This window comes from Rissa tridactyla, chromosome 2 (assembly GCF_028500815.1).
Source record: "Rissa tridactyla isolate bRisTri1 chromosome 2, bRisTri1.patW.cur.20221130, whole genome shotgun sequence".
Taxonomy (NCBI): domain Eukaryota; kingdom Metazoa; phylum Chordata; class Aves; order Charadriiformes; family Laridae; genus Rissa; species Rissa tridactyla.
The window spans coordinates 76908028-76968975 of record NC_071467.1 but is presented as its reverse complement, the minus strand read 5'-3'; the positions used below and the strand labels follow the sequence as shown (position 1 = coordinate 76968975).

Below are 60948 nucleotides of genomic sequence, written 5' to 3'. Positions count from 1 at the left end.
ATCCTGGGGGCTGGAGGAGACAGAGGATCATGAGCAGGAAGGTTAGCATCCCTTGTTGTTCTACACATTGTGCAACATAGACACGGATGACTAGTGAAGACCTCTGCTGATGACATTTGGGTGCTTGTTTGGTGGTGTATGTCTGCTTCCACGGTTCACATGTGGGAGAAGCATAACCCTGAACTAGGGCAGGGGACAGTCCTTGAAATTGCTACTGTGACTAGCGATTTCTGCTCTAGGCAGTGCTTTCTGGGGACTGGAAGAAGCTATGATGCAATAGGTACCCAGTAAGCACACATCTGTGCAGTGCCACAATAAGACAATTGAGTACAGTGTTTAACTGGATTTTACATGTAACAAAATAATCAGTTCATGTCTTAGTGCCTACTGTTAATGCAGACACCAGGTGCTAGAAGACGACATTATTACTTGAAAAATAAGGCATGGTTTTTTATCTGCAGTGTTACTTGTAATTTACCTTTTTTGACCTGTATCAGAAATGGGAATATTCAAGAAAATCTCTGCGATTTAGCCAGAGTAGGAGATGGGATTGCATTTGCAAAGGAGTTGCCTGTTTTGTCTACTTTGAATTGAAATTAAAAGGCGTTGCGATGGCAATTCATCTAGTATGAAGAATTAGGAAACAAAGTACAATTACTTCACTTTTATGGACTTTTGCTAGTAACCCTTTTAAAAGTAGTAATTATAGCATATTATCCATTGAGGTTTGAAATATCTGCCTTACAAAACGTTGCATGATAATTTCAGTTTAAGAAAACAGCTTAAAGCAATTGACAAAAGACTTTTGCCTACAAGTGCCATGTCATTGTTTAATTTTGCAATTTTATAAAATAAAACTTTGTATTGGCTTTGCGTGGCAAGGTTTGGGTAGCTGGGGGCCTACAGGGTGGATTCTGTGAGAAGCTGCTAGATGTTCAATTCATGAGAAAATTTGATAGCAACAGGAATGATGCATTTTATAAAAAGCTTATATATTAGAGGAAGTGACAGCATAACAGCAAAAAGACAGAAGAGGGTAAAGGAAAAAAAACAGATACTTTAAACCAAGATTTTAAAGGGCAGCAAATCAAGAAAGCAGGGAGTTGCAGGGACTAATCTACAAAGGAAAGATAAATTGGAGGAAGAAAATCCAGCAATAGCCACGTGATATCTAGTGAGGACACCAGTCCTCAGTGAGCAAAGGAAGTAACAAGTTGAGAACTGAGAGAATCTCATATCATGAGTATGAAAATTTTGAATGGAACCTGACTTTTCTATATCTAGTTTTATTAGAAAGTGGACTAATTGTTTAAAAAACAAAACAAAAGAAGGTGAATTTATGAGTGAGTTAAAAACAAAGTGATATACATACAAATCTACCTCAGTGGACTTGCCTAGTTTAAGAGATAAACTTCAGTTCCACAAACATGTTATTATTTTTGTCTGGTGAGGTTTGGGGGGTAAGAAGGTGTGCTATGTCCCAGGCGCTTCCATCCTGATCACTCCAACAGTACAAACGGGTCTCTTCAGAGCTCTGTTAGAGGTCTTACACCTCAACTGGGCAGATGGTGTCCCTTCTCAGAAACTGCTCGGAGAGATGCAAGTGTATCTTCTTGGAGACACTGCTGATAAGACACTAGAAAGCAATGAGAAAGTTGTGCTCAATTCCACAAGCATGCCTTGAACAAGAAGGGCTGCTGCCACCGCATGTGCCATGACACCTTCCTCCTTCCCGCTCTAAGCCATGGATCTAAAAACGATGTCCAGGAATAATGCTACAGGAATGCATCTTCGGGAACACTTAGCGGGAATTGAACTATTAAGGCAGAAAAACCTTACCTAATTTATCTGCACCTAGCGATCGTGTTTCAAGGAGGGTTTTGAGTATCCTCAGATGGGAACCTCCAGGTGAACGCAGGTTCAACACGTAGCACCAGATTTTTCCTTTACTATTTTATCATTAATAGGAAATTATCGGTTTAAGTAATCAAATATATTACCATCTCAATTTAAAATTAATGAAAATTATATCCTGTTCATCAAACTGATTCTCTTTTTGCTCATGAAAACCTTGTTTTAGGCTTATCCCTTCAGTTGCCTTGCAACAGGAATTTCCACAATTGCTTGCTCCCGTGTGTTTTTATGTGGGCACACACATGCTAATAGATACATTGCATCACTGCAAGAAGTGGTGCAATTTTACCCACAGGTCTGTTCTCCTCACAAAACTGACTGAAGTAGGTGTGAAAGGCTGCCCCAACAAGTGCAACTGCTATTGGTAAAACTTAGTAGCACAGAACAGGCTGGAACAGTCTCATACTAAAGTTATTAATTTATTTAAATTAACAAACAGGTGTTTGGTAATGGTGTTTTTTCCCCCAAACAGGCTTTAAAACCTGTGGTAGGCATTCAGGATTTCTTGCCTGCTGAAAGAATGTAAATTTGTATGAGTCATTTGTACACTATCTTCATTCCTCAAAAAGACAATATGCTGCTGAACCACAATTAAAATAGTTGAAACAGCAGGTGCTATGGTTGTTCCAAATGAAAAGGCCACCACAAGCCCGAACGAGTAGCCTCTGCTTCTGTTAATCTCTACTCTAGACACAAGTGTAGAACATCTCAACTATGTACTTTGTTTTACATAATTAAGAATGTATCACTAGCCAAATTTATCTTCTGACTTTTAATTTCTGTTTTGAGTGCACTTTGTTAAGTTCACATAGGCATCTAGGGTAATCTAATACAGCCTTACTATTACAGTCATCAAGACCTCATTTGGAATAACAAAATTACGTAGTACAAAAGCCTTGGTCAACCTCCACAAGTTATAGCAAGGATTACTAACAGGAAAAAAAAGTAGTATTCAAGCAAGACACTGCAAATCATATTTTATTAGAAGGGGATTTTGCGGAAAGATGTAGGCAGTCTGAATAAAAGAATCTGTTAAAAATTGCTACAGATACTACACTCAATAGCAAGCATACATGTTTTCTCCTGGAATGGGCAGAGCACAGTTCATTTTTACACTATGTAATTTCAAGAGAAGATTTTCAGTACCAGATATTTTCTAACAGAAAAGTTCTGTAAAAGCTGCTGAAAGGGGAAGGAAGAAAGAGTGAAGTACAACAAATAAATGGGATGTTGTTTAAACAAAAGGCAGTTCTAGCATTTGACCAAGTTGATTGTATGCTTTTCACCAATGTGCTTGAAATGCAAGAATCATGGAATCATTTAGGTTGGAAGAGACACTTAAGATCAAGTACAGCTGCCAGAGTCCATCACTAAACCCTGTCCCTAAGCATCACATCCATACGTCTTTTAAATACCTCCAGGGATGGCGACTGAACCACTTCCCTGGGCAGCCTGTTCCAATGCTTGATAACAATTTCAGTGTAGAATTTTCCCCTAATATCCAATCTAAACCTCTCCTAGTGCAACTTGAGGCAGTTCCTCTTGTCCTATCACCTCTTATGTGGGAGGAGAGACCGACCCCCACCTCGCTACACCCTCCACTCAGGTAGTTGTCAAGAGCGATAAAGGTCTTCCCTCAGCCTCCTGTTCTTCAGGCTAAACCACCCCAGCTCCCTCAGCCGCTCCTCATAAGACTTGTGCTCTAAGGAACTGCCTCAAATTCTGTACTTAGGCAAGTTCCAGCAGTATAATGAGAATCTAAAATATAAACACCCAGAGAACAAAACATTCTTATCTGTTTTTCTTTTTCTTATAATCCAGTTAACTCAAATTTCAAGACACACTGACATTCACATCCCATAGACCTTAGATTTTCCTTTTCTATAACAGGAGAAAGAACATGGATAAGCTGTTAGAGCATCACTTTTCAGATCCTCATCCTGCTATAGGTAAACCATAAATTAACATTACATGAGCCGAACTTTTACTCACAATAAATATTTAGCAGCATAGCACCAGAGCAAGACTGAGGCATCAGTACAAGTTTTCTGTAAATGATTATAGAGACTGACTACAGAGAGCTATAGCTCTTGAATATAAGGGGACATACTGAACACTAAGCATTTTCTCTCACTGTTTATTATTAAAAGAATTTTTGTCTTTTCATAACCTTTCCATAAAAGGCCAAAAAAAAAAAGAGGTGGTGGATTAGAGAGTAAAGTGCTGCAGCCAGATCTTTTTTACTAGTTGGTTGTTCCATTAGTAGTTTTTTTTTAAACAAATATTCCTAAAGATTAATTCATCATAAACCATGCAAGCATTATTTAAACACCTAGAGTAGATAATGCCCTTTCAATCCTGTACAGCATTTTTCCCCTGCTAAAACAGATTTTGATAGTTGGATGATTTAGATACCAAGATTTTAAAAAGTGTCACAACGATGTGACAGGGTATAGAAATACCTAAATATATAAGACTATGTTGTTAAAGTTCTCTTCAGAATATGCTTTAATTGATCCTGTTGAACTTCTGTTGCCCACTAACTCCATTTTAGCATTGGGTAAATCATCCTCCCCACCATCCTCTCCCCAGGGAATTTCATGGCCGAGTGTTCATCAAGACTGCTACGATTAAATGTTAAATTAAAGTGCAACAACAAAAGCAACAGGGCAAGTAAAACACTAAGGAAAGATGTAAACACAAATGATTAAACAGTTTGTGAATCAAGTAATGACACTGGCATCAATGGAATCAGTATTCCTATGTTCTTCAAAAGCAGGATCAGTCATCCCAGTCAACATTACGAGGAGCAACTGGCAGTCCAAGGGCTTAGCTGTAGGTAAGCTATCATCACTGCAGGACTAGCAACTTCTCTCCCCTCCTTCGATTATTTCAGTCAATAACAATAGATTATTTCCCACACACACACTTATTTATACTACTGAATAAATCCTTAATGATAGCCAAGACGTCAGTGCAGTAAGTACTATATTAAACATGGCAGGAAGGAGAGGAGGAAGAAACAACTGTTAAGCAGAAGCTTGGGTCACAAAGTCCTTTTTCACTGCCCATTTCCTGAATGTACTTTTTTTTAAACTAATATATACAATTTTTATATATAAGTCCATCAGATATGTTACTTTGATTACTACAGCAGTGTAACTCACTAGCAGAGACAGAATTTTGAGCTTTAGACAAAGCTTACTGTAATACCATACTGGAAAAGTCAGCAACTGGCAAAATTATATTACCAATTTGTTTTGAAGGACATAACCCAACATACACAGTGTAAACGGCTCAGAGGACACTTGGCAAAAGTTTTATTTCCATAGATTTCCAAAGTATATTAGCAGCAGAGTTTTGGGGGTTTTTTTGTGCGTGGTTTTTTTTTTTTAAAGCCAGTATGCCTGGAATCCCATTATGTTTTTGAAACCCTTTTGGAGTCCTTTGGGGGGGGGGGGGAGGGGCGAACCACAAAAAAATGTAAGGGAGTGAGAACTGACATTAATAAAACAAGCAGCACTAAAAGGTTCCAGATTTTTGGAATATAAAAATCATATAGACCATTATCAACAGGAGAAGGAATACACCTGATTTTTTTTTTTAAACAGCATGGTAAGGTAATTTTGTAAAAATCTTAAGGTTTTTTTATAAGTTAGAAAACATTATACAATTTTCAGTGCTAGACTGGCCTAAGTATCCCAAATAAAGAATGCCTTCCAAAAATAGCATTGAGTGACAAAACACATACTGAATATTGAGATAGTTATCAAATTTGAAAGACAGATGACAATCTATTATTTGGGAAATTTAGCACTACAGCTGTTTATGTAAATGGCATTAAGTATTATCTATACAGCGTCCCTACCTGCATAAAAGTGCAAAGAGGGGGAAGAACACTGTCTCTTACCTAACAGCAACTATATTCATCTAATGTCCTTGGTCTGCATCACCCGTTCTCCTGGAAATGCAGGTGGGAGGAAGAAAGGCAAGCAAAAAAAAAAGTCAACCCCATTTGTGTATGCAGGCAAATAACGGGCAGAACACAGCATCCAGAGTGCAGTGAGGGCGACTGTGCTCACTGCACCATCTTCAGGACAGCGTGGCCTCGCCAGGTGGAAACAGCAGAAGCCTGTACAGGCAGAAAAGGAAGCATCAGAAGTCCTGTACAGTACTTTCCATGATGTGAATACGGATGCTTTGCCTAACGTATTTATGATGGTGCGCCCCTGTTGGAAAAGCTTTTGTGTTCCTATTCACCACACCCATCAGATTTGGGTTTTCATTAAGAGGAAAAGCAGTAACTAATAGCAGCACTGATGCAAAGGCTTTGTCACAGTGATGATCAGAGTGTTGTTAACCAGCCAACGCTTGTCAAGCATTAGCTGTTACAAGCAGCCGTCACTTCAAAAACAGTGTTAAAACCACAACTCAGTACACAAAGGGGATCACAATTTTTCTGCACTTTGGGTAGTCTTCAAATTTCTCAAGGTACCATCTGAAAAACAAAGACAGAAATCTGATGAGTATTGAGTCTTCAAAATGCTGTCCAGTAAACTAAGTAATTTTACATCGTGGTCAATTTAACCCATATATTTTCTTGGCTACAAACCAGAAAAATGTTTTTAGAACCTACTCTGGATAGAAAACTGCTGTTTACCAACTGATCCTAATCACCAGCTACAACAAAACAAAGTTACTGCTTCCAGCAGTAGGAAATCAAACTAAACAGATGTGGCAAGAGCAGCCAGGGAAACAATAGCCTGTTGTAAGATGTATGTTCGTTGTGCATCCTGTGTACTTGTATTTTAGCAATAGAAGTGTGGAAAAAAAAACCATTCAAAGGGTTAACATGTTGAATTGCATAACGACTTCATGTGGAAGCAAGGGATACTTCACATACTGGAATAACAGACAGCCCTATTCTGGATAGAGACATCTTCAGTTCCAGTCAGGATGGGGATAATCAAACTGAGTGTGACAAACATTACGCCAGCCTTGCTGCTCATCCCCCTCAAAGACCATCACTATTTTCAAATCCAGACAATTTTAAGACTAAATGCACAGCACTACCAAGTGTTATTATTTGTCTGGTCAACTTTATATAACAAATACATTTACTCCCATTTTCAAATATTTGTTCTTCTGCTTCTCTAAAATAAAAAAGGAATTAACTTCATCTGGGCTCCTCAAATATGCAGGTATGCATATTATCAATAGCTAATTTCAAGATGAAAGGTGGAATAAGCAAAGAACAGAACACACAATACATGACTACCTGCAGCTGTGGGATACCAGCATTACACCATTTATCCTTTCCAGCCATTTATTCTAAGTTTTTCAGACTAAACAGACTACACCAAAATATTTCTTCACATGTATGTATTTGCTACTTTTAGTTGGGCTTTTTTCTGTACCCCTCTTCCATTTTTATGGGTTTTCCTGTAGTGGGAATTACTTCCTTCAACAACCCTTATCTTTTCATAATGCTCTGTAAGTCAAGGGCTCTGAAAGAGTTCAAGGCTTAAGACAGACAGAAACCAACCATGGAATTTGAACCTGAAGAACATAACTAAACGAGGTTGAGGAACCTGGCATTGCTTAGTTTGGTGAGGAAGAGACTAAGTGGCCCTGTTATTGCTGCCTATAGGTACTGGAAGGGGAATTAAGACAATGGAGGAAAACTATGAATGAAATGCAAATTCTTGCAGCTGGAATGCGGTGGCCCCATGCAAAAATAAGAGGGCCGAGATGGACTGGCTAGAGAGCAGCTCTGCACTAAAGGACACGGACATCCTGGTGGACAAACTGAACACGAGCCAGTAATGGATCCCTGCAATGATGAAGGCTAACTGCATACTGTCCCACTTGAACAAGTATAGAGCCACCAAGTCAAGGGAAGTACTTATTTTCTCCACTACTCAGCAGTTGAGACCCTGCACCTGCATTACTGCCTTCAGTTTTCAGCTTCCAGTGCAACACAGAGGTTCACAAACCTGAGAAGAATCCAGCAGATGGTCATTAAGGTTGAGGGTACTAGGCTTGTTCAGCTTGGAAAAGAAGTTAAGAAGCAGATCTAATTGGAGTCTTCCACTAACTACAGTGATATTGGGGAGAAGAGAGAGCCATAACCTTCTCAGAGGTGCACAGCAAGTGGACAAGTGGGATAAGAGTTGCAATATGAAAAATCCCAACTGAACATAAGAAAAAACCCTCTTCCTCAAGAGGACAAGAAAAAACCTGTTCCAGTGCTTTGCTAGAGGCATGCTGAAACCTCCACCCTTGGAGACATTCAAAGGCCCCAGGCAACCTGGTATAGCCTTGCTGTTAGCTGCGGTTGGAGCAGGTCACACCAGATGACTGGATTGGAAATCCTTCAGATGTTCCTCCCAGCCTAAGATATTCTGTGACTTTGCTCAGCAACAGAAGGTGATAAAACAAGGACAGATGGTCATAGGCAACAGGCTTGGAATGTTCATTTGGATAGTATAAAAACTTGTTCACTGGGAGGGCGATACAGAACTGGAACACCCACAAACAAGGTGCAGGAAAAACTCAATTTCTGAAGGTTTTCAAGACTCCAATAGACATAGCTGTGGCTACTCCGACACTGTTAGCAATGGCTTTCTTTCAGCCTATTTCCTCTTATGCACTAACTTTCAGCATGAGAACCAAAGCAGGAAGCTGAAATTAACAAAATGAGATTAAGGTGTTCAAATTCTTTAAAACTTGCTATTTCTTTCAAGAAACAAGTCTTCTCCAACTATGATTCTTCTGCTAGCAGGAAAGTCACACTATGAACATAGTACATTCACAGTCAGACTATAATTATAGAGCAGAGACTTTATTAAATATAGCCTACCAGAATTGTTTTCATATTGTCTACATATTTGATTATAGACAATAGATATAGACTTGACTATAAAGGATGCCTGTAACAGAAGCCATTAGAGTGATTTTCAAAATTTTAATATTATAGAAATAAGTTTGAGCTGCAAGGGAAAGTATAGCATATGATCGAGTGAAGAATTTTCCAGTTGTGTCTATAATCTTCACAGGTCCAGGATGAACTATGTTCATTCAAAAGCCATTATTTCGACCATCTCATTGTACATTGTGTATCTTTATGCTCCTCATGCTTAGTACTATCCCTTTGGAATTCTGCAGTGCTTAATACTACTCAAAGAGTATTCTCTATCATAATTCTCCACTGCAGTAGCCAAGTCTCTCACAAGACTTGCTCTGCAACATCCCTATGGCATGAGGCATAATTTGTAAACTGGAAAGGAAGTGTAGCATAGAGACAACAGAAATTATAAGGCAAACACTTACTGGTGGTGCTGTTTTGCCCTTGAACCCAAGATGAAAAGCGTACACAATGCAAATGCAAGGCTTTCAATGGTGCAGCAGGCAAGGGCAAACCCAAACCATTCCAGGATCTCTCCAAAGAAGTTGGCTCCACTGACATACTCAAACATTCCTCCTAAAAGCAGGACAGAGTTATTCTAAAAGCACCAAAATCAAGGAGATGTACAATGCTGTCTTCTACTGTAAGTCTGATAAAAGCTATAACACCAATGTCTCTATAGATTTTTAAAGGCAACAGGAGCAGTGTTTTTCAGTTCAAGCTGTACTAAGAAGGATCACTTCAGACCTCATTCTAAGACAGACCTTCTCCAGCTCCATTTTTCCTCTTTAAATCGTGGAAGAAAAGCAGATTTACCAGTATCAGAAGCAATTTCATGCCTCTGTAAGTAATTAACAGTGAGATCAAGCTGGCTCTTTGTCATAAACTAAATATTTTTTTAAATATGTAAAAATAGAAAATGTTTCCCTTCAAGAGTCACAGAAAATACTCCTAGGGTTAAGTTAAATTAAAGAAACTAAACATTGTATGCTAAGTAGTTCAGAAATTAAGTTAATTAGGAACATTATTATTATTGATTAAAGTTCCAAATTTATCCTCTGGCTTAAAATGTGTTCCCCTTCTGTTCCTGCACCCCCATCAGGTCTACTACTTCAGCCCTGACACTCAGTGAAATAAGTAATTGGCAGTCTGCATTACATGTCTCACAGCCGATTATGCTTAAACAGTCAGTATTCACCTGCTGGGAATTTTTTATAAAAGAACTTTCACCCTGATTCCAAAGTTAGTGTACAAATTGATAACATCTCAGTATGTGCTTTACCAGTGGGACTAAACACGCACATTTGCCAAGTGTAATAAAGGACATGTTTTGACCTTGCTTTAATTACTTTGCTTTTCTGACAAGAGAGAGGCAGAGTTCTAGCACTTAAATTGGATAAGCAATATCAAAAAGACCAACTCCTTCTAATTGTGTAGCAAATAACATCTTAGTTCCTTCAGAACTTTTTTGTACACTGAACATAGCACAGTATGTCCATATTCATTTTTTTACATGGGCACTTGGATTTACATCTATTAAAGAATGAAGTTATCTTGGTGAAAAATAACAACCTACTGTCTTCTATATCTATTTCCCCCAGTTTTATTAAGAAAACTTCACTGAAATCCAAGAGATTGCAACAACTAAAGAAAAACTCAGGGAAACAGCTAAATTCAGAGGTAACTTATTTCTCTGCTCTCACTGAGTTTAATGTGCCTGGAAGAGTCTAATGCTTCCAAAAGTATCGACAAGTATTAACATTGCAGTAAGTGTTATCTAAGAAGTACTTTGATTTTCTCTATTTTCCCATGAAGGCCAGAACTTATAATGCCTAACTTCCTTTGGATTTCTGTCCTCTCTTACCGCAGCAGTTGTTGCTCTCTGATTACCTAAGATCCCTCCCTCTTCATACCTGGGACAACATAAGATGGGCCAAGCCATACACAGTTGCGTAAGTAGCCAAGTGCTTTCTGCCTGCCCCCCCTACTGGGATGATAATTTAAGTCTTCCTTCTCCACCTATCTGCTGATTCTCACAGAAGTTGCGGAATGCTATGTTACATTTTTACCACTTTGTAAAAATACAGTCAAAGTTGGTCATAAATTCAAAGACTTACAAAAGACATGATATCATGAAACAGATCCCTTAAAATACTTGGCATAAGTGGGGGGAATAATGTTTCCCACATTCTGAAATCACTTCTTAAGGTAAGACAGATGACTATTTCCCTTAAAATACACCAAGCTTTAGAAGGTTATCTTTACACAGAATCATTTGAGGTTGGAAGGGACCTCTTGAGATCATCTAGTCCAACTGCCCCTGGCTCAAAGTCAGATTAGAGCAGGTTGCCCAGGGCCCATGACCAGTCAGGTTTTGAGTATCTCTACAGATGGAGACTCCACAACCTCTGAGTACCCTGTTCCAGTATTTGACCACTCACAGCAAACAGTGTGTTCAGATGGAGTTTCATGTGTTTTAATTTGTGGCTAGTGCCTCTGGTCCTGTCAAAGAAGAGTCTCCCTGGCTCCCTCTTCTTCATTCCCTCCCATCAGGTAGGTATACAGATCAATAAGATCTCCCTGAGCCTTCTCTTCTCCAGGCTGAACAGTATTAGTACTCTCAGACTCTCCTGATATGAGATGCTTCTTTTGCTATACAAATTCCTGTAACATTTTTACTCACCTCTTGGTATCTTGTAACCAGTTTCCCCTGGTTTTCTCAGATTTCTGAGAATATGATCAGAATGAATATTGATTGCCATGCCAACCAACCACCCTATAAAGCCTGAAGAGAAATATTTAAATTAGTATCTTTAATACACTGAGCTGAAGTGCTTGATCAGAAAAACAAACTACAGTCATATCACATATTAGGTATATTATCTCAGAAGTGTAATAATGTACACAGTATAAGCAAGTCTAGTGATACCCTCCACAATCCCAATCCCACACTGAGATCTTCAGTCAAAGGCTCACAGTAATCAATAGGTCTCTAAATAGGAACAGTACTCTCAGCATATAGTTTATTCTTACGTTGCTAGACTTACATAAAAGTATGCATGTGGATATATACAGATGTAATGTGTGTACTTCCCTAACTTCCACATAGAAAAATCAAATACATACAAATTTTAAACACTGAAGAATCAGACATTCCCATTCCTGTCAAAAGGACACGTCCTGGTGTTGTCCTCCCACCCCTTTTTTGTACTGAAAATATACTAGCATTTCCACAGCAGACTTCTTTGCAACATAAGCAATAATAAAAGCATGAAGGAATTGTGCACTATTTACTGTTCTCTTGTGTCATTTGGCAAGACAGCTTAACCACTTATACCAGGTTTTCATAGAAACTGAGATTATAGTAGCATCCCACATAGAACCATAGAATGGTTAGGGTTGGAAGGGACCTTAAAGATCATCTATTTCCTGCCATGGGGGGGGACACCTCCCACTAGACCACGTTTCTCAAAGTCCCATCCAGCCTGGCCTTGTTGCCATAACTGCACAGGTTAAATCAAAAGGAATTCAGGACTGAAATTCATTATTTTCACTCTTCCATTTTGAGTCTCTGGCTACGTTACCTATGTTATCTTCCTCTGAAGGCAGCATTCCTTGTTGCTAGAAGTAGACAACATTTGGGGTCTGATGGTAGATCATATTGCTTTGAATCCAGCTCCAAAGCCATTGAGTTTTATTTAAATTACCATGTAAATGCCAGTGAAGTGCTTCTAGAACAGTCACTTCACACTCCAGATAAAGAAAGCTTTGCCTTTTTGAACCCATAACTTGAGTCTTTTAGATGGTTCTCTTTCGATAGAGAGAAGCCCAGTAGTATGAGACTAAGTGGATACCCCCCCCCCGATGCATAAGGCCATGTTACAGGAGTAGTAGGCCGTCAGAGTATACTTTACCAAGACTTAAGCTTGTTTTGAAGTGAAGCTACAGATGTAAGTGGACCTTGCCTCTCAAACAAGTTGTGAGGCAGCTTTCTTCTCTCAATCCCTTGTGGGCTACATTTACCTAAAGGACCTGGCTGTCTGCTTCCACATGAATTGGGAGGAAATAACTGCTCTGCAGAGAAATTGAGGTTTCTCTATGAAAGCTCTTTCCATATTTACCTATGTAAATAAAAAATTTTGTTTTAATAGCTTGTTACAGTCTGCTTAAATTACAACACTTGTAGCAAAATTTAGTCCCGTGAACAAGCAAGTTTCTTAACCTTTTGTTCATACAGCACAGGGCAATAAGTTTCTATTAGCAAATCAAGGTCTGTAGGTGCCATATACAAAGTGTCTTTTGTAGTAAAATTTTATCATAAATCTTTCAACTATATATTCAGTGTTATTACACCATCATAACATAGATTAGATCAACATGAGGCATTTACAGACCAACAACAACATTTGAAATAATAATTCAAATGCTGTTGAATCCTTCTTTTAGGAAAACAGATTACTTTTTTTCTTCAAAACAGATCTCTATCTGAACAGATAATATTGAGCTCAACTGCATCCAGCAACAAAAAGTTTGCTTCTCTTAAGCATTGGTAGTTACATATCAATTTGCTAATTGCTGGAGAAGATTGAGACTACCTTGGAAAACAAAGGATGTTATTCATACAACTAAATAAGCAAGTTATTATCTCTATCCATAAAATAATTCAAAATGAAATTTCTTAATTAGCACACAAGTTAATTGTATTTAAATGTAAACAATATTTCTGCTAGTTTACTTCAGTCTTAGCATGAGGAAAAAATCTCTACTTGAAGTTAGTATCAGTTCTAGGAAGAATAATAGATTTCTTTCTCAGGAGAGGCAATGAGACCCTTTGATTTCTCTGAAATGCCACAGAAAATGTTGGAGAATGTTACCTGTGAATTCCATATTGGTATCTCTAAGTTAGTATACGAACTACTAAGAACTTGTCAGATAACGAAGACTGGAACTTGCTCTAAGAGTGCCCAATTCCTATAGAAGATTAATTTGATTCTTTGCATTTTTTTTATCCCTCCTATTTGAAAACTACCACATGTCAGAAGGAAACAATCAAATCTCTCTTCATGGACAACAAGCCAATGAATGTAGGCTATTTTCACAGCAACCCTCTCCAATTTGAAGATCTACTTTCCCCTGAAGTACTGGATAACCATGTTCCCTGTGTCTATCTTCTGTAGGCATGGTACTTCACTGTTCTCACCCTCAGATTCTCACCATGGCTCAGCCCTGGGATGGCACTCTACAGAGTCAAGAGCTGGGTAAGCACCACGATCTGCATGACTTGGCTTCCACCTAAGGCAAACACAGATACGTAAACAGGAAGGGGGCCACAGCATACTCCAGTGGATTCTCAGAGCCACGGGATGCACCACAGAACATAGATGACCTCATGAGACTATTAAACTTAAGAGGCTTTTTACCATCATCAGGATAATCCTGGAGGTCAAGGACTGGGTTCATAATGGGAGAATACTTGCACAAGAAGGACAGTAACTAGGTCTATATTGCCAAACCACCAGCGCAACAGAAAGCTACGTGCATGTTGTTGTGCCCATGCCCTCTTTGCCCTCACCCATATACACTCTCACACAAGAAGACCTACTCCTGCTCTGCAGGCTATTTCCAAGTGACAGTATGGTAACTGCTGTCTGGGTCACCTCCCCACTCTGAGTTTCAGGAATATGGAGTGGAAGATGCCATATAAAAGTGGCAGGAGGCCATTTTCTACAGCTGCACTGAAAGTGCCTGGTAGACACATCAGGTGAACAAGTACCTCATCTCAGATAGCATGGTTATTCTTACCAAGAAGACGTAAGATCATTTGAAGCATCCAGATGCCTATAGATATTGGGATAGATACTGACTAACCCTCATCCCTCAATCATGAGACACCATACCCCAGTACAGACAATGCCCATGCTCTCTTCACGTCTGTTCTGTGTGTGCTTAGCTGCCAAATAAAAAGCCTCTCGCAACAGACTAGGTGCTGATGTTCTGTCACCTGCATCTTCTGAGTTATTGGTACTGCTCTGTTTCGCAGAGCTGCTGCGAAAAAAGTGTTTTGACGCACGGAAAGGTTAGCCATCAACATTAAAAGGAAGTAATTTAATGGTGATTTAAAGGAGTAAGAAAAGACATATGGCATACTGCAAAGGGTTTGATGAAGCTAAAGCAAGAAGAGGAAGGAAGGAGTTTCCAACTAGAAGTGCAGACAGATTAGGAAAGAACACACAGGTGAAACACGCATATGCCCCTGTTTGTAGCATTCACTGCTTTAGGGTATCACAGGTGCTCTTGGTAAGTTCACAAGCTTTTTATTGACAAACATGCATAAAGTACCCGCTGAAAGATTATGAGTTTGTTCCCACATTGGTTTACAAGCTCATGGTTTTTTTAAGTGTTGTACTGCATTTGAGGCAGAACATTTCCTCCGAAAACAGATGAGCTCATTGCTCTGAACTAAACCAGCACACCGTCCACAGAAACCATGAGGGAACCACATCAAAACTGTATTGCTGCTCCAAATCAATTGCTGGTGTAGATAAAAAGCAACTGCTTTCCCACGATTAACTCCTTTGCATCTGAAAACAAACAGTCAATCCATATGCTAAACCTCCACAGAGAACACATCAGTTGTTAGAAGCCTCTCACCATGATGGTTAATCAGCCTCACTCCTCCAAATTTCTGTCTTCACTGCAAATTTATCTCATTTCATCTTCCAACTACTGAACCTTGTTTGGCTGCTACTTGTAGACACTCTCCCATTTCTCTTCCACATGTAACTTTGTATAGACTAAAGAAATATCTTGTTAGCTCTCAGCAAATATGCTTTCCTGCTATTGTTATTTTCTAATCTTCTACTCAATTTATTTTTTTATTAATTTTAAATAAAGGCTTAAAGACACTGCCAGATGTTTTTGAAGAACTAGAATATAATAGTCTGGTTGTTCAGGGAGCATCTAATGTACAATACAGCACTTCTGCATTTGAGTTGACAAAAGCTACAAACACAAATGGCAGATATTTGGAGGTACCTAGCCAGGATGAATACCAAATAGCAATTATATTCTACTATGTTCCAATCATGTTGATGTGCACTACAAAACAAACCAGAAAAAGCCCAAAAGATATTGTAGTTACAGGATTAAGAGAAACAATAAGTCTCAGGTTTGGCTGTTTCATAGACATAGCAAACTATCTTAAGATTTATTGTAATAACAGTCTTAAAGCCAGCGAGTGACACTATTAAAATGGTTGGTCTGTATATCAGGAACCTTCACTTTCTTAGTTTTCAGCATAACATTTTAAAGCAGGATTTTGCCTGACAATAGCCATGAAAGCAACACCTTGCTTATGAATAGCAGTACTGAAAACAAATATATATAAGCATATATTCTAAACTAGTATTATTAAAAAAACACCTGAAATCACACAAACAAAAAGCAAACCCAAATCAAATTCATACACAGAAGGCAGATGAACCTAACTATTATCATTTATACATTTACGCCTTTCAGAAATCCTTAAAGCTCAAAAAAAACTAAGGAAACCTGGGCAACAGTCTTGCTACCTTAATTTTTTAAAGATCTTTCTGTAAGGAGGAATTGATTTATGGCTCCTGACTCATTATTTGTTTACAGTACTGTATTGAGTTATCTTTTGATTAAGGTACTAAACTAGGACACCAGAAATAGTCTGTGGTGCATCAGTCTTCAACAGTTTTGATCAACAGATCTTTTAATCAGTTTTTTGTTGGATGCAAGTTTAAGGAGACTAGAATTTCAAGAGTACCAAGAGAATTTCAAGTATATCCAAGTGCCTAGTGACCACTGAAGTCATTCCCTTGTACCTCAATTTCTCTATTTTCAGAGGCCAAGCCTCTTAACCTTGGCAAGAGAAATTATTTTGATTTAAATTTCTTCAATCTTATAGTCATGACAGCATTTAGCACAGTAGTCCTATATCGTCATCTGCAATAATACTGTAATAAAAACAAAATCTTCTTATTCTTGCTGCAAAAAGGCTTGAGAAATCTGGCAGAAACACTAACTTGCTTAGGCTCACAAATAACAAGAAGGGTACCGGGTCAGATCAAGGATCCACACAGCCCAGTATTCTGCCTTTGACTGACAAGGCAAAATATTCCGGTTTATCTTCAGATCAAAGATCTTTCTATAAAGATTTCCTTGGAAAATGGTACTATGGTTTTGACAGTAGGCAGAAGTAGATGCTTAGGAAACAAAAAAAAGGGCAACAACAATACTTTGTCACTAAACGTCTTAACCTCTTAATTGTATGCATGGCTTCAGGTCGAAATGTAACCTGACTTCCTGATAGGAGTGAATGACCAACTCCTCCACCCCCTTTCCTTGTGGGCCAGCTTTGGTCTTCGACAAGGCCAATTCCTATTACGTGGGTGTGTGGGTTGGTACACATGTGTGCATGCATGTATAAATATCCTAACACCAAGAACTTCTGGCATTAGAAGTGGTATTTAGCAGCTACCCTTACTGGATTTTTACTCCATGAATGTCTTCACTTCTGTTTGACCACATAAAAACTACCTACAGTGTCAAGAAACAAGGGATTTCAGTTTGATCTACATGTTATATAGAAAGTCTGTTTTGTATATTCTAAACCTGTATGCTGCTGGTTGCATTAAGGCCTCAGGTTCCTATACTGGAAAAAAAAAATACACGATCACATTCACTTTGGTGTTAAAGAATAAAGATGGCCATCAGCTCATCTAGCACTGACATTACAGAAAATGTCATTGTGTTCACAGTTGTAAAATAAAGCAAGGTTAAAAGGCTTCCAGCTACAGCAAACGAGAATTAACTAAGAGAAAAGTTATAAAATGGGATGAAGGTAAAATAAAAGCTCTGAAGACAAAGGAAAACTACTCCTAATGTTCTTATAGCATGTTTTAACTCACCTGTAATGAAAAGTGGATCTTTTAACCAGCCTGAAGGGTATTTTGCATAGTTGCTTAAGCTTCGGCCTTGCAAGTATCCATTATAAACACAGAACAGAAGTGCTAGCACAAAAGTGAAAAATGGCGTTGGTTTTCCTGCTCGGATGAGAAGAGGAAATATGAGCGACCTATAGCAAACAAAGGAAGAAGAAGTGTTGTATTAACAAACAGAAAAGATACTTTTTGGGTCCAAAACTGCAACCCATAGTCCATATCATTCTGCTTTCCAAAATCTTAGTGGAGTCTTTGATCCCAGTTCAGAAGCATAGTTACTTGCTTTTAACACCTAATTTTAATTTTATTGACTAATCAGAATTACAAGATCAGCCCAGTGAGAGATTTTGAACTTTGTATCCAAAACAGTTACTTTGACAAGAGCAGCGAAGGCAACAGATGTTAAGCACAGTGGGTTTTTTGTCCTCCTTTGTTCCCAAATCCTCAGTGGAATCACCAAGCTTTGTGAAATGAGCCGGGTCTCACAATCCATACACCAAATCCACCAGCACTTCCACAGGGAAAGCCAATCTCCTTGAAATTAACCTAATTGAGCTCAGTTTCCTCTTTGCCCTAAAAGTCACTTAAAAACATGAATTGCTTTGCCTTGACTATCTTGGTCTGCCCTATCACACCTATTACAGGCACAGCAAATCCACAAGTGCCATCCAAGTTGGGATAGGCACCTTGATTGCTTTTCCCAGGGGATTACGTGAGTAAACAAACAAGCTCCAAACAAGAAAAGCAGATGAATGTTTTTGTACTCTGCCTCATGTAGCTCACCAAGTGCCAGTCACCTATCGGTTTAATTACAATGTAGAATGATACAGGAGCAGGATTACTGAAGCCTGAGCATTCTTCATGTGTTTTCCAGCTAGCCAAGGACTACTGCTTCAAAGGAGCCTTTCCAGTGGAAGCAAAACCATAACAGCTTTCAAGAAAGCATAATAAAGTCATTAATATGATTATTTAAAGCCCGCTACATTACAACAAATGGAATAGGATAACAGAGGTCTCTTCCAGCCTATATTCATCTACAGAACAGTCCGTCAGCCCGGCAATAGCAATAAACAACTGGAAAAGAGAAACTGCGGTACAGCTCAGCTTTCTCTACAAACCTTCGTCTTGTGTTTCTAGCTGTTCCCCGACATGGAAGATGAGTTAAGATCCCATGCAAAAGCTAATCCTCTCTTTATTCTCAAGAGTGGTAAAGGGAGGCGTAAAGACACACTCCTGGGTTTGCAAAGCCAGTCAGCCACCAGCCCAACTATACACTGCATCCCTCTCGACCACGAGGATGTGGAATACTTTTGGTCAGAAGCAGCAGCTTCTCACAATAAGAACTGGAAAACAACCATGTATCAGCCACACACTCATCTTAAAATTAACCTGGCAAATCTACCTCAGCTGTATTAGCATGATTACAAAACTACTTGTGGAGTACCACCAGTAACTTTTGCCAATGACTTGACAGGAAGAGCAAAATCTTATCTGAGCTCCACCCAAGCTGACTTCTCCTGAGTAGCTTCACCAAATACCATTGGCTACATGGGGCACTCAGCCTCAGTCAGCTTTGCCAGTATTTTAATGAATCCTTGAATATCCCGAGCTGGAAGGGACCCATGAGGACGATCAAATCCAACCCCCTACTGTGTACTCCAACTCCCAAAATGAGCAACACATTGAAAGATGTAACAGGAAGATAGCTCCTGTTTCACATTATTAAATTTACATTATATCAGCATCCACAGCTGATCTTTCCTTGTTGGAAAACTGTGTCCTTAAGACTACCTGGCCCAGTCACTGCGTGAAGGGGGGGCCACGACAAGAGGTACAGCTATAGGGTACAGATGATATGCACACACTGAGAGTGCCAAACGCTCTGGTTTTATGCCATTTCCAAAAGGTGCCATGATGGCACTCCCCCGCACACCACACAGCAGTAAAATAAAGCAGTAATTACTTGCTCAGCTCACATAAAAAACACAGAATAACTTAACATAAAGAAGCAGGAAAGGCTTTAATGATTTTGATATTAAATAATACACATGAATTAACAGCAGAATGTCAATCCCTGTAGTCAGAAAACAGTAGTTTATCAAGTTTCTACTAAGTTTTTATCAAGACCGACCCTGAACTGCTGCAGAACCGCACTTCTCTTCTCATCAGCCACCCCCGCCTTTCGGGCAAGCCCAAGCGGGAGCCCCCCGAGGGCGGACACCCCCACCCCGGAGCCCCGCCGGTGCCCGCTGCCAGCGCTCCCCCCTGCCCCGAAGGGGCCGCACCTGTGCGCGTAGTGCAGGACGAAGCAGCCCAGCAGCAGCCGGTTGGGCCAGGCGGCGGCGGTAGCCCCCCCGCAGGCGGCGAGCCCCAGCGGGACGAGGAGGGAAGGCAGCTCCTGCAGCGCCCAGGCGAGGCGGGCGGGCAGCAGCCAGCCGAAGCGGCGGGAGGAGTACCGGCCGTAGGGCATGGGGATGAAGCGGAGGAGCAGGGCGGAGGCGGCGCCCAGCGCCACCAGCCCGTAGGAGAGCAGCTCCAGCAGCCGCTGCTCCTCCGGGCCCGACACCCGTCGCCAGAACGCGCACACGCCGCCGCCACCGCTACCGACCCCCATAGCGCGCTACTGGCACGCGCCCCGCCGCCCCCATTCATCAGTCGTCAGGCGCCACGCCCACCGCCTCCGCCGACCAATCGGCGCCGGGGGAGGGGCGTGTCCCGCACCGCCTCCGCCCCCCGGTTGGTGTAGCCGCGGCGGGTGGGAAGAGGCTCTCGGAAGCGGAAGTTTCGCCGGGGTGGCGGCGGCGGCGGCACCGCCCGGAAGGAGGGCCAGCGCATGCGCGCTCGCGGGGCGGGGCGGCAGCACGCGGTGCTGGTGCCGTGCGGCCCCGCGGTGCCTGCAGGCGGGAGCGGCCGCACCGACGGCGGGGCGGGCGGCGGGGATCGTCCGGCGGCTGGTCGCCATGGGCCGCCGGGCGCGCGACCGCCGCCGGCAGCAGCAGCAGCAGCAGCGGCAGGAGCGGGGCGGCGGGGGCGGCGGCGACCAAGCGGTGAGAGCCTGGGCCGGGGCGGCGTGGCGTGGGGCGGGGAAGCGGCAGGGCCACCGGGTTTGACGGTGTCGGCGCGTTTCAGGGCTGGGCCGGCGGCTACCCGGAGATCGTGAAGGAGAACGAGCTGTTCGAGCGGTACTACCGGGAGCTGGGCATCGTCCCCGCCGGAGAGTGGGGCGACTTCATGGCGGCGCTGAGGGAGCCACTGCCCGCCACCCTGCGCATTACCGGCTACCGCAGGTATGGGGGCCCGGGGGGCGGGCAGGGTGGCCCTGCGGGAACGGAGAGCGGGCAGGGGACCTGAGGATGGGCAAGGTGGCCCCGGAGGGACGGGGGTCGGGCAGGAGACCTGGGGCCGGGCAGAGGCCCGGTACCCCCTGCTCCCTCGGTGGCCCTGGTCGGGCAAGTACTGGCCGTTATCGCCGCGGAGGCGGTCCGCTGCTTGGAGAAGGTGGTGTGCCCTGACCACCCGCTCTTCTGGTGGTCTCTTCCCCCTTGCAGCCACGCCAAAGAGATCCTCCACTGCCTGAAGGAGAAGTACTTCAAGGAGCTGCAGGACCTGGAGGTCGACGGCCAAAAAGTGGAGATGCCGCAGTCACTGAGCTGGTAAGTGAGGGGGGAGCAAAGTCAGGCACCCTGTAGGTTCCTGACATCCAGCCCGGCGAATTGGTTGGTTTCTTTCTTTCTGCTTCTGCCCTTTTTTCCGCCCATCTCTTTCCCCCTCTCAGGTATCCAGAAGAGTTGGCGTGGCACACTAACTTGAGCAGAAAAATCCTACGCAAGTCACCGCAGCTGGAAAAGTTCCATCAGTTTCTCGTTAGCGAGACAGAGTGTGTAAGTTTTGCGTAGATCTTGACTTTTTTTTTTTTTCCTTCTCTCTTTCATATCCTGAGCAGTGGTTTATTTAAATGCATTATGAGAAATTGAGGCTGTACCTTTTCTCTTAGAAGTTGAATAGCTCAGAATAATCTGGATTTTACGTTGCTGTTGACAGTGATTCATCCCATGACTCTGGCACATAACCGCAGTTACAAATATTTCTCCTAAACTAATTGCAGGGGGTTTTTTTTGTTTGTTTGAGAATGTGAAAACGGGTCCCCATAAAATAATTAGTTGCTGTTAAAAACCAGATGTTTAAGTCTGGTAAGAAGTGCATATGTGTACGTACCAAGACTTACCTTTGATGATGGATGTTTCTCACTTGATTGAAGCCAGTTTCTTATCTCTTTAGTAGAAACTACATCCGTAGAATGAATAAAATTGGAGTAAATATGCCATTGTCAGAAATTTCAGTTGGGTGAAATACTGTGATATTTTGTTTGTTAAATGCTAACAAAATTTAATCATACGTTTATAATAGCGTGTTTTTGATTACTTTATCATTTTACTACGTAGAAATTTAAAAAAATTATTGCAAAGTTGATGCGTTATTTTTGAATGGAATAAAAAGGAGTTTGATTTGGTTTTGTTTTTTCCTTTCAAGGGAAATATCAGTCGTCAGGAGGCTGTTAGTATGATCCCACCTCTACTGCTTAATGTGAACCCTCACCATAAGGTAACTCTAGAATATACCGTGTACTAGAGTTTTTTCCTGGAAGTTAGTCTGATTAAACTACAAATTACGACAGCAATATCAATGCTGATACACAGTTCTGTTTTGTGTTGGTATGTTTTATGCTTTCTGCCTGTAAACCACGGCAATCAACTAGTGTTCTGATCACAAATAGACTGTCAGGAGAAAGTCTGCTTTTTCAGCTTTGTGTAATATCCTTTAAAAAAACACTTAGTTTTTAAGTAGTTACATAATCTTACTTTCAAAGTGTAAATGTATTTAGTTGCATCTAAGTTATATATTCATGTTTCACCCCCCTTTTAAAGTAAGGTAACGGTCTTTAACTTCCTGCTATCCGTCACACTATGAACAGATGTAGTTTTCCGGATCTGAATGATAATGTTCTTTACCAGGTAGTTTTCACCCCTCTCTGCCTTTTGCAGAAGTTGCAAACTTCCGCACTGTAAATCTGTTAGGCAGGATAACTTGGGTGAGCTGAAACATGCTGTTGATGGTGGCTAAAGAGTACAGATTGCTAACTTTAACTGAGCGTGTAAGGAATGCCTGTGATATTGGGCATTTGGATGGGAGACTGTAGGAATGGGCATATCTGGTTGCAAACTTCCTGTTCTAACTTTAGTGACGTTTTCATATGCTACATTTGTTTGCAGAATTAATCTGTCAGGTGGCCTGATTCTCTTAATCTGTTTAATGAGCTAGTTAGAAGTACCTTGCTATCTCAAGCAACCATATTGTGCACTTCTTTCTTACATTTTTCATGACGTATCTTAAATTTTAAGTTTTTCAAACTTCTAGCATATATGTTTCAGAGACTCATTGGTACATGCTTGGTTTTTATATTAACATTACTTAGCATATGTAACTTTTCAGTTTATTTTCTTCTATTCTCACCCTAACCCAACGTATGACACAGGGCTGATGGCTATGTTACGTGAGGCAAGGTCTCCTGACCTCTCTTAAATGAATAATAAACTGAGTGATAGATTCAGTCCGAATATGTCACAGGCACATTTTGTATCTTTTTTGGAGTTGAACAGGTAGTGAATGTGTTCGACTTAATGTAAAACACAAACTGTGAGAATGTTTTTGCACACATCTTACTTATATTGCATATACTAAGATAGCAATAAACATTTTTTTGCATCGAATGTTTAACTTCAGTGACTATATTTCAATGAGAGCTTTACAGAAATGCCTGTAAGATTTCACAGATTTCCTCATAAGTGAGACTCAGAATAGGTTCTTTGTCCTCTCTTGTGACAACAGAGCAAATAGCTGCTGTAGCAATGCCTTGGCTGTTGTCATTTAGGACTTTTTATAGTTCTTAGTGCCTTATTTTCTGAGCTGCTTGTTATGACCAGAATTGCACGTTACTTTTCATGCTTAACCAGCATGTTCTGTACATCAGGTCTTAAATGCTGATTCTTATCTTACACAAGGATCAGCATGAGGACTGTCAAAATTCTCTGTAGTTGTGTTCATTTTCAAAATATTTTTCACGATTTAGTTTTCCTTCACCATAAGTTTGCTGGACAATTTCAGAGCACGTTTAGGCTTGCTTGTTCTTCATTATCTTTTGCATTAGCTACAAAAGTAAGTAGAAACCAGTAGGGTCGCAACTGTTACTTTAAAAAGCGGATAATGACACTGTTGTACTGAGTGTGGTTCACGATGCATTAACACTGCTGCGTGGCAGCACTCACCTCACGCTCTCTGGAGCTCTCTGTAAACGCTCCTTGCATTTCTCTGGGGTCTGTCTTCCCATTTAGTCTTGTTCGTGCTGGGAGCTTGCATGAGGATCTGAGCAGATCCGTCCGCATCTTTTCTCTTGTTTCACGACTTCAGCTAACTTCTACTGGAGCTAAAGGTCCAGAAGGTAGACAGTCTTTTATGTTTCTTAAAACAAGAGGAAAGACTGTAAGCTTCCTTAGTTAAGAAAACAGCGTTAGCTGTCAAATGGCTTGCTGTGAAAGTGACTGTATGAATGACTCGATCACAAGCCAAATTTGTGATGAACCAGGAGGGAGAAATACACTAGAAATCAGGTGTTGGTGTCTGTGCTGTTCTGTTCTGCTGCCTAAGGGCAGTTCGAATACTCCCAAGTGCTTCTTCCAGGTTATAGAAACAAGCAGTTTATGCTGCCCTGATTTTTTGCATTAAAATGCAAATATGTGGGGAGGGATAGCCGTTCATTTTTTTAAATCTATTTAATCAAATGTGTCAGTCTCCGATTAATTTACTGATAGTTAAAGAAAAGTACTACGTGCTCTTGAATGTAACTTTGCCCTTAATGTATGTGTGTGTATATGTAAAGTTCCATTTAACTTCAGTAGGAATTGCTTGTAAGTTCATAGAAGGACCATATCCCCATATCTATATTCAGATTTCTCTTTCAGATTTTTTTCAGCTGATGTATTTCTTCCCTACAAACCAAATTCCTTTTTATGTTTTAGACCCTCAGAGATAAAGCCGCATTCTGTGATGCATGCAAGGAACAGAACTGTACTTTGTAGTTTTGCGAATCAGTGTTCAGAACAATCATAATTCTGCAATTGTATGCAAAAATATTTAAACAAGAATACTTAGTAAATTTCTCAAGTACTTAAAAAGCACAAGGTAGGACTTTTTTTTTTAACTTTCTGGTGTTTGTAGATTCTAGATATGTGTGCTGCACCTGGATCTAAGACTGCACAACTCATTGAAATGTTGCACGCGGACATGAATGTTCCTTTTCCCAGTAAGTCTGGAAAAACTACCAAAAACTTTTGTGACTTTGAATTTCTACTTTTTCTCATAGAAGATTATTTTTAATATCACAGATAAGCATTTAACTACATATTGCATTCCCAAAGTGGTTGAGTGATATGAGATGGGAAGTACTCCACCTTTTCCTTGAAACGTTGTGGACTTCCTTGGCTTGAAATATATCTTCACAGTTCAGACTACAATAGATGTGATTAGAGCTTAATTTTTGTATATAAATCAGGTTTACTTAGCAGACGTGGCCCATGAGCCCTTGTGGTTTAGTGGTATGCTGCAAACACTGGGTTAATCTGCTTTAGCCTTGAAATCATCATGATATTTATCTTTTTCTTAAGCTTCAGAATCTTTACTTTCAGATGCTCATAGAAAATCCTGCCTACAGAAATGCTGAAGTTGGGGGAGGAGTGTATTCTTTTCATGTTCTGCTGAAAATCTGCTGACATACAGAGATTGTCTTTGATGGCAGCGGAAGTTTTCTCTGTTACAAGGATTTTACTTTGAGAGTGAAAAGTTGAAGGGCCCTTGGTTGTGTCTTATTGCCGCTGCATGCAAGCTAGAACTCTTGAGACTATATTTGACACATACTTTATGTTATTTTATGTTCATTAGGGGGTCCTCTATTCATAAGCAGTCTTTTAAGTAAAGATCTCTAGTGAAAGGTTTACACAACTTTGAAAGTAAGGCAATAAACTATGTAAAATTACTTAGCTTTTGAAAAGTAAAGCATCTTTCCACTATTTTATGTTCTCAGAGGGTTTTGTAATTGCTAATGATGTCGACAACAAGCGCTGCTATCTGCTGGTTCATCAGGCTAAGAGATTAAACAGTCCGTGCATCATGGTGGTCAATCACGATGCTTCCAGCATTCCTAATCTACAAATAGATGTTGATGGAAGAAAAGAGGTCCTCTTCTACGACAGGATTTTATGTGACGTCCCCTGCAGGTATCCTGCACGTGAACTTCAGTACACAGGTTTCATTATATTAAGTACAGTGCTAGAATTTTTTTGTTACTGAGTTATGCTTTTTGAATAGCTTAGGGAGTTACGATTTGTAGTAAGTTCCAAAACAGGTGAATGCCTTAAACTGTCTTAGATAAGGGGATACCCAGTCAAAGTGGACTTTTTTCATTCCACGTTGTACTTAAATTTAGTCAGCTGAAGGGCCTCAAATTTCAAACTTATGCTCAGGGTACTGAAATACAAAGAATAGTGTAGAAATAAAGGGTACAGCACAGGAGAACTAGTTAACGTGGGAGAGGGACTGTTAATTTTTTGCTGCTATAAATGACTTGGACATGAAATGAGTTTTACCCACAAATAATACAAATCAGTTCAACCTCTGTTACAGTGGAGATGGAACCATGAGGAAAAACATTGATGTATGGAAGAAGTGGACAACACAAAACAGCTTGCAGCTCCATGGGTAAAAATGCTTATTACACATCTGCACTTCTTTTATTTCTGTCTCCTCCTTTTTTCATATCTTTGACATCTGCATGCATTCACATGTTAATATATGACAAAGCAGAGACTTAGAAGAGTCGCTTTTCTCTCAAATCAAGAGCTTATGCGCTATTCAGAGAAAGTGTAGTATTTTAGATGTGAGTGGAGTGTGTGAATCTAAATTGCTTGTATTATGAATATCTGACATTAATGTTCATTGAATTAATTTAGACAAGGTAGCTAATAAAACAAGGAGCTAATAATTTGGTTGGGATTCTTAGTGTTTAGGCAGGTAAAATACTGTTGGAAAATGCAGAAACTGGTAAAATTTAATAGTAATATTTTAAAGTCTTTAGGATATTAGAGATCACACATAAACGGTTTCAGTTACCTGAGGCTGATTTACATTAGCTGATGGTGAATGAGTACTTAGCCTAGTGCAGGCACGTGGTAAAAAGCAGTAATTTAAACACAGATGAAAAAGCTTTGAACATCTTACTGTGCGTTTGTAACAAGCTGGGAATGCCATCAGTTACTGTGACTCATCTGACTCGTGGTGACTTGTTACTGCCTGATAACTCATTCATAATTACAGGTTTTATTTTAGTCCTAAGTATGCAGGTAGGATATAAACTGGTTCAGCTGATCCAGCTCAGTGATACTTTTCTCAGAAGGCCACTGCTAGCTAAGCTCTGTTGTCCGTAATAGTTGTGATAGCCAGATTGCTCCTCATTTTAACTCTAGATTTCTGAGAAGAAGAGTCAGGTTTTGGAGTTTGTTTTCTAGTGTTGAGTACTTGATAATAAACTTGATGGGGCACTAGAAAGAACAAAATACAGAATGTTATGTTGAAAGTTATCATGCAGTAGTGTTAATGTTTGACCTAATTGCCATTTTAATAGGTGTAATTTGAGTGTGTCCGCAGTATAGACTGCACTAAGATGACTTAGTTTAAAACTGAATGTAATTTTTGTACTGGTGACAGCTGTGGAACTCAGTAAGTGCTGGCTTAGTCCATGGAGAGTAATGTGTCAGAGTTATGTTACAGCTTCACCTGTAAGAAATTTGATGGCAAATCTTTCTGGTTGCTGAATGATACCTGGCTAGATCAAGAGTGTTCTGTTAGATTGCAGTTAAGAATTGCAACCCGTGGTGTCGAACAGCTGGCAGAAGGCGGGAGAATGGTATATTCTACGTGTTCATTGAATCCTATTGAAAATGAAGCTGTGATCGCGTCTCTGCTGGAAAAGAGTCAAGGTGAGAATGGATGGAGCGGGGAAATCCTTTTTTCTCAGCCCAAAAAAGGATATGTGTATGATAGTACTAGCAATAAGCTTAGTGTAGGTAATGTGCTCTTCATATGCAAAACTGCAGCCATTTTTTGGTACCGGTAGGATTTCATCGGTGTCGATACAAGCAGTGTTCTTAAATAAGCCTAAATCAGGTGCAAATATAAAACCTAAAGAAGTTGTGTTAATGATACACAAAAGACTTCTACAGATCAGTGGAATTCAGTCTGTGTTACCTGGCCTCTGCTAACCTATTCCACTGGTTGGGGTCCACGCCTGACATTTGTATTTCCTTTGGAAAACATGGAATGGGGCATTACTGCTGTATGCTATGTAAGTAAAAAACCCAGAGTGTACTTAAGCAGTTAGAGGACTGTTATTGTGCACGGGTAGGTGGGAGTCACCAATACCTTTAGCCTCCTTTGACCCACATTTTGACATGCTTGGAATTTTAATGTCTTTAAGCTCCTGGATTTTTTTTACGTTTTTGGCTTGCATATGAAGGCTTGCTTAAGTTGCTGTTAAGTCTCCATCATCTGAAGTAACAACAGGTGGAAAAATTGAGATGAGCTGGAAAGCTGCACTGCATACGTTTGTGATAGTAGGGCTTAGTAGCCCAAATTTCTGGTCTTGAGCTGATGGACACTGTTTTTTCTGAGTCAGTGACCTGAAGTTGGGAGACATTTAATTGGATTTTGCATGAAAAGTTCCACAGATTTTGTTAAGATGAACCCTGTACAGAGCGGAAGCAGCTGTATTGCTCCTGGAGCTGAGCTGGTTCTGGAAGTAGGGTAGCCTGCTTTGTGTAATGTTTCCTTTGTGCCAGCCACTATTGTGGCCCCAAGTTGCGCATGAAATTTCATTGTCTCTGAAACAGCAGTTGAGCTAAAATGCCTGCAGATAATTAGGAATTGACTATTTAATTTCCACTCCAAGTACATCTTTATTTAGAGGTAGTTTCTTTGGCAGGCTGAGTGAAAGAAGAACATAGACGTGTTTCCAATACATTGTAGTATGCTTGGCTTGTTGAAGATTGTGGTACACTGGAGTTACGTTTAACTACAACCAGAGTGGGAAGTGGTAAGGACTAGTTTGGGTAGGAGCAAGAAGCCAACAAATGCAGCGTCTGGGGCAAATTCAGTACTTGGAAGTAAGGATCTTGACTGGCTGTGGCATCTGGATCTTGTCTCTGCCCGGTTGGAGGTATTTTGAGGCTTATTTGGAGGCTATGATGCAGCAAGCAAACAATATCCTTGGGGCTAGAGCGTAGGTGTAGCTAAAGAAGGGTGAGGTAGTGCAGTGGTCTGCAAGGGGCACCTGGACCTCAAGGATATGCTCAGGTCAATCCAGAATGTTTGTTGGTTCCTCAGTGTTAATGTTGCCCCTAGCACCGTGTTAACACCGGTACTTGTGGAGCAGATCAGAGATTGCTTTCCCCTTGGGGCTGAAGGAGTAAGGAAAAGGCACTTTTGTACCGTTTCTCTACTGGGAGTTGTACTTCTGACGGACTATTTGGTGCTTGATCAGTCTGATGTAGTCTTGAGGCATCAGTTGAAGTCATGCTGTAGGTAGGCAGGAGTATTCAAAGGACGGATGCAAACATCAAGTTTAATCAGATTTGAAATGTCATTTTGGAATTTGTCTATGAATTCAAGTGTCACTTTTCCGTTTATTTAAAAGACTTGCTTAAACTGTCACTGTAAGAGTAAACGGTTAGTCACGTAGAACAGGTTGACAAATTGAGTACAACATGAGGAAAAGCCTACCTAATTGTTAAATAACCAAATATTCAGAATCACAAAAAAAAAGTTTTAAAGTTGTTCTTCTCTAGAGAGATCACCTATTTAAACAGTAAGTTTTATATCAGTCTTTCTGGACTTGGGGCAGCTTGGAGTTTTTATTCAGTAGATTAAATTATACTCTGTTGATGTTTCTTATAGTACTTTGGCATATGTTAGCCCTGTTAGGCCTTTTGTCCTGTTAGGTTGATAGTACTTACCTTATTGTTAAACGGTTTGGAATTTTCCATTTAAAAAATAGTAAATTCTTTTTCCTCGCACACTGGAATATATTGAGATTGTAAATTCATAAAATGAGAATGTATCAAACATTTTAAAAGGCTCAGTCATCCCAAAAAGAGTACTTCTCTGAAAAAATACTTGATCAGTGTAGGAAATCCAAATACTAAGTAAGTGGAATTCAGTCTGTGTTATCTGGCTTCTGTCTGGAACACTGATGTTTAGTGATAGAGGTTGTAGAGTATTACTCTATGCAGCTGCTACAAAAAGTACCTAACTATTATATTCTGGTTAATTTATAGGTTGCAAACTTCTGTAGTTATTATGAACTGTTCTTACCATCTTACCATCTTTCTCGTTAATTTACACGGTAGTAATTGTGTAACATGCTCCTTGAAAGCTTTAAAAAACAATGGTCTTTAAATGGTCTTAAACTTTGAAGGAAAACTATTTTTATGAACGTTAGTTAGGAACATGACTCTCAAATTCTGTTTTCAAGAATGTTTATATTCTTGGGATTTCAGGTGCCTTAGAACTTGCTGATGTCTCTTCTGAGTTACCAGGTTTGAAGAGGATGCCAGGAATTACCAAATGGAAGGTACTTACCTAGTATTTCTGTGAAGTTCTTGGTCTGTGGTAGAGTGTTAAATTAGGGAAATTTTGAAGTGTAACATTTCAAAACAGTAGATTAAGAGGAAGTAATGGTAGTGATTTGCTAGTAATTTGGTAGCGATTGTTCTAGACAGTACAGCATCGTAGGAGAGAGGGCTAAAAATCTTTCTGATGGTAAGTTCGCGTCTTCTCATCTGCTCTCCTGTTTTCCTCTAGCTTCCTTTGCTCTGTCTCCTATACTTCCTTAATATAATTCCCTTTTCTGTTGTGTGCATGTGGCCTGTAGATGGCAACATAATTTCAGCCACTTTTTAAGTTATCCCTCCTCCTTCGTCTTTGCAGTCTGTGAGTGTTAAATTCTACAGTTCTTGAGCTGATCCACTTGAATCATTTGGAAGTAAAAGCTTTTAAACCCTTTCTGGAAATAAGCTATAAAACCTACAGTGATGTGAGTAATCCTAGAATATTAATAGAATCCTTAGGCCTTATGTGATTTCAATTTTGGAAACAGACTAGTAGGGAGGGGCAAAAAGCCCCAAAGCTTCTTCAGCTTCTTGTTAAGAGTATAGTTAAGAAGAGTAGAAGGCGGTAGTAGGGAAAGAAGCTCAGATTAAATTTTAATTATGAGCGTGTGCCTTTGCAACGCCATTGTTTGTTCTCTCTTCTCTCACCATTTCACTAGCCTCTTGCAATGGCAGTCTGCAGATTTATGCCTCAGTCTAGGCTAATGAACAAGATGCATGGAATAAAGATTTGCTTATGTTCTGCCATTAGAAATAGAGCTTAGAAACAAGCTGATTTCTTTCTTCTTACAGTTCCAAAAGTTTAAATTGTATGCTGGTACCTGAAGGATAAATGTAAAATGCATAATTCTATAATCTTAATTTTACTTTTTTTTTTGTTATTGTATAAAGCTACAAAATGTATATATAAAGATCACTAAGAGTATATTGTATTCCCTGTAACATTTCTGTGTTTGCAGTTGAAATATAAATCTCCCTAATGGGTGTTTTAAAAAGCAGGCTAATAAAATCTGTTGAAAGTTCACACTTATTTGCTGCTACCCTGTTTTTTCAAGCCTGATTGGCTAGCTCATTCTTGAATGTATTTGCTTGCCTTGGTGCTGTTTTTACTTGGTTTAGTCTTTTGTTTCCTGGTGAAACATTTCTTCAGTGGGAGCTCTGTGACTTAGTGATTACGTTGACTATGCCTGAGCATCAGTTGACTGTAGATCTCTGGAAACGTCAAAATAAAAATAAAGTTTTGTTCAAGGGACACTTAGGCGCTTGAAAATAGCATTCCGTACTCTCTCCTTAAGACAGATGATGAGTGAGCTCAAATGAATTACTTGAGAGTCTTGAAGGAAGAGACCTTTTTAACTCCAGATCTGCTAATCTACTTCTGCAACACTTCTAGTCTTCATTCTACCCTAACGAGAGGCTAGTGAAATACGCAATAGAGAAGAGTTCAGCATGTTGTTTGATGCTTTGTCATCCTACCGGTTACATTGTGCAGTTAGGCTGGTAAACCAAAACTGAACAGAGCAGGGCTGTTAGGCAGTTGTTCTAGTACATCCAAAATACTTCTAAACTTGTTTGCACTTCCATTTATTTATCAGTCCCACTGGTTGTTTCTCTCAAGCTGAACTCATGACTTCCAAGGAAGAGCAGTTAGTTCAAAATCGCAGTGTGTCTTGTCTCCATCTTAGCAATATGACATATAGCGTATTTGGACTTGAAATACTAATTCTGGAAGCACAGTCAGTCATTTCTATTTCAGGAACGTGCAAAGGCATAATATTTTAGGTGTGATCTGATCAGTGTCTGAGAAACGCCAGACTTCATGACGCTGAAGTCTGTGTTCTAACATTCTTAGTGAAATTGTAATCTAGATAAATCTTACATTTCAGTTTCCAGTAGAACTCTTAATTAAACGTCCAAGTCAATCACAGTGAGGTGGATGAAAACAGTTCATCATACTTGCCAGTCCTGAAGTCACCATCACTGTGACTTCTCTATTTTGTTGCCTTAACAACAAAAACAGGCCTTCATGTCAGTCATTAATTTTATGCATTTGCCCCACAGATTCCTGGATGTGACCTTTCTTACAGCCCTAGAGTCCAGTACAGAACCAGGCGTCTAGAGTTCTGAAGTCAAATTTTCCCTGTTTTTCTTCCCAGTTTGGTATTCTTGCTTAAAGAGCATTCACAATGCCTTGCTACAAGAGTTGAGGCTCTAACCTTCTGCTTGTATCTTAAGAGTCCTTCAAAAGCTTTGACCCTTAGACAGAATGAGGTAATGTTAATGCCCACACAGTACCTTGGAGTGGATTCATAGAGGTGTTCTGAGTCCTGGATAAAGATGCAGGTATTAGAAAATTCATAGGGACATGGTTCTTCAGTAAGTTTCCTTGAAAACATCTCTGTCTGTGACCTGTGTAGGGCTGTATGCGTAGCAAGCTGTTGTGTTGCGCTCTTGCATCTTTCTTACGTAATGAAATTGGGATTCCTTGTTTCTAATCTCTACTAGACTGCAGTACCCTTTTCTTTTGTATACTGCTGGGAAGCTGCCTATAGCAGAATGTCTCAAAGCCAGTCTCGTGGAGAAAAAGAAGTAACGTATCCTAAATCTGATGTCATACTAATCTTGTGTATTCTACCACTGTCTGTCCTTTGGGTTTTGGTGTTCTATATGTTCTAAAAGGTTAACAGAGATCACTGCAGTTGATTCTCCACTGGTCTTTAGTTGACTGCACACTTTGCTCCAGTTTTTATGCTTCTAAAAGAGGTACAGCTGGCAAGAATCTCCTGCACTTAAATGTGCAGAGGAATGATACACTTTAAAAAACTTGATGTACTATACCAGAAAATAACTTATCTTTATGGCATCTGAACCTTCATTTGAAAGTATTTTAATTAAAACTTGTAAAATGTTGACCCGTATTCTTCACAGTATTTATATTTACTCCTTTGAAGGTAATGCTGAAAGACGGACAGTGGTTTGAAGAGTGGAAAGATGTGCCTTCAAATAGACAAACACAAATACGTCCCACTATGTTTCCGATAAAAGATGAAGAGAAGCTAAAGGCAATGAATCTAGAACGTTGGTAAGATTCCCCAGAGTAGATCTTATGACGTTTTTTGATGGTTACCTTGTATGGTGGTGGGCAAATTATAATTCGGTCAGATTAGGAATGTATTGCAGTATAGACCTTGGTTTGTATAGGTCTGAGTATATTTTGATTGCTTCATGTATAATGGCAGTAACACAATATTTAAATTCCAGTGAACTGAGAGTAGTTATTGAAAGTTTCTTACAGGGAACAAGTACTCACACAAACAGGTCAAATTCTTTGCATCCAATAGAGATACATAGCCAAAATTATTGGAAAAATATATAAAACTTTAACATTTTAACAGTGTGACTTATTTTCTATGAAAGACTTTTCATAGCTATTCTAAAAATAGTGTTTAGAAATGAGTCATTAAAGCTTAGATGTGAACGGTGAAATGAATACGTTGCACTGATGCAAGTTATTTTGCCAAGATGCTCTATTTTAGATCCTGTTTCTAGCTTGATAAATCAAATCTGCACAGTCCTGTTAGGAATACTTAGTCTATCCTGAAAGTAAATATAAATGTGACACTTACAGTACTTTGTGAGAGCTTGAATACTGACGATGAATACATGGAAACATTTATTATTTTTTCCCTCCCTAGTCTTAGGATATTGCCACATCACCAGAACACAGGAGGTTTCTTTGTGGCTGTGTTAATAAAAAAATCTCCAATGCCATGGAATAAACGCCAGCCTAAGGTAACTTTTAAAAGAGCTAAAATGTTAACCTTTAATAACATTTCTGGAATTTTTTGAAAGCTTACATAATAGAAAATATACTATAACTGTGGTATATCTGCCCTTCAGTTATAGTTCAGTGTGTCAATTAAAAGTAAATTCCTAAATCCCTTAAGAACTTAAATTTTTTCCAAGTTAATCTCCTTTTAAAATAGGAAAAAAAAAAAGAGGGAGGGAATTTTGAAATCATCGTAAAATAGCGAGATAAAATTTGAACCTAAAATTAAGGCTTTGAAAGAATTACAGAAGCAGATTAGATTGGGTTGCTAATGCTGTCACTTCCTTCAGCTGTGTGCGGTGCCTCTGCCGAAGGCTGTTTCTGCTGTGTTGTAAGCTAATTCTGATTTCAGTTTATCTTAACTCTGTGGCTGGCTGCTCAGGAGTGATTCACTAGCAGATTAGTCTAGCGGATCAGCAGCAGGGGGAATGGATGTAAAGCTGTGAGGAGCCACAGCAGCTGCAGCCATCTGACTTTAATCCATTTGTTGTCAATCGTCTTTAAAATCCTGTCAACAAGATTTTAAGTTGACGTGATTTTTTTTGATTGCTTAGACCGTTCGTATCTTTGAGAGAAACTTCTTGTGTGAATCCCTTTCAGCTGTTTCTGTTAATTTGTTTTGCTTCATTAGAACACCTTATGAGTAAAACGTGTGTGGCAGTACGGAAAAAGCATTTATTCAGAAGCAAGCGTCATCCAAATAGTTGATGCTGTTCTAAATTTAATGTTGTAGCACTCTTACAGAAAGTGTGCAGCAGCAGGATATGTGTGTCACCTTGAGTGCTAGGAGGAAAGCAGCAGATCCTGACTTAAAAGACTTCTCTTTGAGTGCTTAAACATGAATTTGTAAATGGTATAACAATAGCTTTCTTGGACGGCTGGTAAGAAACTGTGCAGATCAGTGCTAGAGATAAATGCAGCTTACAGTGGTATCTTGATTTAGTAATCAGATTAACTGCCTAAATTGATCTGTTTAAGCACTTCAATTTGATAAGAATTAAGCACATGCAAAGAGAGAACATAGGTACCTTCTATTACAAGTTAGATACTACTTTTGCTTTGTTGAAAATATTATAATTTAAAATAGGTTCATCAGAAATTGCCACAAAGAACAGGAGAAACTGAAGTGACAGCAGCTAATTCAGATAATGGTTCTGAATGTATTACTGAAGAACTAACACTTGCTGAAAATGAAGAGTCAAAGAAAGCACAAGAATTGCAGAATTCAGACATTGAGCAAAGCAAAAAGGAAGGAGTCTGTGGGTAAGAGACCATGTCTAAGTATTTGTCCTGTGACAGTTTTGGAATTGCTGAGTATTCTGTAGTTCTTTTGTTATTGGACTCATTTAGAAGTCGATGAAGAGGAGTTAATGAATTTCCTCAGTTGTCCTGTGTTTCCACATTTTCTGTCTTGTATATCAGCAAGTTAGGAAATTAAGTTTTCTTATTAGCATTTGCAAAGTCTGTTAGTCCTTTCTTCTCTGTTCAGGAAAAAACTGCTTTTAGAAGTTAACCTGTGGAAGATCTTTACTGTCTCCACAATTACTCCCTCAGAAATCTCTGCTTACTTGTTTTTGTGGTTTCTCTTTTCAAGGACTGCTTTCACTTCTTCATTTTAAGAAGTTAAATTGTGGGTAGTGTTGCCTTAGTGAACCACAGGAAAATGTCAGTATTCTGTTTGGCATACTGTCATTATCATAAGGCAAGCATTTTCTACATGAATTGAATATACTGATTTTAAATCATGTATTTTTACTAAAATTGACAATGCAATGATATTGTCTTTTTAGACCACCACCATCTAAAAAAATGAAGTTGTTTGGTTTTAAAGAAGACCCTTTTGTGTTTCTGCCTGAAGATGATCCATTGTTCCTTCCTATACAGTAAGAAAAAATGTTTCTCTTTTGGCAGTAAGATTTGTAGTAGTTCAGGAATATTAGGAGTTCAGTTAATCACAAAAGATGGGTTTTGTGTTTCTCCCTGAAGAAGATCCGTTGTTCCTTCCTATCCAGTAAGAAAAAAATGTTTCCATTTTGGCAGTAAGATTTTTAGTAGTTTTGGAATATTAGGAGTTCAGTTCATCAAAAAAGATGGGTCTAGTTGGTCATATGTAAAACTTTTCCCCTAACTTTGCACCAGGTCCCCCTCTCCTCAACACTTTAAAACTCTCTTCTTAAATGAAAATAATGGTGGTGGAAGCCCCATCCCTGGAAGCGTTCAAGGCCAGGCCGGATGGGGCTTTGAGCAGCCTGGTCTAGTGGGAGGTGTCCCTGCCCATGGCAGGGGGGTTGGAACTAGATGATCTTTAAGATCCCTTCCAACCCTAACAATTCTATGAAAATAGACAACTATAGTTTGCATCGGAAATTTTTGAGCGTATCTTAGTGTCTATGACAGCTTGTCTTTTCCGATGTCATGCATCTTAGAAAGTCTAATCTTTGTGTTCTGGACCCAAAGTGTTAAGTGTTTGCAGAGATAGCTTGAGGAAATGGGCTAACCCGTGCATTCTGAGTATGTAATTTCATTGTTCAGTTAATCAAAACAAGTGTTATGGCCACAGGAAGTTTTATGCATTGGACCCATCATTTCCCAAGATGAATTTACTGACTCGAACTCAAGAAGGGAAGAAGAGACAGCTGTACATGGTTTCTAAGGAGCTAAGGAACGTGCTTCTGAACAACAGTGAGAAGATGAAGGTATGGTTCATCTCTTCAGGTTTTCACAACAGAGATCATAAGCATCAGTGGTCGTGCCCTAAAACTTTATTGCCAAGCTGATTATTTATATAGAGGATTACCCTCTGATAGGCCTGGTTTTTTTTAGTCGGAATGAATGTGTTCCTCTCTGTCCCTCCTCTGTTAAAGAGATGAAACGTTGTCTCTGAAAGGTAAATAACAGTCTCCAAGATTAAAATTGGTATGTTTTTTGGCAGGTGGAAGGGAACTTAAAAGTAGAGGAAGGGACTATATAACTGCTGCATGTGTACCAGCATTGTTATCTGGTCTTCAGGTACCTTCACAAGTTTACATTGACACACTTGTATTTATGAGCCCCTTAATTGTAAAAGTATTAAGAGCTTTGAAAGCCTACCAAAAATAACGGATAACTTCAGCTGAATTATTAGCTGGCTGTGTTACGTGAGGACATTGTTTCCAAGTAATTTCAACATCTGAATATTTTGAGAAGTGGTTAAGATGAATGATAATGGGATAAGAAATAGGTTTTTGTGAATTAGAGGGGAAAATAGTAATTTATTTTATATGACTCTCCATGGAAAATGCCTTGCAAATGCTAAAGATTTGTCTTAGAAGCTGTTGAACAATTTAAGTTAAAATAAGGTCATCTAGTCCAGCTTCCTTCCTACCCCAAGCAGGGCTACCTTCAAAGCTAGATCAGATATGTTCAGGGCCTCATCCAGTCAGTTCATGAAAATTTCCAAGGATATTCATTGCATCTTTGCAACAGATCTTTGAGATGGATAAATAATTACCCTTTTATCCCACACACAGAAAATGGCTATGTAGTTGACAAAATTTTAAGAAATGGGTGCATCGTAATAGGCAGTGACACTTTGAGTGCCACAAAGCATATGGTGTCCTAATATTGAACACTTGTGCATTTTTAAAATCCCATCCTTGATTGACTTTCACAGAATCGCACAGAAAATTCTTCCTCCAACTAAAATTAAAATTAGATCTTAATAGTTCATTGCCCTCATTTTAAGACAAACACTTCCTCACAGTGTTTGTTTTCAGCACGGAAAGGAGTAAAAGGTGTTTATATTGAGAGAGAACTATGTTTTGATAGTGGGAATTCCTTTTTCCCTCAAATGAATTTTCACATGAATTTAATTCAGTGTCCGGCACAAATGAACAAACTTTACGGCAGAATCGTCCTTTCTTCCTCCTTTTAGTCAGTTGAGGAAAAACAAAATTCAGAGTGGTAATTTAGAGTTTATACCCCGTGATGATGCTTGTTGGCTTTGTCGTTTGCAGGTCATTAACACAGGGATAAAAGTCTGGTCTCGCAACAGTGACGGTGAACAGTTTGGATGTGCGTTCAGATTAGCACAAGAGGTAATTACATAGCATTGTATTTTCGAAGGAGATAACTTTGTTTTCCTCTAGAGCCTGTAGCACAGCTGGCATTAGCTCTGTCAGATTAATGACAATTTGCATTTTCAGTATGGTTTTAAAATGTGAAAATTGTTTTGTGGTATTAGCTAAAGGGCATACTGTTTTTAACATTTTCTTCAGAAAGTCGAGACTGCATTTTGAAATAATTATATTTATTTATTAAACAGGGAATTTATACTCTGTACCCATTCATTCATGCAAGGATTATAAATGTCTGCATAGAAGATGTTAAAATCCTGCTAACCCAGGAAAATCCATTCTTAAGTAAATTCAGCAGTGAAACACAGAAGAAAGTCAAAGATATGGGTAAGCCTTCTGATACGTGCTATGACAAAATGATTATTATACAATACACGGAAGACTGAAAATTCTGTCACGTAAACTATGTTTGCTAAAAATTTTGACTAAATTTATCTTAAATATACTGGTTAATGAGGTAAGTAAGCATTACTGAAACGCAGTGTGCTACTAGAAACTGTAGTCCTTTCTGATCATGGCCTTAAAGGTTTATGAATTCCGGAGAACAGAAGAGTTGCCACACTTATGACTTCTGTGAAACAATGCTGTGATGCGGCATTTTAAAAAGTCTGATGAACAAAGATTTTATATATACTACAGACCTTTACGCCTGTTAGTGCTCCAGCTGAAACTGTTTGTCATCTGCAATTGTTTGTCATGATTTTATGCATCAAATATAGTTATTCAGACTTGATTGTCTTAAATAAAAGGTGCAATGTCTGCTCATTAAATTTTTATTCCCTCTGTGCTGGATGCTTGAAGAAATGAAGACTGGTTTTCAGTCGTTTGTTTATGTTGGTTTATTTCCAAGTCATCACTTGTCCTTGTACTTCAGTGTTTGATGACACAAACTGGGGAGAACAATTTTTCTAAAGTTTGGGCTGGCATACTCCGATATTCATTTTACTTAAGTAAAAGTCCCTTGCTAGATTCACTGACTAAATCAATCCACTCTGTGGTTTTGTATTTTAATTTGTTTGTTTGGGTTTGGGAGAGGGCAAGGTTGGCGGTTGCTTTTGTAAATACTTCAGTCTGAAAAAAAGAGAAGGGAATAAAACCTGGTGTTGTCTATGGTTTACTGTACTGATGTAGGTAACTGTTAACCAGCTCATGCTGTATGGCTGTGTAAAAACTTGTTTTCTTGAACATTTTCAAATTACAGTCATTTTAACACTGTACCAAGTAACACATCTGGTTTTTTGTGTGGTTTTTTTTTTTTTTGTTCCCCCACCTCCCTTCCCTGCAGCAATGGGAAGTATAGTTCTGAAGTACGACCCGGATCCTGAGTAAGTAGACGTGTTGCTTTCCATTTACACGTTTTAAAACTTGGACAAAAATTTATTTTCACTCAGCAAAAACAAAAGTGGAGGCATAGAGATGCAGTGAAGTCAACGGTAAAGCCAGACAGCATACAAAGAATATAATGGGGAAAGAAGCTCTCTTGCCTGTGTATTCTTAAAACAATTGTAGGATTTAGCTTTATAAAGGAGAGCTAGTAGTTCTGCCAGAGGTCCACAGCATCACTGCATGTGGTTGGTTGGTTGGTTTGTTTGTTTCCCTGTGAAGTCAGCATTTGGAATAAAAAAAGTTTCACTTTTTCATTGTTCGTTTTTGTTGATAAGGTAGTATCGGAAGTTCTTGAGACCTTTTTAAACGTAAACTTTCATCTTACTGTTGCTTATTAGTTTTGAAACCAGAGCCAGAAAATTAGTTTGGCTGTTGCAGAAATTTAATAGCATTGAGCTTTTTTTTTTTTTTTCCCCGCTTGCCTGCTTGTAGACAAGCAGGTACCTGTTTACATATTGAAGCTAAGACCAATGTACTCGCATCTTTTATAAATAATTATAAAATGCATTTACTGTTAAAGATTGGGTGCTTATTTATCAGGGCATGGCTATAAAATTAAGTTCTGAAGATTAACTTTCTCATAGTTGACGGAACGTAACTGCTTGTTTGTAGAAAACCTGATGATCTGCAGTGTCCTATCGTGCTGTGTGGTTGGCAAGGAAAGACATCACTCCGTGCCTTTGTCCCCAAGAACGAGAGACTTCATTACCTGAGGATGATGGGAGTTGAAGTGTTTAAAGCAAAGAGGAAAGAGGAGGAATCGGAAAGTAAAACGGAGGAAGAAGTTCAACATAGGCTGGCTGAAACAGAGGAAGGAATGGATGTGGAAGATAAAGAACATGATTTAGTCACGAAAATGGAAGCAGAAATAGGTGAAGAATCTTCCCACAGTCCTGTGGAAAGCAGTGCTATGGAAGTAGAAAATAAAATTGAGGATTTAGATCAATCTAGTAAAAATGCCAACAGTCATGTAAGCCAGGAAAGCAAAGACACGGATACGAGTAATGTGAAAGGTTAAAGTTCTTCCTCTATTACTCGGCAGCTTCCATGAGGCTCACATCCAGACTTTTGCTTTTAGCATGGAAGTATATTGTAAAATTTCGTTTGGAATGGGATGTTCCTCTTTTAAAGTTTCACGGTTTTATTTTTTAAATGAAAACTATAAAGAGAATTTCTCTTCACGTGTGTTGTCTTTTTACCATTTTAAGCTCCGTATTACTGGTGGGTTTGTGTCTCTGTCGCTGGCAATGGACCATGCACCGGTAAAATCTAAAGCCCTTAATTGAAATGGAATAATGATGTGTACAAATGAACTGCCTGTGTAACTGATCACGAATTCCCTCAGAAGAGAAAAACTGCAGTTTCATTCAAAGCACACAAGTTCTAGAAAAACATTTTTTTTCTCTTAAGATTGCTTATCCCACCTCCCACCCAGTCTGATTACTACTCATGCAGGTTCTTTAATGGATAAGAGAATCGGTATGAGTATGCATACAAAGGCGCATACAGGATTTCTAACTATCAACCCGGTTAACATTTATTCAAAATAAAACCATTCACAGCATCCTGAAAAAAAGAAAAGGGCAGAATGCATTTTGCCAGCGACTGGTGCCTGAGATTTTTCTCCAGAGTGGTGAATTGCTTGACAGGCACAATTAATAAATGTCCTTAACTAGATCTTTGGGTATGCTGAGCATGCCTCGAACTTATATCTTGAAATGTCCCTGTTTAAGGGTCTGTGACTGCCCCTCAAATCTACTGCAGTCGTCTGTTTCTCTGCCATTTCTTCAACTGGGCGTCATCTCTAATTTTTGCAAGATACTTGTTTATAGCTGAAATAATCAGAAAAAAAAAAAGTGTGGTGGTGTATATATATAGTTGTATAGTAGATGTTTAAAAGAGGTTATTTAGGTCCAAAAGGGTAATTTACTTAATCTGACTTAAAAAAGAATAAATTAGTTGGCTACCTCAGAAACTTAAAATATAAATTCCATCTTTTGTGGCTTAGTTTCAGCAATACTCTGTACTTGTATCAAGTTGACCTGAAAGGAAGGTGACCAGTGGTACAAGGTATTGTCCTCCACTAGGACCCTGGTGATGGAAATATTTGTGTTTCTTGTCAAATTAAATTTTACCATGTGTATTTTTACTGATGGAGTCCTAATGTGGCTTGGATCCATTTGCTGTACCTTGCTACCACAGATTCTGATGCCTGCCCTTGAACTACTTCATCAAAGGGAGCATTCTTGAGGGAGAGACGTAAAAGTGAAATAATGCCATGTCCTCTTACAAGATATTAGCCTTATGCAGTGAAGAACCATTGACGGGACTCATTTTCCTCTTGAGAGTCTGTAAAATAGGTTAATAAAAAATCAGTTCTTGTCCTTGTATTTTGTGAAGGTTTGAATTTGTTCTTTGAATCAGGAGCTGTGATTGGACAGGTTCTTTTTTGGCAGCTCTGTGGGCTGAAGAACAGCATAGCAGGACCTCCTTCTGAATGGAGATGTAGGCAAAGTATAATTTTTAATTCTTAAAGGATTTGAGGAAAAAAATTACAGCAACTTGAAACTTCAAGCGTGAAACTGAGCATTGATTTTCATATCTTCGCATTTATTCTGACATTGGGCATTTGAAATGGAAGAAGGGTGGAAGACCAGTGTCATTTTTGAGTCCTCATCACCATCACAGTCTGCAGTGCTCGACCCTGAGGGTGACTGATTTTAATCCTGCCCATCTTTTTATGCTCTAATGATCTCCATAAATTATCAGAAGGTCAAATGTTAAAACTTATGTGAAGAAACCAGAATTTGTTTAGAATTATGCCTGCTGCTAATGTATGTACTGATGTCCCCGAGCAGCAGGTTAAACTTCCCTTCAAGTCAGTGGCTCTGCTAAGGATACAATTTTATGACAAGTTAAGCTGATATGAATGCTTGTTGATACAGACAATCCAGACAATTAAATCGGTGAAAAGCTAACTGTATGGAAAATGAACAGTCCAGATTATTATTTTTTTTTAACTGAGCTTACCACTGGCAGACTAAAATGAAAGTAGGAAGCTTTTATCTGGGAGCTAAAGAAAAGTAGGTTCTTGGATCATAAACTGACTGAAATTGGGTATAACTGAGACTTGTAATAGAGTAACAGCTCACATCTGCATCACTTTAAATCCTTTAAGTAGACCCATTTTCCTGCATTATCTATGAAATTTCGCCTTGCTCTTGGCTTTTTTGAGTTCTTTTCTTCCTGTCAAGTGCAAATGGGAGGTTTCAGACAAGAAACTGGGAGTCTAGTTCTCTTCTGCTGATCAGCAGTTTTATTCCATATCTCAAAAAAACCCCCAAAAAACAACCCCAGAGACTGCAGATTTATTTTTTTAAAAAACTGTGAGTTTTCTTGCACCGGTTTGCTCTGTCCCAGTTACTCTTGCCTTGATTGCCAGAAAGGAAGATGCCCAAAACTCTAGTTAGTGGCTGAAGATGCTGTCCTGGCTTCCCAGTCCGGGAGCCCGACGAAAGGGGGTGCGTTTTGTTTGTCTCTCTCTACTGAGCGATGTGCCGCTGCGGCTCTGATGGTCAGGTGGCCAAACCTCTGCTTAGGTGGTTTTGAATGTGGGTTGCCGCAAATAATTTAAAAGGAAGACGAAAAAGAAGTGATAGGTGACTGTGTGAAGTTTTAAAATGTGAGAGTCTTAAAAGTCACTAGGTTTGAAGTTCAGGAATTAAGGTCCATCCTTGTAAGCAATCCCTATTCAATGTGAGATTTCTCTAATTAATGTTGCTTTTTTAAAAAAAAACCAAAACAACACAGGACTGTCGATGTTTGCACTGATGGCAGGGGTTTTATGTGTTGATAGAGGGGAAACAGGAAAAATTTCCTGCATCTAAATGAATGGACTGTTTACGTTCTCCTTAGAGATGCCCTCAGGAGAAGCTGCTGGAGCCTTCAGAAAATAATCTGTTGACTGAAAAACCTAGAAAGAAAAGGAGGGGAAACACCACATGGGATAATCCTTTGTAGATTTTTCTTCAGTGTTTACCTAATGTTAGTCATTGCTTTGGAACTTTGTTAGAATTTTCATACTTTGCCACATTACATAGTTTGCCACAAAGTTAATATGCCATAATCTACTGCCACTGGGGTGTTTTATTTTTTTCTTAAATGTCTGAGTCCTCTTAAAAGTCAATGAGACTTCTCAAAGTATACAGACCCCTTGAAAAATTCCTGCCTATAAACTTCAAATTTAGTCTCAGCAGTAACAGAAAGCAATTTAGCTCCTGCGACAACCCCTGTCAGAGGCTGCGGCAAAGGGAAACCTGTGTCTGTCTTTCTTCCAGTGGGAAAAATTCCAGCCTGGAATAGAAGGGGCGGTGTGCTCCTGCCGCGTTGCTGCCAGGGCTGAGCTGGGCACGCCGTCGTGCCCCGCCGCCTCGCCAGGACAAATCTTGTAAACAACCCCCGGCAGAGCGGTGGGGGTACAACAGTGGTTCTGTTATTCCCAACCAAACATCCCGATCGAGTGGACTGGTGGCACCGCATGGTTTTTGCCACTCGTTTTTTTGCAGCTGGCATTGGGGAAAGTCGAGGGAGGGGCCCTGCATCCCGCAGAGAGGTGCAAGGCACCACGTTGCCTGCCCCGGCCACCCGCAAGGGCACCTTTCGGAGGGACCGAGGGCTGCCCGTACCCTCAAGGTGGCATGTTTCTTGCGGGGTGTCCTCACCTCTTGTCACTCCAGGTGACAAGGTGACACTCCAGGTGGATTTTCCACACCTGCCACTGATCCTCTTATCAAACACGCGGTTGTATTTAATTATTTAATTTCTTGCTCTGCGTTTCTTAAACCTGAGCATTGTTTTTTCATGAAAATCTGGTTTAGTTCTTACGGTGTGGCTGCTTGTGTTATGAATTTGAGTTAAGTTTCTTCCTTCTGCACTTGGTATTCCTATGCAGTTGCACTGAAGCTGGCTGCTGGCTACATAGCTATCTGCCTATAGGCCTGCTTTTTTCTTTAAATGAGTTACCCATGCGTGGCTCTGGCAGCATGGGTAACTCCAGGCACTCTGTCACCAAACCATCCCTCGGGACCGTGCCTGTACACTCCTGCTTCACCTGCGTAGCTCTTTGTATTTCTGATGCTTTGCATGTTCCACTCCCGTTTTCCATTTGTCTTCCCTTGAAATTATTGACCCCTCCCCATTTGTCTTTTTCTATAGCTCAGAGGCTTCCAGGTGTGTTAGCAATTGACATTTGCCTGTTGCTAAAGGGGAAACAGATATGAACAGTGGCCAAAACAATTCTTACAATTTTTACAAGAACAGGGCAGGCATACAATGATCCTTGCCCAGAATATTCTCCCAGACTCCACTGGTTTCTTGGACCAGATATATTGCCTTTGAGTTTAATGGTCCTTTGAATATTTCTCCTCCATTAATTTGCCAATCGCTCCCTGAGACCACGTGAGCTTCTAGCGCTCATGACATCCTGTGGCAGGGAGCCCCCAGGTCCTACCTGTTGTGTGAAGTATTACCTCCTTTTGGTTACTTTGGCTCCTAACAGTTTTGGTGGATGATCCCCACTTCTTGCATTGGAAGAGACAGCACACAACCGATCGCTGACTAGTTTCTTCAGGACACTTTTGATTTTATGGTCTTCTTGTCATATCCCTTATCCATCACCTTTTTTCCCAGCTGAAGAGTCCTAGCTCACTTGTTTGTTCCCTGCATGGAGACTACTCCAAACCTTTCATCATCTCTATCAAATGTTTCTGAACTTTTCTCAGGTTTTATGTCCTTTTCCAGATGGGGGAACCAGAACTGCACATGATGCTTAGGATGTGGCGGTTGTGCAAGTGTGTGCTCTCTGTTCTAACCTCCAGTCGTCTGGTTGGTGGTTTTTAATGCTACTAAATATCAAGCCGATGTTTCAATGGAATTGCCTGTCATAACTTCATTATTATGTTCTGAACGGCAATAGAGACCCTGTTGTTTTACGTGTGATGTTAGCATTATTTTTCCCCATGTAAATCACTTTTATCTGTACTGAGTTTCGTTTGCTGTTTTATCACCCAGTTGCTCAGTCTTGTAAGGTCCTTCTGCAGTTCTTCAGAGCTGGACCTAATAGCTACTGATTCAACAGCTACTGATGGAATTGTAACCCACCCAGAATGGTTTTCTGGCAGTCTGCAGGCCTTTGGCAGCTCTGAAGGGATCCTGAGCTAACTGTTTCATTATGACAAGATCATAGGAGAGGAATTTCTCATCAAAATGCTGATGAGCGGGATGACTGAGCAGCAAAGAGAATATAGTATTTTCTTTCTAATATTTTAAAAAATTAAATCTGTCCACAAAATGCTCTCATAAAATGCTTTTCTTCTGGGAAATACCAGCTTATTGGAGGAAAATAAGTGTCCTTAGGAACACAGCAGTAAGATTTCTGGCAGTGTCCCCTGAATCTTTTCCAGTTCTCCTCAACCTAGAAATCTCTCCGTGAGGCTCTTGAGAACCACCCCCTAAACTCCCATTTCCTGTGGCTTCTCAGGCTTCAAATTCACCAACTAACTTGTTATGCAGCAAGGTGATACCCTGAACGTTGTGTTACCAGGATTTCTTGCCCTTGTAGGTCTGAATGTCTCCCTGGACAGCTGTCAGGCTGGTACACTGTCCACTTGCCTGCCCATGTCTTCAGCTGACATTCTTAGGCAGTGAAGAAGGAAATGGGGGAAATGGCCTGAAATGCTAAAAATGTCTGTTTCAGATGTTCCACGTGGATTCTTAAAGCCATTTTACCCTGTAGAAAATGTTGCATTTCAACTCTTCTTTCTCCATCATCTGAATTTTTACAAATGCAAAATCTCTGGAATGAAATTCCAGGTCCTGCATGGTAGCAAACAGCATCATGAACCTAACACTAAGTTATAACACTGCATTAAATATGGGAGCATCTCCCAATAAGAAATATGAATGTAGTGACAACCAGCATAATTAAAACTTCCTAAAATGTTTTTTGAAACCCACTTGCTGACATATCAGCATTTGATTAGTTGCTTCAGCCAAAGAAAAAGGCAGAAGTAAGGGGGAGAAGGGAGGACAGAACAGAAACTGTTCGGTAACACCCACGGTGCTGGTTGCAGCTATGTAAGATGTAAACCCCGGTGGTGGGTAACTTAAATGTTTCAAGGTGAGCTAGCTGGAGGATGGTTCTCAGCAGCTATTTTTGAAATGTTACAGGAATTGTGTGTTCAGTTAGGCAGCCTTGGAGGTTCCATATTCTTGCCACGGAGAGGTGAGCCAGCCTGAGCTTGCAGATAAAGACCTGCTACAGACAGCAGCTAAGGACAGCGCATCAGGAGCCAGTCGATCACAGAGAGTTGTTCTAATTATAAAATCACAGAAACACAGAAGGATTTAGGTTGGAAGAGGCTTATGGAGGTCACCTAGTCCAAACCCCTGCTCAAAACAGGGCTAACTTCAAGGTTGGGCCAGTTTGCTCCTAGCCTTGTCCAGATCAGTCTTGAAAGTCTTTAAGGATGGCGGTTGCACCACATCTCTGGTCAAGCTCTTCTAATCCTTAACCATTCTCCTGGGGAAGAAGTTTTTCTGTGTGTCCAGTTGGGAGTTTCCCCTGCTGCCTGCTGCCTCTTGTTCTATCACTACACGCCCTTGAGAAAAGTTTGGCTTCATCTTCTCTGCAACCACCTCTTGGGGTGTTGAAGAGAGCAACTGAAACCCCCTTAACAGTCCTTTCTCTAGGCTACGCAAACCCAGCTCCCCTCTCCTCATTCGACATGCCTCCTAACCATCTTGGTGGGCCTCCTCCAGTGGGCCTTTCCAGTATGTTGGCAAATCTTCTCATGGGGGAGCTATGCTGGACCCAGTACTGCAGATACAGCCTCACACACAAGTAGAGGGGAATAATCACTACCCTCAAACCCCTGGCTACTTCATGACTGTTTTAAATGTCAAGAAGTTTATGCCGCTGCAATTATTCTAGAATATTCTCGGTGGGTTTCCATGCCTCATAACTTCATTTTCATATTCTAATTTTTCAAATTGCTTTTCTCTTTACGACAGAAAAAATCTGTGCAGCTGTGCAAAATGTGCCGATTTACTTAACAAAAAGAAGATATAACTAGCTTTGCACAAAGGTCTCTTGAATACGAAAAGAAAACAAAATGAAATGCAAACATTTTTCGGTAGTCATTGCTTAAGAGCTTCTTTTGTGGTGACAAAGTCATGATGATAAATAATGTAAATTATTTTGAATGATGATTTGAAAAAATGTCATATTTAATGTGTGGATCATCTTTAATGCAAAGATACACACCTTCTTTTCTAATTCAAAATACGTACCTCTCATGCAGAAAGGGGCTGGAACTTGTGGGACTGCCTCATGATCTCCACTTAGTGGACCAGTAAATTGTTCTAGAAATAGAGGCCATGGAGGCAGAAAACATGTTTTTCAGGTCTGCCTGCGGTACAGAATGGACCCAAAGGGCATGGCTACATCTTGTTAAAAAAAGGAACAGCCAGAAGCTCCCAGCTTCGTCCACTGCCTACACGCATATGTCCTACAGGCAAAGAGTGTCTGAGTTCTTTGAGTCTTGCTGTCTGGGTCGATGTATAACGGATCTGCTCCTGGGGGCAATCTGAAAGTACTAGTGAAATGGCAATGCAAACTGCTTCGCATCCCCTTGTCTGAGGTCCTGTCTGGATTTCTGAGGGGGGGGTCTCCACCTTAGCTTGAAATCCTCTTAAACCTGCAGGTTAGGGTTTTAGATAACAGAATTTCTGATCCCAAGGAGGGTTGACTCCAACCAGCTTCCCTCTCCTAGGAAAAAAAAACCAAAAAACTGAAAGGATATCTCTGATAGAGGGAAGGATGGAAGATAATGTGTTTTCTTAGGTTTTGTCTGCTGCTAAGAGTCCTCTAGATAGCCAGGGTGGTAGAGTATGTGCACTATTTGGTGTAAGGCCCTCACAATGCTAACAGGCCTCTCTGATTGCAACGGGTTACGTATCACACTGATGAAAAAAACTCTCTAAACTGTGGAGAAAGAGGAGACATGACTTCTTTGAGCTTTCACCTTGTCCCACAGATAATGGGTGGGGTTGGGTGTTAGCGGCCCGCAATCAGAGATCCATCTTTTCTGAAGAAACCTCCCTCTGTCTTCTGTAACATAATTTCTTAGTGCCTATAGGGTCTTAAGCATGAATCCACAGAAACGATGAGTTGACACCTTCTTCCTGAATCGCAGTTTACAAGGACAAAGAGGAAATAACCCCCCACTTTCCAAAATGGTTGAACATTGCCACTTCTCTTGTGCAACATTAATTGCTCCTATGGATATTTTAACACCACCTTGAGTTTTGCAGTCTCAGTCAGTCTGTTTGTTTTTAAACCTGTCATTTGCATAGGCACAGACCTTATGGTGGTTATAACTAACCAATTTTTTACATATGTTTCTATATCCTGTCATTTCCTAGCTTTTAAAGTCTAGGGGGTAGGTGCACTCAGTTGGTCTGAAGTGGTCTACACCTTAGGAATATGTGTTCTTTTACACCTTAGTAATATATTTTCATGGGCGAGGCGGGGCAAAGTTTAAATCTATTGCTGCAAAATCAGTTTAGGTTATCTGGATTTATATTTTTTATTGCTATGGTAAAAATAATTTAGAGCTTGTGAAAGGTGCCAGATCGACAGCCTAAAAATTAAGCTGATTGCTCCGTTATTTCCCAGCTCCTCTCTTTCAGCCTTTCAAAGGCATCTGCTCTTCTTTAATCTCCCATAACTCAGTTTTTCAGATGACTGCTAAGGCTTCTGAGACAGTGAGAGCCACTTCTCTAGGTATCCTTAGATGATGTTTATCAGGCTTGTCTAATTTGAAGATGTCTGATTTATTTCATTAGGTCTAACTTATTCCATTATTCGCTGTCTTGTTCTTTTTCTGGTCCCCGAGACCTTTTCATCGATATTATGTGCATGAACAGCCTCATCTTTTTAAAGGGCTAGTTCATCTTTTTGGATACATTAATTACTATTTAGAGAGGACAGATTCAAAAGAAGTAATAGGCAATCCAGCTTGAAATCATCTGCTGATTCCTTTCCCTTGAATATATTTATCAGTGTTTTCTTTGGGCCACTCAACAAGGTAAGAACAAACCGCAGAGAATGATTTCTTGTTATCCTGTAATTCTCTTGCTAAATTGAATCTCATTTTGCATGTATTTCTTCCTTGTATGCATGAATTCTTTTACATTCCCTTTAGCAAACAGCAGAAGTTTCCACTCTTTTGATGAGTCCTTTTTCTGCTTAAAAGTCCACAGGTGGAGGACCCCTCAATGTGGTTAGGAGGCTGGAGCCCATGCTGTGAGGAGAGGCTGGGAGAAATGGGTTTGTTCAGCCTGGAGAAGAAGTGGTACGTGAGATCTAATTTCTGCCTTCTGGTAAATTACAGGTGCCTATAGAAAAGACAAAGCCACTTCTCAAGGCAAAGTGACAGGACTCACAAAAAAGGATACAAGATGCAGCAAGGGAGACTCTGGTTGGAGATGAGGAAAAAATTATTCCCCACAGAGGAGTTGAGCACTGGGGCAGGTTGTCCAGAAAGGTGGTGGATCTCCATCCTTGGAGATCTTCAAAATTTGGCTGAGCGAGGCCCTGGGCAAGCTGATCTAGCTGGGAAGGTAGCCCTGCTTTGAGCAGGGGGCGGCTGGACCAGCTAACCTCCGGAGCCGATTCAAACCTCAGTCTTTTTCTGATTCTAGGATCGTTCCCAGAGTGAATGCTTTGCACAGAAGATCACAGCTCTCTGAGACTCTTCTGCTCGATACACCTTCAGACGCCCTCTGGCTATTCAGACACCGAAGTACTGCATTTAGCAATTAGGGAAGCATGTGCACAAGTTTAACTCAAGTTAAACCAGAGTGCGATGGTTTAACAACACAGTCGCTGCATCCCCTACTGACTATGTGCAGTAGTTTAGTATTGCTAGTGCTTTTCATTTACTGTAATTCAAGTTAATTCAGTGGAATCTGCCAAAATGCAGTAGGAATAGCTTTATTGTTAATTCAACTATATCATAAATTGGAGAATAAAAGAGGACTGAGTTGAAACTCTTGATGAAATTGTTGACGTTAGCTTGCTCTGGTAGAAACGGGCCTCCACCTTGGCTTTTTGTCTCACTGCCCCATACGTTACTCCAATAACACCACAGAAGGTACAAAGCTGGTGAATTTTGTCCTGTGTTTCAAAACGCTGCACTCCTGGCTGAAGGAGGCTGCGGTACATGAGTAATGTCAGGCATCTACAGATCTGAATTGTTCCTGTTTTCATTAAGTCATATATTCAGCTGTAAATGTTACATCGTCTCTAGAGGCAAAGGATGAGCTGTACACAGTGACTGTGAATTTAAGATAGAAAGGGCAGATCTGAGCAATTCGCTTTGTCCTAGACGGCTTGTGAGACAATCTCAAAAATGGTCGGTGGAGAAAAGTAATACATGCGTGTGCTGATGGGCCTCCAGGAGGTCCCATGTGATGTCAGCCAGCCCTGTGGAGAGGTTTCCGATGCTCTAGAACACCTTAGAGACAGTCAGAGACAAGGTTAAGGCAACTGAATGTGACTTCCCTGTGTGGGGGACTTCAGTGTTTGGCTAATATCAAAAGCAATTCAGTTAATCTGCGTTTTCTTTCTAAAAAAAAATCATTTGGTGGTTTTTTTAGCAAAACCTTTTCAAGCAACACTAGTACGCCTTGCACTGGAAAAAAGGTGAGCTAAAGAAAAACACAGAAAAAGTGTGTCAAATAACAAAAGCGATCATCACCACTGACAATTTATTTGCTTCCTACGGAGAATCTGTTTTTTCTGCTTTTCACATCCAAATAGGATTTGAATCCACATCCAGTGTTCAGGAAAACTCACATAATACCTCACTCAAACCCCTCAAATAAGAACTCTTTAATGCTTCCCTTGACAAATTGCAACAGGTCGTGTAAGTGACATGCTTTATTAAGACTTGATGTCATACAAAAGGGTTTGCAGGGTTAAAATAATATGAAATCTCTGATCATGCTATTACAGGGATTGTGCTGTTCCCTCTGAGAAGAAATAGGAGGGATAATGCAACACTAATGGTGAAAAATATATTTTTCTGAGGAGTCTGAGCACAGGGCAGAACATTAACATTTTGTACTGCAGTCTGTCTTGGTGCAGCGCCACGATAACAGGGTAATGCTGTTGACCTCTGTGAACTACATCGAAAGGAGAGCCAAACTCAGCCATATTCTTTCCTGAAGTTCATAGAAAAGCACGTTAAATCAGATTTGATCTGAAAAGGTAAACGTCATGAAACGGTATTTTCCCTGATATATTCTTTGTAGCATACCAACCGCCTATGAAAAGCTGATGTAATTTTCCATCTCTAGCTTAATTTCCGGGCTATGCTCTGAAGCAAACAAGGCTGTGTTTCAAATTGACTCTGTCCACTAAACCGAGAAAAAGGGATCATGGAAACAGTAGAACAAGTTGGGTTGGAAGGGACTTGGGGGTGGGCGAGTTGCGTAGTGCAGCCCCCTGGACCACAAAGGGCCAGCTTCAAGGCTGGAGCTGGTTGCTCAGGGTCCAGAAGGGTCTCAGGAGTGTCCCAGGGTAGATGGCCCACCGCCTCTCTGAGCAACTGCTCCAGCGCTTACGCACTCCTGCAGAGAAGGCGTTCAGCAAAATGTAACTAAACAAAAGTCATCTGGCCCTTTACACAGCTGTCCTGAAATACTGTATTTTCCTGAAATACAGCATATGTGTTTAACACCAAAAAACCCCAGACAGTACATGGGAGAACAGAGAGGTCTCGGTAGGGAATGAGTGGTTACCAACAAATTACTGCTGATTTACAGAGAGAACGTACAGAGATTTATACGAATGATACCTTTTGTCAGCCTAACTGCTTAAACTGCCAACGGAGGGGCCTTACTGTGCAAAAACGAACAGCAGATGCTGATCATAAAAGTAAGTTAAAAGTCTCAAGCAGCTGGTAAGGAAAACACTTGAATTTATGGCTGGTAGCAGCAAGCAAAGCTGTCAACTGTTGTTTCCAAGCTAGGTCTGGGGACAGGAGTCGAACAAATGCATCGTGATGACTGTGTTTGCCTCCAGACCCCTGACTGAGCTCGAAGGTCACAGACAGAAAGATCTAGAGCTGCTCACCCCCTTACATGCAGAAGATGTGCGCTGACAGCAACAAATTGCTTTCACATACGGCACGTGTAAGAGACGGCCCAGAAACAACCTGTCAAAAGAAGCCGAAGCATATTCAGCCTGTGACAACAGCTCCACAAGCTCTCATTATATAAATGTTCTTCAGAGTGGGGCTGACCTTGTTCAACAAACCGTTCAAAACCGCTGTCTCCCGGCACCCCTGGAGGATGTAGGACGGGTCTGCAGGACCCTGAAGAAGCACTGCAGAGCGGAGCAGTGTGGACGAGCGATGCTTCCTCAGAGGAGGGCGAGCAGAAGCATTGAGAACACGGAATAAAAGCCTCTTCCTCCGACAGGCATTCCTGCAGCGCTTCCCTGGGTTAGGGGAAAAAGCTCGTTTGGCCTGACTGTGGATTATGCCCTTAAATGCTGTGCCTGCTTCTTCTCATGCGGATTTCTCCATTCACAAACCGCTCTGTGCTTCCTAGCAGGGAAGTGAAATGAGCTGCGCGCCCCTGGGGGAGGCTGCGAGGGAGAGAAAGCTCTGGGGAGAAGGGATGAACTGGATGGGAGGCGGGAGGGCAAAGGATAAGCAGTAGGAGAAACTTGGGAAGCTGGGGAAGATAGCTGGGGGAAAGAGGAATCCTGCAACATTTGGAATAACAAGGAAATGGAAGAAATTGCAGCTGGCTGTGGATGAGAGGAATGTTAGAAGGATTTTGAAGATCAAATATCCAATGTTAAAAGGAAAAGCTGCACCTGGGGCGTTGTGTGTATGCACAGCGCTAGAACAGCGGCTTTCCAGGAATGAACAACACATTTAAGCACTGATGCACTTACTGGCTCCAGCTCCTGGGGGAAGTGTGTCCACGCGAGAGCGGATCTCTTGAGTGCTTAAAGGGAGCAATTAAGGGCACCGCTCACAAGCTACATGATTTCTTAGTGGCAACCGCCTCCCAGACAATGTTGAAGGCAAGCCAGTTCTGGGCTTGGGAGTGATGATGAAGTCTTACGAGAACGGGAAGTACCAGAACAAACTGGTGAACAAAATAGTAGGTACCAAACCAAAACGGCACATTAAAGAGCAGCCTGTTCCGACAGGCCCAGTTGGTGTGTGTTCAGGAGCTTGGAAAGGACATAAGCCTGACACTGGAGAGCTGCAAATGAAGTTATGTTATAGTATATAACATCATAAATATTAATGCATACTCTATATTCAATGTTTATTAAATAGATTTACTAAAACTAATTTTGTTGATTTAAATTTATGTTAAATGCTTATGTTTAATTTATATTTTAAATCTATTATTTTTAAATTTTACCTATTTATAAACTATATGTACTATAAGTTATATTACATACACTATTTACTCTATATGTATATTGTTATATATCTGTATAACTCATAGCATATAATATATGCATGTGTTGATGTAATTATTCATAGATTGTATACTATTATATTACATAATGACACATATTATTTAATATTATTTTGTTTTATATATTATATAATAAAATGTAAACAGTTTTCCTAAACACATTTACATATATTGCATTATACATTCTGTCTATATAAATATGTATTGCATAATGTATAAAATAATATATATATATTACATATTAAAGAACCCTTAATTTCTCACTGAAACCTGATTTTGTGCTAGAGGTTTATAGATACATAAAATACTGAGTGTCTGTTTTGTTCTGGGTTTATTTTCAGAATAAAGAAAAAGCTTTCTGGGTGATCCAGAGAATCAAGAGCCAGCAAACATTGTGCCTGTAGCTGGCAAATAGGTTTAAAAATCAAAAAAGAACAGATAAAGGACAATATAATGTAATTAATCATTCAAAAACCTTAGAGGAAGTCCTTTCTTAGCAGCTATAAAAATGCAGAATCTTCTTATGGCTACAAATCTGGCCATGATACAGAAAGCAGAGTACGACTGAGAAATCAATTTTCAGGATGGCAAAAGATTAGAAACGTCAAAATGTTTAAAAAAATTAAGCCTCAACAGTTGATCTGCATAATGTATTAAATACTTGGTAATTTGGAAAGAGGATCTGAACAGTGAATTAGCAAAATCTGCAGAGGCTGTTTGTTTTAGTTAAAACCTGAGAATATTACAAGGTGAGTCAACTGAAGAAGAACCTAATGAAAGACAAATAAATGGAGGATACCGTGACGAACAACCCTCCATAGTGAATACAAAGGAAAGAGCACTGGAGGGAAAAGACAAAACTCTTCAAGTGCTTTTTTTGAATTTTAGATGGCGAATGCCATGATGGTTGCGAGATCTGGGTGCCTCTGTACGCAGCTCAAGGGAGACCTCTGCTTGATGGGTGATTCCAGGTGGATAAAGCACCGAGACGCCAGGTTGAGACACAAACTGGGAAAATGTAGCAATTCTTTTATTTCTTTTTGAACTGTTTTTATTCACTTCTCCCAAATGCAGGCTCCTCTGAGAGTTGCTCATGAAAGAAGAAAAGAGCCAGCAGCCACAATACTAGTCAGAAAGGAAAAAGTCAGAAGGAAAAGGTGAATCACCCAGAAGGTGACTACGCACTGGAACAGGCTGCCCAGAATGGTATCGGGATGTCCACCTTGTGAGATGTCTGGGACTCAGTCGGACGATGCCCTAAGCAACCTGATCTAAGCTTGAAGTTGGCCTTTCTTGCAGCAAGGGGCTGAAAGAGATCATCTCCATTCCAGCCTGAATCATTCTGATCCCCAGGACAAGAGTCTGATGCTCCCGTCTGAGCCACCAGGATACAGAATTAGATGTCTGTCTCATGCAGCTGCACAGTTCATTTGTACCGATCTCAACATCTCAATACTATATCAAAAATACAAACCAGATGCCTGTTCCAAATCTTGCCTAGCACAAGATAAACCAGTTGTTTTTATTGCACATCATGCACACAGAACGGAATTTGCAAGTAATATTGAAAGATTATGAGATATAATATATATTGTCAGGCATTCTTCAGGAAAAGCTTGTAGGTTTGTACAGTACGTTCAGAGTCTTCAAATGCCCTGGCAACAAAGTTACAGACTAGCCAAAGCTGCCCCACACACAGCAATATGAAAACTACAGTTCCTTTTTGATCAGCTTTGAGCATGCTGAAGTTTCCAGTGAGATCAGGTCCAGTAATAGACAAAATCAGAGCTCGCTGCAAACTGTGAAGATTTGGTTGATGAGAATTTCAACATTAGCTGATAACGTGCGCTCACAACCCAAAAAGCCAACCATACCCTGGGCTGCATCCAAAGAAGCATGGCCAGCAGGTCGAAGGAGGTGATTCTGCCCCTCTACTCCGCTCTGGTGTCATCCCACCTGCAGTACTGCGTCCAGCTGTGAGGCCCCCAACATAAGAAGGACATGGACCTGTTGGAGCGAGTCCAGAGGAGGGCCATGAAGATGATCAGAGGGATGGAGCACCTCTCCTGTGAGGACACGCTGATAGTTGGAGTTGTTCAGCCTGGAGAAGAGAAGGCTCTGAGGAGACCTTATAGCAGCCTTCCAGTACCTAAAGGGGGACAAACTTTTTAGCAGGTCCTGTTGCTATAGGACAAGGGTAATGGCTTTAAACTAAACGAGGGAAGATTTAGACTAGATATAAGGAGAAATTTTTTACAATGAGGGTGGTGAAACACTGGCACAGGTTGCCCAGAGAGGTGGTAGATGCCCCATTCCTGGAAACATTCAAGGTCAGGCTGGACCGGGCTTTGAGCAACCTGATCACGCTTAAGGTTTTCCTGCTCATTGCAGGGGGATTGGACTGGATGACTTTTAAAGGTCCCTTCCAACACAAACCATTCTGTGACTCTATGACTACCATCCTTTTCAGTTGCCCCCTGAGGGTATGCACAGCTCCGAGGCAGCGCCAGTGCCTTCTGTCATCCTTCAGTCCAACACCCAGCACTGTGGCATTCAGAGCAATGTGGAGAAGCCATCAAATCCTCTGAATGGTACACAGGTCCCATTGAAGTCCACAATTAACTCTTCCACAGGGCCACTTTCCACTTTCTGAAATAGTTGTGTCCCTTTACATCAAGTAACAGGCTATTTTTTGTTTGAGTAAAAAGCATGCTTCTGACAAGTGCTGCTTTTTATTTGGTTTGGGGTTTGTTTTGTTGGGTTTTTTTTAATTACTTTTGTCTCTGAAAATGGACGACAAGGTGAAGCTTTCTTTTAAGCAATTTCTCGGGTTCAATCCAAAGTGCTACATTGCTCAAGAAGGAAGAGACTGATACATGGAGGCAGGGCGAGGTTTTTCCTATGAGCTGAGATTTAACTGTGTGAGTCCCTTTTATGGATTTTTGCCTTACAGATAGAAAATGGCAAACAGTGAGAGTACAGAAGGAGTGACATGAAGGTGGTTGTCTGTCTCAGCTGAGTTCATTTTCTTGTCAGCTGATCTTCTGAATTTGCTCCCTTTGGCTAGATTGGTAACACCTTTGCTGGTTGCTTGGTGTTAACTTTGCTTTCCTTTCCTCTCCCCTTACCGTGCCCTACTCTCCTCCCTCCATTTCTGCCCCACCACAAGGAATCTGGTAGGTTTATCTATTAGGCAGCACCAGATGATACAGTTGGAGAAAACGCTGGGAAGGTGGAAAGGTACATTTAACTGAATGGCTGCGCCAGGCATGTGAAGTAATATAAGAGAAAGAGGTATAAAGAAGAATTTTCTGGTAGTCTTTCAAATTTCTAGGTACCCCCTGATTTCTCATCCTTTTCAGTTTGGCTTTCTTTACCATCAGGAATTTATGTTCTTCTCTGTTGAAAGAAGATTTCAAGAGAAATCAACAGCATAAACTGAAGCTTCTCCTTCAGGAGGCTGCAATACCTTCTGCTTCTTTTCCTTCCAAAGAACTCGTCAGTTCTTCCAGGAACGTGGTTACCTACAATAATTTATGGTCACCAGGTGTACTGGTGGACACTGGTTCTGTCTTCTCCTTTGCCACCTTCACTGTGGTGGGTCTCACCGTTCATACCCTGGTTCGCCTACTTACATTTATGCTTTTTCACAAAGAACTTACCATGGTTATTATGGGCAGTGTCCAGTTGTCCCTTTCTGAGAGCTGGTGCACAAATTGTAGAGCAGATGGCTCCAACTAGGAAGTGGATCATGTCATCTGTTAGTGATATTCATGTCAAGAAACACATTCTCTATTCAGGTCACTTCCAATGGGCAGGAGCCTTTGAGTTGATTACTGCCAATGCCGAAAGGAAGAGCAGAAATGGCCTTCAGATAAAATTGTCATTTATGCTGCAGAAGATGTATATGTAGTTATGTTCCAGGTTTGAAAGCCTTTTGGTTGTTCTGGTGGAAAGAATACCAGAACAGTCTGTTTCAGCTTTGGTCGTGATTCGTGTCCAAGTTTCCCCTGTATATATATAATATACATACATATATATGTAAATATAAAAAATAATACGTAGAAAAAATTTAAATTACCTCAAAAATAACTGAGTGCCTGTAGAGTAACTGTCCAGAAGGTCAGGCCAAGAGTCAGATTTTTTTTCTGCTTGGTGATGGAGGCGAAGTGACAGGCAACTCAACACAGATGATACACCTTGTTTGCAAGATGATACCCCCGTCAAGGCTGGCCACCCCTTGTGCTCGCGGAAAGCAGCAAAACTGCTCTTGCCACGCTTAACATTCAAACCACCGGCACCTCCAGTGTGACTCCATTTTGCGCCGGGCAGAGCTGAATCACAGCACTATTCACTGCTGCAATGTTAACAGCTGGGCTCTAGGGCCAGTCACTTTGAACACATTGGTCCTTTGTTCCAGCCCTTTGTTTTTCCAAGTGCTCTGACTGCGCTTGTGAGGGAGGGGTACTCGACAAACACAACTTTCTCTCAGAAATGGGGTCAAAATAAGTGCAATCGGAGAAGGCTTTCCTATCCAGGAACAGCGAGGCAAAGCATACCAGGGAGCAGGGAAGGAAAGACAAATCCAGGTCTTTGACTCTACAAGGTGGACAGGGGAAATACGTGTATTGACTGGATTTGAGGATCTGTTGTGCAGCAGAATGGGGACATCAAATGCAAGCAAATGAGCTGTACTGTGATATATTCCAGACGAAAGTCCCTGTCAGAAATGCCACCGAAATCCTTTTCACCTCAGATGTTAATTTGCAGAATGTTTAGAGGATGCAGGTAAAATCAGGGCAAGATTGAGACCAGGGGCTTTGGCCCTAGGAATTCACCTTAGCAATCATGAAAGCCTTGCAATGTGAGACAAGGTCAACTACAGTAACTCGCTTTCCAAAATTTAAAGATTTTTCTTGCAGAAGATCCATGTATAAGCTCCAGGCTTGCTTTCCGTGGTTTCCTTCTTATTCTCTCTACTGAGGGAAGTATTTTCCCATCTTGCATTGCAGGGAAACAGACAAGAAGAAAAACCTGTTAAGATTAAAATTCTTCAGGGAAAACAGAATTAAAAGTTTTCTCAAAACACGGAAAATATTTATGGCAGTGTACTGTCAGCTTGTGTATGCATGCAAAAATTTTAGTATGGATATGCTGATTAGTGATAACTTCAACAGGTGATTGCACAACTTTATACACCTACATCCACGCAGTCAAGTTAGAGCACAGGGTGCTTGGAAGGGGGTACTTTACACTAAGTACCGAATCATGATGCCCTTCCTGGAGGTTAGCAGCTTTATGAATCGGGTAGAGCTTCACAGACGTATTTTTGGATATTAAGTTTTTTTCCCCAATGCCTCTGAATATCAAAATTCATAATGTAAATAAAATAAGAGAATCACAGAAACATTTAGTTTGGAAGACATCTATGGAGATCCAAATTCCTCTTTCAAGCTTTGACCAAACTTCAAAACTGGATCAGGTTACTCAGGGAATTATCAAGTTGAGTCCCCAGAATCTCCCATGATGGAGATTCCATTATTTCTGGGCAACTTACTCTAGTGCTTGCCTGCTCACGTGGTGAAGAGGTCCTTCCCTCCATCCAGCTGGGACCTTGGTTGCTGCAACTTGTGCCTCTTGCTCTTTGGCTCTTCATCTCAGTGATGAGTATGGCTCCATCTTTTCTGTAATCCCTTTCTAGGTAGTGGATGACTGCGATCAGCCCCCTCTCAGCCTTCTTTTTGCAGGCTGAGCAGAAGTTGCTTTCTCAGCCTCTTCCTGCACGTAACAGGCTCCAGACCCTTAACCATCTTGGTGCCCTTCCACTGGATTCCCTCCAATTTGTCAAAAAGTGTCATGTTCCAGGAGGCCAAAACTGGGCACAGTACTCCAGATGTCAACTCACAAGTGATGAATAGAGGAAAAGAATCACTTTCCTTGACCAGTTGGCTCTGCTTTTGCCATTGCAGCCCAGGATGTGGCTAGTCTTCATTAAGACAAGGGCACACTGTTGGTCCCTTGTAAATCTGCAGTCCACTTGGGCCTCCAAGTCCTTTCCCAGAGGTGCAAGCTGGCCAGACAGCCCCAGCCTGCACGGGTGAATTGGGTGGCTCCGTTCAAAGCACAAGGCTTAGCACCCGTCACTGCCGCACTGCACCAAGTTCCTGTTGGCCCATTCCTTCAGCTCGTCCAAGTCCCTCTGAATGCAAGTCCCGCCTTCCAGGATACCGATCAGTCCTCCCAGTTTGGTGGGATTGTTATAAATTCTAGTCATACATTACAAAATTGTATTTACATATTAATAAAATAATATGAACAATCTCATCCAGTATAAGGCATTACCTGTGTTTGTATTGTTATCATACATTCTCAGAACTAAATGATGTTGGCATAAATGAAGAAATGGTTTGGATTTCTCTTAAGGATGGTCTGCTTTCATTCCCAAGGTGGATGCTAATCCATGTCAGCATGGATTTCGCGCTGA

The 60948-nt window shown here is 40.5% G+C and overlaps 2 protein-coding genes across 2 annotated transcripts; one reads left to right on the top strand and one right to left on the bottom strand.

The window, feature by feature from the left end:
- Positions 1-2686: 2686 nt before the first annotated feature.
- SRD5A1 (steroid 5 alpha-reductase 1) lies at positions 2687-20424 on the bottom strand. The gene is made up of 5 exons (XM_054189942.1): positions 20076-20424; positions 17758-17924; positions 11505-11606; positions 9247-9397; positions 2687-6412 (listed from the first exon to the last, which is right to left on the bottom strand). Exons 1-5 carry the CDS (start codon positions 20402-20404, stop codon positions 6346-6348), a joined length of 816 nt encoding a protein of 271 aa, XP_054045917.1. The 5' UTR covers positions 20405-20424; the 3' UTR covers positions 2687-6345.
- A 268-nt stretch (positions 20425-20692) lies between these two features.
- NSUN2 (NOP2/Sun RNA methyltransferase 2) lies at positions 20693-41071 on the top strand. Its single transcript, XM_054192566.1, has 19 exons — positions 20693-20837; positions 20920-21077; positions 21339-21443; positions 21566-21671; positions 22321-22392; positions 25063-25147; positions 25925-26117; positions 26524-26598; positions 27745-27875; positions 30450-30523; positions 33512-33642; positions 34256-34352; positions 35477-35652; positions 36180-36272; positions 36950-37085; positions 38385-38465; positions 38693-38831; positions 39790-39829; positions 40503-41071. Exons 1-19 carry the CDS (start codon positions 20751-20753, stop codon positions 40906-40908), a joined length of 2385 nt encoding a protein of 794 aa, XP_054048541.1. The 5' UTR covers positions 20693-20750; the 3' UTR covers positions 40909-41071.
- The last annotated feature ends 19877 nt before the right edge of the window (positions 41072-60948 follow it).

Coding starts and splice junctions, on each gene's coding strand:
- SRD5A1 (XM_054189942.1), bottom strand. CDS start 20,404: ATGGGGGTCGGTAGCGGTGGCGGCGGCGTGTGCGCGTTCTGGCGACGG. Junction 11,607..17,757: donor AGATCCACTTTTCATTACAG/GTGAGTTAAAAC, acceptor ATTTCTCTTCAG/GCTTTATAGGGTGGTTGGTT. Junction 9,398..11,504: donor TGGTTACAAGATACCAAGAG/GTGAGTAAAAAT, acceptor TCCTGCTTTTAG/GAGGAATGTTTGAGTATGTC.
- NSUN2 (XM_054192566.1), top strand. CDS start 20,751: ATGGGCCGCCGGGCGCGCGACCGCCGCCGGCAGCAGCAGCAGCAGCAG. Junction 36,273..36,949: donor CCATTGTTCCTTCCTATACA/GTAAGAAAAAAT, acceptor TTATGGCCACAG/GAAGTTTTATGCATTGGACC. Junction 39,830..40,502: donor AAGTACGACCCGGATCCTGA/GTAAGTAGACGT, acceptor GCTTGTTTGTAG/AAAACCTGATGATCTGCAGT.